This window comes from Gnatocerus cornutus, chromosome 9 (genome assembly GCF_029298725.1).
Source record: "Gnatocerus cornutus isolate USDA-ARS CGAHR chromosome 9, icGnaCorn1.1, whole genome shotgun sequence".
NCBI classification, from domain to species: Eukaryota; Metazoa; Arthropoda; class Insecta; order Coleoptera; family Tenebrionidae; genus Gnatocerus; species Gnatocerus cornutus.
In genome coordinates this window covers 1,204,417-1,276,505 of record NC_142241.1, presented here as the reverse complement: position 1 = coordinate 1,276,505, position 72,089 = coordinate 1,204,417, and the positions used below count along the sequence as shown (strand labels likewise).

General features: G+C 33.4%; 4 protein-coding genes and 2 long non-coding RNA genes across 8 annotated transcripts in view; 2 read left to right on the top strand and 4 right to left on the bottom strand.

The window, feature by feature from the left end:
* Positions 1 to 1,817, bottom strand: part of LOC148167684 (brachyurin-like) — a 2,727-nt gene extending 910 nt beyond the window's left edge. Inside the window, exons 1-4 of the mRNA XM_088045138.1 lie at positions 1,734 to 1,817; positions 1,491 to 1,645; positions 1,201 to 1,367; positions 1,064 to 1,153 (exon numbers count right to left, since the gene is read on the bottom strand). Coding sequence (XP_087901264.1) covers positions 1,064 to 1,153; positions 1,201 to 1,367; positions 1,491 to 1,645; positions 1,734 to 1,817 — 496 coding nt within the window. The remainder of the gene's footprint in view (positions 1 to 1,063; positions 1,154 to 1,200; positions 1,368 to 1,490; positions 1,646 to 1,733) is intronic.
* A 22,138-nt stretch (positions 1,818 to 23,955) lies between these two features.
* LOC148167683 (uncharacterized) lies at positions 23,956 to 25,578 on the top strand. The gene is made up of 2 exons (XR_015770713.1): positions 23,956 to 24,165; positions 25,395 to 25,578. It is a non-coding gene; the product is annotated as an uncharacterized LOC148167683 (long non-coding RNA).
* Positions 25,579 to 25,623: 45 nt separating this feature from the next.
* LOC148167682 (uncharacterized) lies at positions 25,624 to 36,733 on the bottom strand. The gene is made up of 4 exons (XM_088045068.1): positions 36,504 to 36,733; positions 32,017 to 32,146; positions 25,873 to 31,963; positions 25,624 to 25,822 (listed from the first exon to the last, which is right to left on the bottom strand). Exon 3 carries the CDS (start codon positions 31,958 to 31,960, stop codon positions 25,880 to 25,882), a length of 6,081 nt encoding a protein of 2,026 aa, XP_087901194.1. The 5' UTR covers positions 31,961 to 31,963; positions 32,017 to 32,146; positions 36,504 to 36,733; the 3' UTR covers positions 25,624 to 25,822; positions 25,873 to 25,879.
* A 3,055-nt stretch (positions 36,734 to 39,788) lies between these two features.
* Positions 39,789 to 40,800, bottom strand: LOC148167681 (chymotrypsin-like). Of its 2 annotated transcripts, none has more exons than XM_088045515.1 (3): positions 40,695 to 40,800; positions 40,439 to 40,650; positions 39,789 to 40,394 (listed from the first exon to the last, which is right to left on the bottom strand). In XM_088045515.1, exons 1-3 carry the CDS (start codon positions 40,749 to 40,751, stop codon positions 39,848 to 39,850), a joined length of 816 nt encoding a protein of 271 aa, XP_087901641.1. In that variant the 5' UTR covers positions 40,752 to 40,800; the 3' UTR covers positions 39,789 to 39,847. The 2 variants fall into 2 exon arrangements, with proteins under 2 accessions (XP_087901641.1, XP_087901642.1); XM_088045516.1 differs by having other exon boundaries at positions 40,439 to 40,588; positions 40,651 to 40,772.
* Positions 40,801 to 42,299: 1,499 nt separating this feature from the next.
* Positions 42,300 to 61,215, top strand: LOC148167679 (replication protein A 70 kDa DNA-binding subunit-like). 2 transcript variants are annotated; one of them, XM_088044946.1, is made up of 5 exons: positions 42,300 to 42,989; positions 57,686 to 58,567; positions 58,612 to 59,061; positions 59,878 to 60,078; positions 60,128 to 61,215. In XM_088044946.1, the coding sequence occupies exons 2-5, from the start codon at positions 57,692 to 57,694 to the stop codon at positions 60,221 to 60,223; spliced, it is 1,623 nt and encodes a 540-aa protein (XP_087901072.1). In that variant the 5' UTR covers positions 42,300 to 42,989; positions 57,686 to 57,691; the 3' UTR covers positions 60,224 to 61,215. The 2 variants fall into 2 exon arrangements, with proteins under 2 accessions (XP_087901072.1, XP_087901071.1); XM_088044945.1 differs by lacking the exon at positions 42,300 to 42,989 and adding an exon at positions 54,708 to 54,918.
* Positions 43,950 to 47,589, bottom strand: LOC148167680 (uncharacterized). The gene is made up of 2 exons (XR_015770701.1): positions 46,663 to 47,589; positions 43,950 to 46,607 (listed from the first exon to the last, which is right to left on the bottom strand). It is a non-coding gene; the product is annotated as an uncharacterized LOC148167680 (long non-coding RNA).
* Positions 61,216 to 72,089: the final 10,874 nt, after the last annotated feature.

Genomic DNA, 72,089 nt, shown 5'->3' with positions numbered 1-72,089 from the left:
TAAAAAATATATACAGGTGTCCCAGAACTTATGACCCAGAGAGCAAGGGAGGGTGCCGGCAGCAATACAGATGGTAAATTTCAAAACAAAAATTGCTTAAGTTTAATAGTATTCGAGAAAGCATAAAAAATTAACAACCAATCCCAGAAGCTTATTCTAGAGATGGAGTAAATTTCCTAGGCAACAAGAGTGACCTGACCAATGGACGATAGTATGTGGCTACCGTTTTTTCGTCTTAACTTGATTATTTTTTGAGCTGGAAAATTTTTGTTTCAAAATTTTGGTTCAGAATTGTTGCCTCCATAAGCCTTATTTCTCTGGGTCACGATTTTTGGGACAGCCTGTATATTAAAAAATATGTACAAGGTGATCAATGGAATGATTTGGTTGGTTAATACTCTGCGAACGTATGTCTTGATATCTATCAGTTCCTAAAATGTGTATATTATTTGACGTTTTTATGTCAAGTTAGGACACACGTTTGCTTGGGGTCTATAGTTTATTCCTGCACGATTTTTTTTATTTTTTAGTTGGCTTATCAGAAATTGAACACTTATGATTTTAGTAAATAAAGGGTGATTTTGAAACGGAAAAAAAAAACACGGCCTTACGGAAATACGTAGAGACGTTTTCGGTGATTTTTATTAATTTTAAGGTAAAGGTAAAAATTCCAAAATCCCGACCTTACTCGGCGCCACTGATATGCCCAAAATAATCTTAATAACAACGCAGAGCATTTTGTTCGTTAATAATGTACCTATGCATTGTAACCTTAGTAACCTTGGTAATCATTGGCGTAGCATGAAAATTGGAATTAATTTTCAACAACAATAAGCTGTAATGGATTTTTCCCCCTCTACTTCAAAATCACCCTGTATACATATCCTAAAAAAAAACTTCCAACGGAAACAAAAACAAAAAAAAAAGTTAAAAAAAATAACTAACAAAGTTGGTGATATTTCATTGAAAACGTAAGTCTGTGATAAATTCGGACAACCTAACATTGAGTTTTCTACCGTAAAAACATTTTTAATAGACAACCCGATATAAAAAACATCCTTACCATCGCTGGTTTGTCCCCATCCAATAATCCTCAGATTCGTTTTAGCCGGTAATTCATGCGTCGCAAGAGGAATGAGAGGCCTTATGTAATCTACAATGTCTTTGGATTCCAGTACTACCAACTTAAGTCCCACCTACCTGTATATTCTATTGGAATTCTCAATTTAATCAAACCAATGTCATTTTCCAACGTCAAAGGATTGAAGTCCGGGTGTAAAATATACTCAGAGGTCGCAAGTGTTACCCGATTTGGGTCCTCTTTTTCAAGGTGCACCGAGCCTAGTTTTATGGTAAAAAGAGTAGCCCTGAAAAGTACATACTTTTACTACCAAGTTTCAATGGCATTTTGATGACACTGAATGTGAAACGTTTGATTTTGATTATTTTTTCAGTGTTACCAAACTATGAAACCAAAATTTTTAGAATACCCAAAAACGCATTGTCCGGCAGTGATTATCCACTGATTTGTGAAGATCGCGCCGCCACAGAAGAACCGACTTGTATTGGTTTGGACTGTAATTGCAGCAGTGAAGAAGTATTTGTTGAAGTAAGCTTCTTCTCCTCCAATAATGCGAGTTTTGTACTAAAAAAAATTAATGCGTAAAAAGAGGTATCGTGCATATAATTTAAAAAATCATCAAATTGGCGTTGCTCGAAAGAACAATGCCTACTTGATGACTTTTTTCAACTCTCGATACTTTGTCGTCACTTATTGTCGGTTTGAACAGAATCAACAACACTAGAAGCTTCTTCATGTTGAAAACAATGTCAGAGATGTGTTTTACTTGAAATATTTTTAATTGATCTGGGGATATAACATAATGTATAAGTGGTGATTAATTTATTAATGCAATAAATAAAATTGGATGAGATAAGAAAAAGGCTATGTATCTAGATATAACTAGACATTAGTGGGTCTATATAGGTTCTAATAATAGTAATAATAATAAACTTCTGAACACATTCCAAGACAATTTTTTGAATTGGTTTAGTATCTTTTCTTTTTGAATTCCCTTTAGATTTTCCAAATTCTTAAATGTTCTAAATTTACTTTCTTATGTAGATTCTTATTGGATTTTTCCCAATAGTTATTTAAGCATCCAGGGCGGTATGGTCGTTTTCCAATAAAGATTGATCACCAAAGGGGTATTTACCTAAATTATTATATCAATTAAGACAATATTTCTATTTTTAAAGTCATATTAAAACATTTTTTAATACAGCGCCATTTTGTGTACTTTTTGTGGACCAACTACAGAATTGACAGAATTGACAGATGACGAAATTTATAAATGTCAGATGTGACAGTTCTCATGAATTTTGAAAAACCCAATTATTTCAATTAAAAGTTTTTCGGCTAAAAAGCTTAATACAACTTTCGTGCGTTAACCATTTTACAGCGCTCAATAATTAAAGCACTGATTTTGCGCTGTAAAATGTAAGTTACCACACGCGACTGTAAATAACTATTTCGTCATAAAAAGGAAGGTGAACAATATCTTAATAAATTTGTTCAAATCTACAATCTGGTTTTAATAGCTTGAAATGGTAAAAATGAATGTTTTGTTGTTTCACTTCTTTGACAGTTATTGCAAGATTTAACCCATTTTTTATATTGTTTTAATTCGTCTACAAATTAAAGGTTGAGAAGATTTTATGCCTGGACGAGCCAAACTATGAATTTTTTCAAAAATTAAAAATCTAAACTGTTAAGGAATTTATGGTCTTAACAAATTATTGCTTTTATCTAAAATTTGGGTATTCTAACAAAGTTTTAAGTTCATCATTTATTTGTTATTTTGAGCACATTCTATTTCTTTGAAATCAATGTTTATTGAATCATTAAAGAGGCAAATTTTTGTTAATTCATCAGTGGGAATATTAGTTTCTCCTTTAATATGTTGAATATCTGTTGTAATTGTAAAAAGAGAAATAAATTCTAAATGTCTGAAATAAATAATTTTCAAATGATTTTTAATGGCATTACATAAAGGTTTATGATCTGTAAAAATAGTAAACTTTTGACCTTCGATCCAACACCTAAATTTTTAATTTTTTCAATTCTAAAGTAAATTGTTAATAATTAAAAAACACTATTTTTGTTCCGTACTAGAAAGAAATTTTATAAAATTGTTGTAAAGCACCTGCAATGCAAGTTGAAGAGGAATCACATGCAATTGAAATTTCCGAATTATTTCTTAGGTGAGTTACTTTTGCAAGTGCATTTTTAGCTTTATTAAATACTTGAACTTCACTACCATTTAAATGAACACAAGTTTTGATGTGGATTTATCAGGAAGAACTAAATTGTTAAGTGGTTTTAAAAGGCATGGTTTTATCGATTTCGTGCTCTTCATTGCGAATTCAAGGCAGAAAACACCGAAACTTAGCAAGAAATCGTCGATTTGCATCGAAATATGCGGATTTCTCTAAGAATTTTGATGATTTCGTGCAGATTTCTGCTGTTCTCTTGCAATTCAGCCGTTGAATGTTGATAAAAAGTGATGGTTTTGTAGATTTAGTGCTCTTCTTTGCGAATTCAAGCCAGAAAACAACGAAAATCAGCGAGAAATCGTCGTTTTGCATCGAAATAAGCGGATTTCTCTAAGAATTTTGATGATTTCGTGCCGATTTCTGTTGTTTTATTGCAATTCAGCCGTTAACCTTCCAGTAGTCTGCTAGTTCAGCCGGACGGTATTAGTCTGGTGGGGTTTGCTAGAGCCCAGTCAATTTTTAGCCCTAAAATAAAATTCAATACTGCAATTTGCTTGAAAATGATGTAAAACATTGTAAACTGGATGATTGTATTCAGTAGATTTAAAAACATTTAATTACAACGTGGAAATATGATAAACTTGCAAATCAATAAATATCAATTTAAAAGTGAACAAAAACACAAAATGATGGATTCTATGGATTCTATGCAAATATATTTACTGTATAAGTCATCATCACTTAGATAATCAATTTTTCTTTCATCATTCAAAAAAAAATTGTTTTTTTGATACGGCACTTTTTTCCAACAACGAAAAAGTACATTTTTCATGTCCAAAGTCAATTTTTTTTATGGTTACAACTTATAAAAAATCCACAAGTTAAAAATACGCATGTGACTCAAAAAAATAATATATTTAGAGTTAGAAAACGATATAGGCAACTTTTGAAATCAGGAAGAAATAATTTTGCGTCTTCAGTCTGGTGGGGTCTGAGAGGCCCGGTCAATATATTTTATTACATATTTTATATTTTTGCACCGACAATGCCGGAATAAAAAAGACGGTAGTTAGAATGAGTCCAAATAAGCAGCTATTAGAGATTTGGGCATTTTGAGTTAATTAGTTTAGATAGTGCAACGCTTTTTTTCCACCTCTGGATCTGTCAGACCCCAGCAGACTGCTGGAAGGTTAACATATTTGCACATTGGGGAGTGAACTTGTGATAATATGAAATTAGACCTAAAAAATGTCTTAATTGTTTTTGGGTTTGTGGAACAGGATAAATCATAATAGTTTTAATTTTTAAATATTGAGGTAAAATCCATTTTTTGAGACATGGTGACCAAGAAAATCAATTTCTGTTTTCCCAAAAATACACTTATCTAAATTTAAGTCTCATTAATGTGTTGCTCTAGAAAAGAAAGCTGTTTAGGATTCATTTTTCTACATTTGGCAGAAATTGGAGGATCTGCAGTTTGAATTTTGTAAGATGTGGTATGTTTTGTGGGTCTGTTAATGTCAAATTTAATTAAATTAGAAAATTTGAGTAATAATTGTTTAAATGGGTTATCAATTTCTTTCAAATGGAAAATTTGATTTTGTGAGATTGTTGTAGGATTTTGATTAGTAAAATGTTTAAGAAAGTTAAGAGTTTTGATATTTGCTGTTTTAAAATCCCAGAAGGGAGTTGAAAAACAAAAATTAAATTTCATTTTTATTTGAATCTAGATCAGTTCAAACAGTTTGAACCAAGGCATGGCACAAATAAGCACTTCAAACCGTAAAGCTTGATGTTATTGTTGTTTTTCTGAAAAAAAAACATTTATAGTTTGTAAATGTTCATAATGAAAACTTACCATCGTAAAAATCCATGTTATTAAAAGAGTTGTTTCCAAGTAAATCTTATAATATTTTTGGACTGATTCTATTAACATCGACTATGTCAACATCCGCTCGTTTTGCCTTTAGTCTTTTAGCGACCTCACCGTTTTTAAAATACGTCGTAAAGTCTTCAAAGTTAGTTACTTCTTTGAAGTTCTTGGAAAACCAAAATGCAACAAAGTACTCACCACAACTATTGCGGAAAAAGGAGCTGTTTTCAGTATTTGTTATAATTTCGCCTTTGTCGATTTTTGTTTTTCAGGATGATGTTTGGATATTTTTTAGATCTTCTTCAAACAGATACGTTTTTAGAGCAAGAATTTCGTATTGCTGAACTTATATCTTCTGCTTTGTTGTAACGTTTCATTAAAAAAGTCACTTTGTTCCCCTGACACTATCTTAGAATGTCCAAACTTGATTTTTTCTTTAATGCAGTATCTCATCATGTCAGTCAAAGTGAAGTTCTCATCAACCAAGTTCCTCCACGTTCTTCTGGTTGGGAAGAAACAGAAAATGCTCGAAAAATTTCTGTAGCTTCTTGTCTTGTCCCGAGAAATCAACCAACCAACCAAGCTTTGATCAGAAGTGTCAAGAAGATGCTTATGTACGATGTGGGTACCCCGTACATTAAAACCACCTAATAGACATAATGTGAGGTCAATGAAATCGATGAACTGTCGTACGATGAGACGATGCAATTCAGCAATAGGAAATGCAACGTCTTGATTTGAGGGGGTTCATCGGCTCCTTGACCAATGGAGTTTTGTAAGAGAGGAGTTAGTTGTTAGTTGGTGTTGAAGGTGGTTGTTGGTGTCGGGGGTGCCCAGAAGGCTAAGGGCCAGATCGGCACAAGAATACCCGTCAATAATGTAAGTAGGCTAAGAAGTAGAATAAACTATTAAACGAAACTAAGCGTCTGAATATATGCTCCACATCCTGAGCTTACACTTAATGTGGTTCACTTTTGCTTCTATTTTAAGATCTTTGTGATCAGACAAGTAGAAACTTTGGGACTTTTCAAAGACACCAACTCAGTACGAGTCAGCGTTTCCAAACTCGCTTTGAATTTTTTCGTACGATTGCTAGTATTTCTGTAGACTAAAATCGTTTGTCGTTGCTGCCAAATGGTTTTTAGTTATTTTCTTTTTAACTTGTTTGTATTTTGTTTGAATCGCGTATTGTACTTGTCTCTTATCTTTGTAGATAACTCTGACAACAACGTCATCGAAATTTCCAAACTTTTTGTCATTTGATGATAAAAAAAAAATTGTGACGTCGTCATTTAGAGTCAAGTCTAGTGCCAAAAAAGTTTTCATAGTTTTTACCTTTGTCGGTTGTGCCTGGTCGTTTAAAAAACTAAAAGAAAATAATTATAAGGTTGCTGATAAAGTAATCAATGTTATCAATTTTAGTCGTGAAATGATGGGTAAAATTCAACTCACCCCAGAATTCGGTTGTAAATGCATGATTCATGTTCGGTTTTTTTCACTTTGAATAGAATTGGTTTGTGCGTACCAACCAATTACTAACGTTTTATCGTCTTTTTGTTTAGGCAACGATATCGAATTTAACTCGATTATTGTATTACGTAATTTGTAACAACAAATGGTGCGGCTAGGCTCAGGGAGACGGGCTGGGTTCAGTAGACGCAAGTGGCAACTACAATGGGCGCCACCAGTTTCTACGACAGCAGTAAAGAGAGAAACTGGAAGCTCTTTACTTTAAGCGTTTAATAACAAAATGAAAAAAGTTACAAAAGTTAAATTATACTACGTTAAGACTAAAATGAGATGATACTGAGTTAAAAGTTAAATTTAAGTGATACTAAGTTGAAACGATATAAACGATAAATTGCTAGGTTGAAATGTTAGTTAAGTTACAAAAGGGGACTTAGCCTTGCTGGTCTAGGTGCGATGATCGGTCGACGTGACTTGGTGAACCTCGCTGGTGGTGCTAGTCTTTTAGAACTCGATCTAGGTCAAAAGGGATCGACGAGCTTGGAGTCGAAAGTCGAAAGGCGTCGATGAGATTCAACGATGTGGCAAGGTTGGTCCCACACAACAGGAAAACCCTTTTAAAAAGGGTTTTTCCGGCTTAGGACGACGAGGGTGTCGCAGTCAACGTGGCGCACAAAAGGGTTTCTGTCCCCAACCTTCGAAAGGGGCTAACGATGGGGCAGAACGATGAAGACCACGTTGGATGGTGAACGATTTCGATTTAGGTGTTCAACACCACACTCGTCATGGGCACAACTACGAGACGACTAACATGGCTCCCGGAAGACGACGAAAAACTAAGAGAGAGAAAGAGTGCGTGAAGAAAATCTATAATGAAAAACCTAACCGTTTGAATCTCGCGCGCATAGTACCAACTGCAGTACCTCCGCTCTGTCAAAAGAGAGCTGTCATTCGAATGAGGTTAACTCGATGTAAACAATGGAAGGTACTAACGATTTCCACGAAACTGTAATTGTTACTAGCGAGTTGTTCAGCACGATGGTATGAGAAACTAGTAAAGAAAGACTAAGTTCGAATTACAGGTTAGAAGCGAAACGAAGACGAGCACAAAGTACAAATCAAAAAGGGCACTAAAAGCTATTGTTAGATCTGCCCAGGATCAATATCTGCACTACGGCGTGGCAACGAAATAAAGAACGATGACGATGACTAACGAAACGAAGGAATTAACGAGAAGACGAAGGAACGTGAGCTTAAGGGGATATCAAACAAACTGTAACGGTAAATTCTGCTTCAAAATTCTGCGTAAAGGAAAAATTATATGAAACATTTTAAACATCCAAACGTCAAATGTAGCATCTCCCTTCAACCCTCATTATTTGTAGACGGCACTCTTTTAGTAAGTTACCCATGGTCAGTCTGCTTACTACGGTAATAAAACCATAAATAAAAACTACTTCTTAAAGGGCCCCACAAACCTCGTTCTTGCACGACGTTTTTGAACGACGGTTTCGACGGTTGGAACGAAACGGTCGGAAAAACCGAGGTCTGTGGGTAAAACTGTCAGTTCAACACGACGGTTTTTGCCCACAGACCTCGGTTTTTCCGACCGTTTCGTTCCAACCGTCGAAACCGTCGTTCAAAAACGTCGTGCAAGAACGAGGTTTGTGGGGCCCTTAAAACCCCAGCCCAAGTATTTAGATTATTATTTCCATCATCTTGTGGCCAGGACAATAGCTAATAGTTTTGACTGCATTGATGGCCAAATTATTATTGCCCATGACCAGTAAATCTTAAATACTTTGATAGTAGAGTCCGACACTTTACAAATTACACCTATGAAACTTAATAATTACAATATCTCATTACTATTAAAGTAACCCAGAAGGTATAAAGGGCCCCACAAACCTCGTTCTTGGACGACGTTTCTGAACGACGGTTTCGACGGTTGGAACGAACGGTCGGAAAAACCGAGGTCTGTGGGCAAAAACCGTCGGGTTGAACCGTCGTTCCAAAATATCAGAAATCTTTGAAATCCGTCCGTCTTCGTTCCATCGGTTCGGGTAAACACGAGGTGTGTGAGCAAAAACCGTCGTGCTTTTTCAGTGTCGTTCGTGCTATTTTGCTTTCAACAGTCTTCTGCTGCTGCATATCTCAACTCTTCTATAATAATAGTTTAACTGGCCAACAGTCACTCGTTTTGTTAACTCTTTCGTTCATAATTTGGAATAATCCGAGTGCGTTTCAGAAAATGTCAAGCGTATTAATTGAATATGTACTCATTATTTAATTTGATTTTGGAAATCATCAGCTGTGATTCAAATTAACCACTTTAATTTTGAAAAACGTACATTTAACTCACCCGTCAAATTAATATCAGAAAACACTATTTGAAAGTCAGATTTGATCATTTGCACATATTTTCCTTCGGATTGCAACTGTGGTAAGTTTTAATTAATTTGATTAGAAATTTAATCAGACTCATCATCACTTTATTTAACGACAAATTAATGAACGAATAATGATAAATTAATTTGACATCAAATTAGAAAGCCCTAATTAATTTCTAATCGAATAAATTAAATTTTGCCATTAATTAATTAATTAATTTGATTAATCTTTGATTGACCTTGAATTGATCTTTGATTAATCACTAATGGATTCTCTTACTACTAGCTCATTTTATATTTTTCGAAATTTATTGATTCATTTTTTTATAATTTGGTTACATTTCACTTTATTTAATTTAATAAATAAATCTTGTTAATCTGAAGTAAAAGAAATCAACGCATTCTGAAATTATAACAATTGGTATTTTCTGGAATTTTTTAAAAACATGTAGGAGCCACGGCGCCGCTACTGACAACACTATGATTCTGTTTATCGCTTCAAAACCGACCAAAAATTACCGAAGGTGTGTGGCGCCGTCCGGCTTCGTTCTTCGTTCCAACAGTTTGAACCGTCGTTCAAAAACGTCGTGCACGAACGAGGTTTGTGGGGCCCTTAAGGCTATATTGCACTAATAAAAATTTTGACCGTCAATTATCATCTCTTTTGTACCCTTATCGGCAAGCGCGTGTCCCAACAATAAATCATGGTTTGCCTGAACTAACCAGAACCGGCTTAAAATATTTTAGTAATCATTAAAATTAGGATTTATCTGCGGTGATAATTACATTCTTTAAGAAAAACAATAGAAATGTGGGTAATCTACAATTAATAATAATCTCTTTGTCCAAGTTTGATGTAATTCATGCACATGTTTCCATGATTTTTAAATATTATTAAGCCGCAACTGGTCGAAGTGACCAAAGTAAAGGGCCCCACAAACCTCGTTCTTGCACGACGTGTTTGAACGACGGTTTCGACGGTTGGAACGAAACGGTCGGAAAAACCGAGGTCTGTGGGCAAAAACCGTCGTGTTGAACCGACAGTTTTACCCACAGACCTCGGTTTTTCCGACCGTTTCGTTCCAAGAGTCGAAACCGTCGTTCAGAAACGTCGTGCAAGAACGAGGTTTGTGGGGCCCTTTATAGCTTCTGGGTTACTTTATTTAATGTTTATCTTCATAAATAAATTAAATTTTTCCCGAAAAGGTGGGATTTGTGTAATTGCAAAAATTGAAGAATTAATAGATGTAGGTACTGAGATCTTCAAATTTTGTCCAAGATTTTTGCAAACGTAACAAAAAATAGTGAACATATAATAATAATAATAATTATATTCTGTTGTTTTAGTGATTGATCTATCTTTTGAAACCTTTAAATTACGAAAAATTTTTCAGTTTTTTCACCACCCCAAAGTCATAATTTTTACAACAAGACGTTATACTACCGTCTGGTTGTTCTCAAAATACATATGTGTGAAATTTGAAAAGTCTACGCATGTGAAATGCTAAAAATTATTTTGCTTTCAGCCAAGTTTTCGTATTTAATTAATCAAAAAGTCATTAAATTTATCACTTTACAAAAATTGTATACAGCATTTAACATAGTGCCTGTTGAACAGATTCATATGCAAAAAACAGAAACCAATTTACTCAAGTAGTTTTCGAGTAATCGTGTTCGGAAAAATACATTGAATTTGCCTTATATTGAAATTTGTTCGAGATCTCCTTAAAAAATAAAGATAAAGGCAAATATTTATCACCTAAACTATTCTAAAACAATTTAAAATCTTAATTCATCAGATATAAAGTTCAAAATTTTGAAATGATTATCCTCAAAGCTACGTTCAGTTTGAATGAAAGAGAAAAATCTTGTTTCAGGCAAATTTAAGATTTTGTGTGTTTATGGAAAAGCTTCAGTTGTAAACTATCCCTTCGGCTACAAAATTGATTTATGGTACCCGCATTTCTACCTACCAGACAGACCTCTCTGGTACAGAGAAAAGAGATGTCACTGCTAGACAAGGATAACATGCTTCGAATATGAAATTTTCCAAACACGATTTCTCAAAAACTATTAACTTTAAAAAAAATCTGTAGGGTCGAAATTACGTAAAATTTGACTACGCATGTGGAATGCTAAAAATTATTTTGCTTTCAGCCAAGTTTTCGTATTTAATTAATCAAAAAGTCATTAAAGAATCATTTTACAAAAATTATATATAGCATTCAACATAGTGCACGTTGAACAGATTCATATGCAAGAAACAGAAAGCAATTTACTCAAATAGTTTTCGAGTAATCGTGTTTGGAAAAATACATTGAATTTGCCCTATACTGAAATTTGTTTGATATCCCCTTAACGCTACGATGCCTAGCGCTCACCTAGACATCGGTAAGGGCGTTGAAACGACCTATCAGCCCGCCCTTCTAGGCTGATAGGAAACCGAACGAATGACAAAAATTAACGAAACAATTATTCGCGTCTTCATTATCTGAATCGGAATTAGACTGCGTATCTTCGGAATCACTTGTGAACAACATTTCGCCTTCAGCCAGATAATTTTCTATATTCTGAACTTCCATGAGGTGGTCGACGTAAACATCTTTCCAAGTTCTGATCGCATTTTCGTTTGGACTTAGATGGCCCTGCTTCTCCTTCTTAACTCATTTAGAATACGAATATGTAAAACTATAAACGATTAGTATAATCAATTAAACAGCATCACTTAGAATGGCATAATACCTATATTAAAATCTCCGTGGATCAGGTTTGAGGTTATGGCAAGTTAGACATTTTGGTTGGAAATTTTCGAAGATCAGAAAAGCTGCAGTTGAAAGCAAATTTTATACAAAACGACAAGAAATCCAATTGTTCGATCACAGATCGCAATCTCACGTCTCATGGACAATACTTCACTGTTGTGATCAAACAGGAGTGAGTAAAGAACTCGGGGTTAAGTTCAATACTAAATTTATTACCAAAACTATTCACGATATATACGCAATTAATAATTTATTTGACAACAGAGAGTCTAAATCATTTGTTCACATTATGCTAATTTCCCTACTAAACTAATTATGTGTTACAACAGTATGTTTGGTTACCGTTGACCAAGTGACCCGGTTATGTCATGCTTGCTGACTCTGCTCCTTATGCCAAAATCTTAAGCAACTGCTGTAACATTTTCCGAGTTACTTGGTTAAACATCTTGGTTTTATCAAGGCTCTTCAGGGTTGGAAGTAAACTTCATTTATTACCTATAAAAGGTCCCAATTTTAGTGGCGGAAGGTGTAGATGAGAGCTGAGTGTATCTGGCAAGTTAGGGGTTTTCATCAAAGTTGGTACTAATTTAGCGTGGAGGGTGTCAAAATAAGTTTGTTTACATTTTGATTGACACTTATGGTTAAATCAGGAATTTATTGAAAATACAAGAAGATTTAAGTTTAATTTGATGAAAAGTGGATAATAAAAGATTAGTACTACGTGATGTGGTTGTTTTTTTGACTACTAAACGTGTTTGTAAACAAATCGCCTATTTTTCCAAATTAAACCTTTGAGCGAACATTTTGCATTCTTTTAATCGAATTTGGGTTTAGATTTGAAGCAAGTGCAACTATTGACGTTCAGTGAGCAAGATAAGACGAAGTTATCAACGTTTAGATTCTCGAAAGTTATATTTTTCTCCATTTTTTTCTCAAAGGTCTCAAAGTTAAGGTTTTAATTTGAGGATCTAAACATGTTAAGCCATAAACTAAACATTACTTGCACCCGCTGCACCCTCTCATGTTAATTACAGTCAAAAACTAGCACGATAGGTTATGTTTAATTACAACCCTTGTTTTTCAGTCTCACTGTGAGTTATGGATATCAATCTTTTCATCAAAAGAAGTTCTACACATAACGAAAAAAAACATTGATGATTTTTGTCTAAATTTTGAGAAAATGAAATAATTTTTCAACATTGCTAATATTGTTTCTGTCATTTCAGTTAATTGTAAACAAAGTCAACTGTCAACAAGACAATCCATGCGACCTAATAAACCAAAAAGTATCACTAGGAGGTTACAACCCAATGCATAATTTCGCGTACAGTCCCAAAATTTGGACACATGTTGGACTTTGGACCTTACGTTCAAAATAAATAGCGTATAACTGTTGTTCTATCCATTGTGTAAATATTTTGGCATTCATGTTCTTGTGATAATCTCTGTGTTCCATACCAGAACCTAGCATGAGATCGCAATTTTCTAAAAAGCCACTTGCAATACCTGCGTGGAGAATCGTGAACCTTTTGCCCTCTGATTTTTATCCTTTTTGGAACTCCTAAAGAGTCAAATTATTGAAGTTTCTTGATTGTCACAACTCATCTGTTAAGAAATTTTATTATTTATGATTGTGAATAAAATCGTATACAACCCTCGGTGGAAGTTCCGTTTTTGTCTCTCGGCTGTCGCCTCGGAAAACTATCTTTCTCTCGAGAAGAATGGAGGACTTCCCACCTCGGGTTGTAATCTACTATTTCCACGACCTTTCTTTACAGGAGTTTTCACGCAACCAGACTTGTCGAATTCAAGTAGAATTTTGAAAACAAGTGTCGAGTGAACCTAAAAATGGTATTTTTAGAGGAATATTTGAGGTTTGTAAGGGACAAAACCCATCGAAAATATGTGCAGCTTTATTACAAATTTTCTTTATGAGCAGCATTTCTTCAGAAAATCTAACCATTGCTAATTTTTCTCGTTCACAGGGCTTCCACAGACTAACTTTTTTCACTATTTCTCACTTTTTTAAAAATACTCACTTTTATTTACTATTTTTTTGGTTTACTCACTTTATTCACTATTTGAAGAAATAATTCCATAAATTTCCATATTTTTAAAATTTATTAAAAAAAAAAATTGCCGAAAGGGCAATGAACTGAAAAAAAATTATTTATTTTCATGTGATTCTAGAAAAAAGTAAAAATTTAAATTACGCGCTTCACGCGCTGTCCAATTGAAAGTCCAGTCTTACTACAGCACAATATTATTGGCCGAGTGTTGTGTGTCTTTTGTTATCATGCTATAAGTATCATTTTCCGTTGTCACGACATACTGCATGCGAGGTCCACGTGAGGTCGAGTCGTCGATATGAATGCACTTGTTAAAGTTAAATGTAACAAAGCCGTGTTTGAATTTCAAAAAAATGGCCTCAAAAAAGTGTAGTGTCAATGCACTCTGGCTGGAAAAAACGGATGGCAACGGTTGTGTCATTAAAACCTGGAGCAAACAACAAAACGAAAACAGCGAGTGTGTGTTTTGCAACATTTGTTGTACCACAATAAACTGTAGTCAAAAAGGTGCGTTACTCGATGCCTATATTATGGTGGATATTTTTATTTATTTACATTTATTCTAGGATTTCAAGCTATTTCTCAACATGCGAGTACAAAAAAGCATTGCAAACAATACCAAAGTAAACTAAATCCTAGTCAGTTGACATTGTCAATGAATCAAAATACTGAGCAGAAAACTGGAGATGGAATAGATAAAAAAAATAAAACAATATCGCTAGCTTTTATCAACAACAACGTTGAAATGGCAAAAAGGGCCGAACTAATGTGGGCTATGTTAAGCATTGCGTGCAATATCTCAGTCGCTTCATCAGATATTGTCAGCCCTGTTCTTAGGATTATGTACCCTGGAGAAATTTCCAACAATTACACAATGAGTCGAACTAAATTGGGATACATTGTGACTGAAGCCTTGGGTCCATATTTTCGAAACATGTTTTTAAAAGATGCAGCATCGTCATATTACACTATATTGTATGATGAAACAGTTAATAACAAAGGCTTAAAAGAATTACAGTTAAAAATAAGTTATTACTCTGAAGTATCTAAAAAGGTGAAGAGAAACATAGTTAAACATATACATATTAAATATGTTATTTTCTTACAGGTTTTAGAGAGGCATTTAGAAACTTTTTTTATAACAAAGGCAACTGCTGAAATAGTAAAAAATCACATTAAAGATGCTGTGAATAATGCTTGCCTAACCCTTAACCATTTACTAATGCTGGGATCTGATGGACCTAATGTGAATATTAAAATATTTAAGTTATTGAACGAGGAACTTAAGGAAGTTAGAATTAGAAAGAGCTTAATTGATTTAGGTAAAGCAAAAACAAACGAAATAGTTGTATATGTATAAAATACATATTTATGTAACAGGTTTTTGTCCAATTCACTGCATACATAATGCATTTTTAAAGGGAATGGAGAAGTTTGGGGACGATGTCAATGATGTTATCATTTTAATCTACTATTACTTCAAAAAATATCCAGCGCGATGGCAAGAGTATTCAGAAGTTCAGATTTTACAAAAGGTACCACAACATCATTTTATAAAGCATTGTGCTACGAGATGGCTAACAATTCTTGAAGCAGCTGAGAGAATTCTACAACAGTGGCCTGCAATTCATTATTATTTTAATACATATTTACCAAAGAAAAAACACGGATTTGAAAATGATAAGTACAAGAAAATTGTGAAACTGATAAATAAACCAAATTTTAAGGCTGAAGTTTTACAAATAGTACAGAGCGCTAAGATTTTTGTAAAATTTACTGGACGTTTCCAGACTGAAGCACCATTAATTCATATTCTTTATAAGGAATTGAAATCTTTAATCGTTGCAATAGCGAGTTTTATTTGCAAAAGTGATAAGTGTTCTGTTCTGTCAATGTTTGATAGTAATAATTTGTTGGATATCGTTGATATTATGCTAGATCCACAAATTCAGCACAATATTACTGGCAATCAGAGGAGTATTATTGAATTTAAGAAGCTAATTAAAGAACATTTTGCCGCTGCAGGTCAGTATTTACTCAAGAAAAGTCCCCTAACTAATAGGTCTGTGAAGTATTTTCAATGCCTCAACCCTGAAACAGTGAGAAAAGATTATACATTGGAATATTTTTCTAAAATATGTGAGATGTTAAATATTGACGTACCAGGTAGCGCTGTAGACGAGTACAGATTATTGAAATTTGAAACGTTACCAGCACTCGACAAGACCAATGCAATTGACCAGTACTGGATAAGCTTTTTTGAAACAGAACGAAATTTAGAAAAAGCTAATTTTGACTGAAGATAAAACTAATATGTCTGTTAGAACATTGAATGCCAGACTGACTGTAGCAGATGCGTTGAAGGATTACTGATGATTTATTACGTTTAGCGGGCCAAGCCAGAAAGCATTACCAAGATTACTTATAGAGAGAAAAACTCAAAGAAAAGGAACAATTAGAAAAAAGAGAAACAGCAGATTTTAACAAAAAGAAAGCTGACCAAAGCCTGTTGCTAGCAAAGTAGTCTCAATTAACCTTAAAAGACATAAACGAAACCCTTACAAAAGAAAAAGAAATAAAGTCTCAGAAAGAACAATCTGCTGACAAATTGTTAGATGAAGGGAACGTCAGATTAAAAGCTGCATTAGCAGTGAACGATACTACTGAAGCAAGATGGAGCATTATCTTTGCGGGAAGAAGAAAGGCAGAGTAGCAAAAAACTCACCGTTTTAGAAAAACGCAAAGACAGAGTTGTTTCCAACTATTTCAATAAAAAAATGAAATTTGATTAGCCCAATTTTTTATTTATTGTTACTTGTTATTTATCGGAGAATTTATGTTTTGTTTCACGTTTTTAATGCAATAATAAAATTCACTTTTTCTCACTATTTTTTCATTGAAGTTCACTTTTTTCATTTTTTTGGAATTAAAATTGTGTGGAAGCCCTGTTAGATGAACCCTCATTTTTGTTTATGCAACTGTTACAATTTTTGACAAATTTAATTATAATTGGCACCCAAATTTGTCAGAAAGCAGCCGGATTTAATCTGCAACACTGTAGTCGTTCCTTTAATTTTGCAATTAAGGCTTCTTCTCAGTGCAAAAATTGATTGATAACCAGTAAAAAACAACGTTTTATCTACAAGCATAATTTTTATTTTAGTCCGCGACTATTCACTGAAATAATTATGACTAATTTGACTTTTATAGCGCCGAACATACGCAAACATTTTTAAGTTTACTTATATTTACAACTTGTTTACTTACAGTTGATATTTCTATTTATGGCTCATTTAACCTCTTTTGAAAAACCATTGTACAACGGTCATTAAAACGCAATATATGGATCTTAGCCAATCAGGGCCGACGAATTGTTTATTGCATAGAACTAATAAATTATAGCCATAATGTAAAGAGAACATAATGGAAAGAAAACTTGTTCTTTTTGTTATTTGCTGCATTTTGACATTACAATAACGGCATTCTTTTATTTGACACCATGCATCTAGATTTTATTAACTTTTCTTGCCTATTTTTTTTTCAATTTTGATAATTTTTTTAAAAATATTTTTTTGTAAAAGTAGAACATATTGCATATTTCTGAATGAAGAATATTAATATCTTCCAAATTATGAAAAAAAAAATATGGGTGGCAATTTTAAATAAGAAAGTTGAATATCGCCCAAAAGATACTAAAACATTTTGAAAAATTCTAAAATCATCAGTTTATAGTAAATTAAAAACCATTAAATTTGTTTTTAAAATTTTTGAAATCGGTTTATAAATAAAAATTCTACAACGCCAGCCGTTTTTTAAAAATCACCCTGTATAAATTTATGTTATAATTTATTATAAAAGAACAAAAACGCGGAAGTAATTACTATTTATTGGTTAGGCCTTTTCTAACAATAAAATATTTTATTGTTATTACTCATAGATAAAAACCACACGGGTTAAAAAACTTATTTTATTATAAAAAGTTTACATTAAATACTTATTGCTCATAAAGTGTCAAATAAATGACTTCATTTCAAACTCTCTTTCTTGATTTGTCGAAGGAAACATGAAAATCCGAAGTTTAGTTAAAATCATGCCAATCACCTAAAAACAGTAAAATTATCAGTTAATTCCCTAAACGCCAGTCAGTTTTATTTTTAGTCCGATTGTCTGGTTTTACTTTAAGTAATATACAGGTGTTCTAAAAATTCCGAAAAAAATTCATAAACTATACTGTGCTAATGTTAACCGAACTTTAAAATTTGAATTTGAGTTTGTTGTCTTATTAGTTCAAAAAACTAGAACATTTATCAGATTTTAATTTGGCAACATCGTAATAATGAAATGATGAAATCATGAACTCAAAAGATCAAAACTAGGCAGAACTTTAGTCAATTTTAAAATTTTGCCAAATGGAAACCAAACAAAAATTTCTAAAAATATTTAAGTCTAAACACCAGAAATAGAAAGAAAATGCAGATTTTTATAAATGAGATTAATTCATGGATTTATTAATGCGTACTTGGAAACTTTAACTTCTAAAGTCTTTGATAAGTAAACTAAAAATTCTGATACAGGGTGGTTAAAAAAAGAATGAATGGATGTATTTCTTTTCTTAAAACATCTCAGAAATCAAAGCAAAATTATTTTAAACCCATTCCTTGTCTCAATATGATTTTTTTTAAAGGAAAATCTTGGCTTTTCTGCTAACCTCTCTAATAAAATTTTACATTCGGCAATCTCTGTAACTAAGCAACTAATTCTAAGAACTTTACAATGTTGCAACATTGAAAATTTTTCAACAAAGCCAAGAAAAGGTACTTTTAAAAGTTTAAGAAACTTGGTTTAAAGCACTTTTTGTCTTTTTTTATACAAAATATGATTAACTGAAGACAATGTGAAAAGCACCAATTTCGTTTTGGTTTTTAATTTTGGGAAAGAACATGTCTTTTTTTCATCACCCTGTATAAATCAGTTGATTGTTACCCACTTTGAAACGCTTCAACATTTTAAAATAAGAAAAATTTAACTTTTTTAAGGAGAAATTATTGCTCATATTAACGAGTTCTATATTTTTTTTGCGGTAATTTTGGAACACCTGTTTAATCCAAATTTTTCTATTGCAGTGACGTCGTCTAGTAACAACGTCACTCCTAAGAGAATAAAAATTACGCTTTTCAAAATGTAGTTAACTATGATCATAATTTACCCCTAGAACCAGTGGAACTATGTGAAAGAATAGGATTTTCTCGTAAGTCTTAGCAGTGGCAAAATTGGAAATGGAAAAACCAGATTTAGAACTGCCCAACTTCATGTTTATATACAAGTAAATTTCGATCCCAACTTGCATACATGTCATCACTGCCAACAGGATTCGATACTAAAAAGTAATATTACAATACGAAAATTAAAAAAAAAAAAAGATATGATTGGTAACTGTCAATGTCAATCTATGAGACGTTTAAGGTTATGTGCATGATGTAAGTCTTTCAATTGTTTTTGCAGTGTTACCAACTTATGAAACCCAATCATGCCCTTTTTATAACTTACAAGTTTAAAAAGAAGTTTTGTATCGATGCAACTTGTAATGAAGCCGGATATTCCTGTGGCCAAAATCAAAAAACCGTTCACTGTTACAAGAATTTCGGTTATAATGTGGGTTCCTTTTTGAAAACTTAGGAACGGTAGTGCGTTGATTAGGAAACGAACGAATAAAAGAGGTGAGCTCACACACTGAAATAAAATCAATAAAGATAAAATGAGTGATCTATAATTTAAAAATTACTTACTATTTTAAATAGGGCCAAATACATAACAACGGTAGTTAATACGAAACACATCTTTTTTGACAATTGGCGGTTTTTACAAATGCTGAGAGTGTGGAGATTTTATTTATTTTATACATTTTATTCATTGTGTTTTTTTTTACTTCCTCGTTATCAGTTAATTCAGAATGATAACATTTTGAAAGCAAAAATTCGGAACTTTAATAGCTTTATTGTATGTAAATATGTTGTAAAGTTTTTTTTTATTTATTATTAGACTACTGCTACTAATTCCCATATAGCTGCACTAAAAGTTGCGCAGCTAACTGAAGTTTGGGAATTTAATTGGTCAAAGTTTTTATTAGTAGTAGTATGACTGCCCAACAGCAAAGCCAATTACTGGGCAGGGCGAAAAGAAATAAAATAGCAAAATTTCTAAAGGAGAGAAAGATATAGAAAAAAAATGAATATGATACAATAGAATTCAAGAAACAATTAAACAACTATTTAATAAACGTAATAAATAGAATTAATTAGTCTTTCAAAAAAAAAAACGAATAAAGTTCGTCATCGGTGCCTTCCATAAACTTGAAGATATCTTCTCATAAACTTGTTTTTTTTAAGTTTTAGGCTAGGACTTTAGGTTAACAGTTTTCTTCCATTGACAGTTTTGTACCAGAACCTCATTGTCTTTAGTATGAGCCAAGAGTTGATTAGCTCACAGTGAAATCAAGTTCTCTCTTTGCATATAAGATCCTCAACAACAAAATATTTATTTTGTTGATGGAGCTAGAAGATTTTGAAACAAAGTTTTCACGTAATTTTAGGTCTTAGTAGAACGGCGATTTGGGCTTTTGACCGAGTTTGTAAAGGGGCGCTCGGATTTAGTGTGGGACATTTTATGTCAAAATTGTCACTAGATTCTGGATTCTGGACCTTGTGTTAGAAAGTCACTAAAGTTAATTCATCAAAGTGGACGTTGCAACCTAAAAAAGTAGTATATCAATTTTTTGCTAGATCGAGTTTGCCTTGCTCTTGACATTCGTTCAAAAATTAATCAAATTGGCTTTATTATACAGTATGTCCCCGGATTGAGTTCACAAGAGGGAAAAAAAACGTTATTTTTCATTTTACAGAAAAATGACAAAGGAATAATATTTTTTGCTTAATTTAAAATAGATAAATCTTTAATTTAAACTTTAATATTATCAAGCTGTGTTCTGGAAATCGAAAAAAACAAAAAATAACGAAGAACTTTTTTATTTTAATTTAGCAAAAAATGTCAATGGAATGAAATTTGTTCCTTAACTCAAACCAATTTCTACTATTTGATTGACCCATTACCTGTTTTTGCACATAGTTCAATTCTAACTCGTATTTTTTTCGACTGTTTCGAATTTTCTCAGTTATTGTTAAGGATGCAATTGCATTTTTTTCCAATTTTTTAATACTTACACATTATTAGGAAAATTTTTCTTTAATTTTTAACGCACTATTAGATAGAGCCTGCTATTATTTGAATACGATTACAACATTTAATAAATAAAAATAATGAAAAAATTAATTTTAAGAGTACAAACTAATAATTTTGAAATTTTAATTGCAGATTTATCTGTTTTGAAATAAGCAAAAAATGTTATTCCTTTGTCATTTTTTTGTAAAATGAAAAATAAACTTTTTTTCCCTCTTGTGAACTCAATCCGGGGACATACTGTATATAAATATGTTGGCTAAAAACTAACATGGCTAAAACATGGCTAAAAAATAATTCAAATGCTGCTACTTGATATTTAAAAATAATTCCAATAAATATTAATTAAGTGAATTAAGTTTTTAAAAAAACATGCAAGCAATTGGAGTCGTAGAGGAACTACTTGCAGCATAGCATGAGTTTCTCTTCTCCTCTTCTTTCAGATTAGCGATTATTTAATTAAATTGATTATTCGTTTATTCCAGCAGTTCTAGTAGTGCTTGCATTTGAACAAGTAAGGAAACAGGATGGAAACAAGGAGCACGAATTGAAGCATAAATTGCATCAACGTAGTGCGATTACTAATTAATTAATTAGTAATTAATTTGCGCCAAATGCTTCGAAAGCTCCATTGCTGCTTGATGTAACTTTTCTTACAAGTTTGCGGTATTTGTTTCGTTTGGTACGCGTGTACCACAATTAATGTAACTTAAATTTAATGTAATTAATGTAATTAGGTAAGCAGGGAGAACTGAGCGAAATGTTAATTGAAAACCACAGATTGTGGTACTCAGGGAAGACCTAATTAAGTTTAACCTTTTTTTGGTCGATCATTGTCAATCAATCAAGTTAATCTAAGTTAATTCAGGAGAACTTGAACAACCAATAGGGAACAGCGTCCTGTTTGGAAAGGTAGTGCTGATTGGTCGAAAGATAGCATCGGGTACGACCGAGCTTTATAAAGGACTGAAACTACAAATTTTAGGGGATTCGTGATTCTAATTCGGGAGTAGAAAAGTCGGGGTTCGTTATTGAGATTCAAACTAGGCATTCAAATTGAGAGTCGAGATTCGTGATTCAAATTTTCGAGGAGTTGAATTCAGATTCGTTTCAGAATTTTATAACGCAGGACTCTTGTTCTGATACCTTCTTGTGTGTCTTAAGAGACGTTTTGATTTTGTTGTGAAGTGATTGTGCATTTTGCAATATGAGTTTGTTTACACTTGTCTTTTTTTTTGTATTAATTTTATCGTGAGGATGAGATTTTACCTTGTTTGGGGTCTCCCATTGAAAGCGATAAAGAATTGAAAGAAATTGATAAATTAATTAACACAATAATTTTAATTTTACAACCTTTTTCGTGCAGTCGTCAAAACTATGAGTTCTGTTTTTTTTTTAATCAATAATCGAAAATTTTATTCTGAGACTAATTTTTTCTTTGTCTCATTTTCATTTATTCCTTCCATGCTTTGCTCCTTCTGAGTGTGAACCGATCAATAATAAATGATCAAATTCTATTCTAGCGTTCACAAGAATTTTGATTGTAGGTTTTCTAACAGTGCATTGGACGCTATGAATATTTTGATTTGTCAAACAATCGTACGCTAAGGGGTTTGACTTGAGTTTGCTCGTCAATTTACTCGTTTTCAATGACTTCTGATCAACTACAATAGAGAGAATTAATCGATTACAATGTAATTCCAACCATAGACAATTTTTCCTAGAATGTGTTTTAGGTGCAATTCTAGATGCATTAATTGGGACCGGATTAATCAGCGTTACTTAGCAACTCCGATACTAACTTTCTAAAAATTGGGACAAAGTGGTGATTTGAAACAGTTCAAATTATTGACGGCTAAAACTGAAATCATGCTGATTTGATTTTGTTAATAGACAATGATTAAAGATTTTTTTTGCGTTTTATTTGTCTTGTAAATTGCGGCCTCACTGAATTTGGGGTCACACAACATAAATGATTTAGAATTTGATTCTTAATACTTATTTTCTTTCTTTCTGAGCAAAAACACAACGTACAATTGGGTCCACCATTTCAACCTCTTTCAAGATCATTTTACCATCATACCAAATACCATCAGATGACCACATGATAAAAATCTCAAGGAGAGAATCGTCGATTTTTTACATTGGTGCCGTGACCAGTATTTCAAAGCGTCACAATTTAAGGCATCACAACCATCAAAAACCTGAATCAGCAAATTATTTGAGTATTATCCGTTCACTAATCATAAGTGACATAAAAATGACACATGATTGGTAAACCGTAAATTCCCCTGCAATTTTTTTAAAGAGCATTGGCTGCATTGACAAATTTTTCGAAACAAATGACTAGCGCGCTTACACGTCATTGTAAAAATTGTCATTGCAAGTTCACCACGACGAAATGTAAAAGAATTATGCTTGATGCAAGAGAGAAAAAGGCACTTTCTAAGTTTTGAATGGGTAAAAATGCGTTTTGAACAAAAAATTGTACGATGAATTGACTTAACCTGTAAGTTTGTGACAGCTTGTGCTATGGATACATTCTATTCCAGAAACATTTTTTCCTAACTCCCCAAGTACATTCCGAATTTTTCCAACTAGCGGCGGTTAAATCGTAAGTGGCGTGGAAACAAAGCATTTTCCGTCATATCTTCTATGTCATTGCGTTACTCTAAGGGGCAAAAATTACATTTCTTTACTGAAATTTCGTTACTGAAACGTAAAATGCGCTGCCCTTGTACACAAGGCAAAAAAAAGTTTCAGATTACTTGATGCATATTTTTTCTATTTTTTTTGTACAATCCGTGAATACTAAGTGTACTTTTTTCTTATCACAAGCGATTACAGCCTAGCTTGACGTCATACTCGTTTTAAATACCAGAACTTCTGAAATAACACGTTAGACGTCAACATGAGGTTCTTAATTGTTCTGTCCATATTTTACATGCTTTGTGCGACTGTATTTAGTATCGTTTGTCCACCAGATCCCTGTAAATCCGTCAAGTGTGATCCGGCTCCAAAATGTGAAGGACCACATGAAGTACTGGGTCCTGGAGGATTCTGTGGTTGTTGTGAACAATGCGTTCACTTACTTCGTAAGTTATTGTAAATATACAGGATGTCTTAAAATACTTATCCACCACTATACAGGGTCCGACAACACTTGTGCCCACCCCCAAAATCGTCTTTAATTTTCAAGATAAAATTTTGAAAATTTGCATACGCTCGCAGTTGACAAAGCTCTTGAAACTGACGCAAAAATTTGTTTTTTTTCACTGATAGTTTTGCCGTCGCGACGCCTTAAAAATGTAATTTTTAGTTAATTGTGCGGGTTTGTGACATCAACTCCTAATTTATTTTGTTTTCAATATAAATGTGTTTAAAATATCTTAGTTGTGATGTTTGATTCAATGCAAATTGTCTTCAAAATTTGAGAAAAAAATGCTGCTTTATCAAGTTAGTTTCCAATTTTATTACGTCAAAATTGGGAACTACGTTTCCACCCATCTGTCAACATCTTGTGTCACAAATGACATCTATCTTTTGACTCGCTTTAGATTGTAACAAAAGTCTTACTTGGTGAAATTGTCGCTTTGTCGATGTTAATTGACGATTTCTCTTGTTCATAAAGTGCAACATGTTGATCAAAATTAACCTTTATAAGAGTGAATGAAGTGACTTGTGAAATTTTGGTGTAAACGTAGTTTGCCGCTGCGCTGTCATAGTTTTGAAAACTGACTTGATAAAACAGCGTTTTTTTCGCAAATTTTAAACACAATTTGCATTAGATTTAAAGTAAAAACTCAGATATTTGTATCACAGTTATGTTGAAAAAAAATTGAATCCGCGAAAATTTCCGCAAAAACTCAAAAATCGCTAAAAATTATACTTCTTAAGCGTCGCGACGCCAACCAAACCGTAATAAAAAACAAATTTTTGCGTCAGCTTCTAGAGCTTTGTCAACTATGAGCGTATGCAAATTTTTAAAATTTTATCTTAATTCCTTAATTTGCCACTTACTTCAAATAGTCAACAATTTTACAGTTTTTTAATTAGAGATCACATACGAATTGTTGGAATAGTTGGAACATTTCTTACTTTGATATAGAATTCATGTTACCAAAAATCGGCACATTTTCTCTTGTTATATTTTTTTTATAGAAGCCGGGTACACTATACACATGTCATAATATAAGTAATTTGGGTTGCGAACATAACTGACCCATTTGGTAGATGAACATACTGTATACACACATAGACATTATATTTACTTACCTGTTAAATTAGATGTAAATATTTATTATTTATAATTTGTTATTTATAGAGTTGAATGAGTCCTGTTTTCTTACTGTCGGAAGACCAAGTCCACCAAGTGCTCGCTGTGACAAAGGATTGGAATGCAAAGATAATAAATGTCAGAAGATTTCTAACTAAAATGCATGACAACTGAAAATTATGTGCAAAACACTTTTTAATAAAAATAAAGTTCTTGGGCTGCGTTACCCTTATCCACTTTGTAAAATGCGAAACATTCAAAGCAGAAAATCCTGAAGTTTATTATTATTATTTTTATTATTATATTATCTTATCATCCAAAAAATACCCATTACAATTTAATATCTAACATCGACAACGAATAAAATTATTATTACTTTTAAACTTTCTTTCTCTGTATATTAATACGTTGCTAAGTTTCATTTGGATCATCAGCAGAAGTTCCAAATAAAGTAATTTTTCGTTATAATGCAGAACCTAAAACAAAGAAGAATTTAGAGGTATTTTTCATTACTTAAAATACTCACTTTAAGTTCAAGAAGCTATCCTTTCTTGCAGTATATAAACGTTTTTGTTCTTCAGCTCATGTGCCAACTCTAGAGCTGTTTTTCCATTTGCATCTCTAGCATTGAAATAAATACCGTTCTCAAATAAAAAATTGATTACTTTTGTATTTTTATACAATGATTTTGCAGCAAAATGCAAGGGGGTTTGACTGTATTTATCCAAGCAGTTAATATCCGCTCCCTTTTGAACTAAAGTTTGGACAGTCCAAATTTTTCCATTAAAACATGCAAGATGTACTGGAGTCACCCCATCGCAATCTTTAACATTTGGATCAAAACCATGTTTTAATAACAATTCTACTATTGCTTTGTGTCCGCTTGAAGAAGCCAAATGTAATGCAGTTTCACCTTGATTATTCCGAATGTTTCCATCAGCACCTTTTTCAAGTAAATACGTGCAAATTTTCAGGTTGTTATTGACGCATGCATGAAGTAAAGGCGTCGAATTGCTATGATCGCACCAATCGATGTCTAGTTTTTCTAGTAACAGGTCAATTAGGTCTGTACTTGAATTGTCTTCGAAAGTTGCGTAATGTAATGCTGTTTGATTCTTGTCATTTGTACCAGTTATTTGAGCACCGTTTGTTATTAGCAGCCTTACCATTTGAAGGTCGCCACATTTACAAGCCAAGTGAAGAGCCGTTTCACCTTCATTGTTTGGGACATTAATATCGATATGTCCATCCACCAGAAACTTTACGAGTTCTTGATTCTCATTTGCGCATGCGTAATGCAAAGCAGTGCACCCATTTTTACCTTTAAAAGTTACATCACTGCCTCGTTCCAGCAAAAGTTGGGTTAATTTTGTACCCTCATCTAGGCCCCATGAAACATAATGTAACGAATTGCAACCGTCTCCATCCAAAGCATTTATATCAGCTCCTCTGTTAAGCAACTCTTGAACAAGTTCGATCACCCCTTCTTCACAAGCAAAATGTAAAGGAGTGTTTTTATCTTTATTTGGAAGATTAGCATCTGCGCCTTTGCGTAGCAATAAATTGACGATTTTTGCATTTGAGTTCTCGTCGGATAAAGCTGTAAGCAAAGGAGTGTTGTCAAAATCGTCCAAAGCATTGACTTTTGCTCCATTACAAATCAAAACTTCCACATTTGCATAATTCCCAACTTCGCAGGCACGATGTAACGCGGTTTCTCCACTGCGATTTCTTACATTTACGTCAAAGCCTTTGTTTATCAACAATCTGATGATTTTCTCATTATCTTGCTCCGACAACGAAGCGTAATGTAAACCGTTGTCTTCGTCTTTATCAACGATGTTAAAACAATCACGAGTTTCAAGAAAGTTCTTCACTTTCTCGAAGTCCCCCGTATTGCAACCTTGAAGAAACGTCGACGTCTCTTCTGAGTTTTTAGCTCCATATTTTAACAAAAGTTGTTCAAGTTCTTCGTGGTTATTAGCAATGGCTTCAGCTAACGGTGTTACATCAAATATATTCTTGTGGTTAATATCTACTTCATGCTCTATTAATAATCTGATTATATTTTCGTCCACTTCTTCGTTATCCACAAGATAGAAATACGCATTTTGCGAATCATTATCTAACGCAAAGAGATCAGCGCCATTATCAACTAGGATCTCTAGTAGTTCGTAGTCACAATTTGCACACGCCAAGTGTAAAACTGTCGCACCTGAAGAATTTTTCGCATTGATGTTGGCATCGTTGGAGAGCAACAACCTAGTTAAATCCGTATTTGGGTCTTCCTCATCCACGGCGTGGTGTAACACCGTTCTACCCATTTTGTCTGGAATATTCACGTCCGCATCATTGTAAAGTAACAATTTTGTGCCTTCCAAGTTATTTTCTGTACACGCTATATGTAAAGCTGTCCTTCCGTTTTTATCTTGCGCGTTAATATCAATATGACACAACAAACGTTGAATTAACTGATTGTCGAATTCATTAATGAACTTTACCACGTAGTGTAAGAGAGTTTGATTATCCTGATCAACGATTGTTAAATCAATATCGTAATTTAAAACAGTTTGGAGGTTATATAGAGATTTTAATTGGCACGCCAGATGAAAAGGTGTTAATTCATCCGAATTTTTGTCATTCACATCTAGGTGGTGTTCTTCTATTAACCATCGTATTACAAAAGAATTGGGATGCCTTGCTGCAGAATGCAACGCAGTTTCGCTCTTGAGGTTTCGAATTTTTGGATTCGCTCCTCTTTGAAGTAATAACATCGAATTTGGTAGAGAGCCATGTAGACAAGCCAAGTGTAAAGCTGTATGTCCATTGTTATCTTGAGCATCTAAATTCAGTTCTTTGTCTAAAAGTAAATTTATTACGTCTAGATTCCATCCGACATTCCTCGCAGAATAGTGTAGAGCACTTTGGCTAGTATTGTCCAAATGCTGATGGTCTGCTCCATTTTCAAGCAGTGTCTCTACCGCCTCGAAATTACCATTTTTGCAAGCGAGTTGAAAAGCACTTGTTCCTTGTTTATTTGTTAAATTTATGTCTAAAGTGGACGCACTAATTACGGATTTTACTTGCTTGATATCTAACGGTTGTGCTACCAAGCGGTGTAACACTGTGTCTCCATTAGAACATCTAGCTCCACTATCTGATAAAATCATTAGCATGTCTTGTATTCCAAGGCGACAAGAATGATCTAAAAGTGATAAAGAGTTCCAGAGTTCTTGGTTAGCATTAGCTCCTTTCTCAAGAAGTAACTTTGCAACAGCGACGTTTCCTTTTCTAGGAGTTGTATAGTCATCACCTTGACAGCCAAACACTGCTAGTGTCAGCAAAAATTGTCCATCAACCAACTGTTGGTTTATAAGTGTGGAATTTTCTTGAACCAAGTGAGTTAATAGATTTTCGTATCCAAATTTGGCAGCATAGTATGCTATTGTGTCCACCTGGTAGACAGAATAGAGAGCATTCTTCATTTCTTCAAACTTATGGTTTTTCTCCAAGAATTTTTCGAAAGGATACAAGCAGTTGGATTTGAGAGCATAAGTTATCACATCAAACTTAAATAAACCATCGTCAATCTCAGTTAAAGTTGTATCTTCCTGTGCAACAATGTCTATGATTTCCAACCATTGTGCATTTTCTCTTCTTTCAAAGGTTTGCTCCATCACGTTCTCGGGATACTTCATTCCATAGGAAGATGCCAAGTGTAAAGCTGTCCGACCACATTTGTCTTTAATGTGAAGCTCGTCTTTGTGCCGTCTGACATGTTCAACACTTTTGTAAATCACAGCCAAATGTAGAGGATTATCTTCAGCCATCATCAAATCGAACATGAGTCGTATATTTTCATATCGAGTAGAAAATATCTTCTCCTTCAGCAATGTAATTCTCTTTGTATTTCTTTTAAACCACACACAGACAAAAAATTCAGCGTACGTTTGATGGTTAAAAGTAACTTCGTCTTGTTCATTAACAGTGACAATTCCATACCTGTCTCCATTTCTTTTTAAATCGTCCAAAAATTCCTCGGTATCGTCGTCCAAGTAAAGCTTTTCGCGGTCTGATCTGTCTAAGCAACTGTCCAAAGCAAGTCTCTCATACTCCTTCAAGATCCTGGTTCTGCTTGAACGAAGATGATATAGTAGATCCTCAGAGACGACCTTTTTAAAGTAATTTTCAAGTTGGCCTTGAAAATAATGTTCGTACATCCGAGTTAACACGAACATGTTCTTCTGGTGGAGACTTTTGTAAATTTCTGGTTTAGATAAGAACATTTCGGTTATAATATGCAGCTGTAGCGGAACTCCCAGTAAATCTTGACTGTTGTTAAGATCGGTGCTACTAAAAATCGCAGCGATAATGTTTTCTGTCTGTTCAGCATTGAAAGTCGTGAGTTTCTCGGTAATAAATCTTCTTTGTTGTTTTTGATCCAAAGGTTTTATTTTGGCTGGAATGACGTGCAGTGTGTCAGTTATTTGTTGTCGCAAATTTTCTCTTGACGAAACCCAAACGTACACTCCGTCATCCAAAATCTTTTTGACAAATCTCAAAACAAGTGGTACAAAGCTGCTGTCCATTTCATCCAAACCATCAAGAAACAAGTGTATTTTCTTGGTTTTCCAAAGGATGGTTTTTATTTTTGCAGTTAGAGCATCTTCGGATTTATCTAACGAAATGAAATACTTCCAAGTTGCTGCAAAATTTGGATTGGTTGCAAAAAACGCATTGCAATTTATCAGATTGACGTGGATGATCCAATTTTCTTTTGGTGTGTAGTTGTGGCTTAAGAGTTTCATGATTCTTGATTTTCCCATTCCAGGTGATGCACAGAATACTTTGAGAAAACCATGACAATACTCAAAAACGTTGTTTTCAGAAATAAACATTTCTTCGAATTTAGGGCTCTGACTTCCTTTTTGGAGTAGGAGAACGCATTTGTCGTTATCGAGTTCTTCCAGTAAGTAGACATTAGAGTGACCTAGTCTAACCATCTTTTCAAACTCAGCATATGTGCACTTCCGGTTGGATGAAAGAAGAATACAACTTCCGGTCTCATTCTTTAATGTTTGGTAATTGGACAGTTCCTTGATTTTCGTATTTGAAATTTCTCCTAATTTTGCTTGAAATTGATGACTGCAGTTGATGATGACAACGGCATCTACGGCGTGGTGCAAAAGACTCGTGATGTTTTTGATATTTATTAGAGTGACGGAAATATTTCTTGGGATGTGTAAGTCGCAAAACTTTTCCATTGCTTTCCCAATCAGTAAATGGTCAAGCTGAGTCATTTTGAGTAAGTCTGATACTTTTAGATGTTCGGCTATATCTTGGTCGATAAAATCTTGCAAACAAATCTTAGATTTTCCTTGAAGTGAAACATAGAATTCCTTGATGACGCGGTATTCTTGATCGCTACATTTGTTAGTCAAATCCAATAAGTTTTCAAAAACCTTCCACTCTTTGAAATCACATCTTTTACATTTCCCCAACAAAATTATCATCTTCCTATCAATTTTTCTTTTGAGCAGTTTTAACACAGTCTTGATGAGGTCTTCGTTTTCTTCTTCGACTTTTAAAATCAACGGACCTTTATTCAAGTGCCACACAATTAATGTCTGTTGTTGTTCAGTCAATGGTGGACTCGTTTGTAGCAACGTTGTTATCAATTCCAAGTCGCAGTCTTCTTGAATTTCAGTCCACATGTTTCGAACAACCGTCTCTTCAGTTGGGTCTACTATCGTCAGTTCAAATTCCATTATCGCTTTCTTCAGTATATCGGTTTTGGTGTTGACACTCTGATCAGAAAGAGTTTTAATGTATGACGATAAACTAAATTCTGTCAATTTGGCAAGAACTAAATGTTTTGTCAACGCGAAATTTTCGCTCCACCAGTGTTCCATAAACTGAACAAACAAAGAATAGATATCACATCTGTTGATAAAGATCGCGTCCAATTTTTCTCGAATTTGTTTTTTAAGAGATTCGATGTCCAATTGATTTGAAAAAAAATAAAACTGTTGGCAAGTCTTTTCTATTTCTATTTGTTCATCGGTTTTGTCTTGATTGTTTACGTCTTCTTTTACTCGGAATTGAAACATTCTTCGAGGATGTTCTGTATTGGCTAGTAGCACTTGGTCTTTTCCACCCTTACACTCCTCTGCCAGAAGTGAAGGATATTTTTTGAAAGACAAAACTGTGCCATCTTCAATGCTAGTTGGTCTGTTGGTGTATAAAATAAATATAGTGTTGTGATCTTTTCCAAATGCCTGAATCGACTTGAAATAATATGGTAGGAAAAATCGACTTTTGATTTCTTTATTGCCACATTTATAACTTCCTTTTGTCAACATGTCATTTGTGACTTGTTCTTTGTCAAGTTTGTGTTTTAGTTGACACAGAAATGTTTTTCTTTCACCATTTTTAAAATCCACCTTAATTTCGATGTCATCTAATTTATCGCATGTTTGGTCGTTGTTTGTTATCATTTGAAAGTCATCAACATCGTCATCAGTGATAAACTTCAGAACATGAAGAGCTGCAGTTAAGTATTCATAGCCTTTACCAAGGTCAATCACTCCTTTTCTTTTCACATAGGTTTCCATAATCTACAAAATAATTTTGCAATATATTTAAAGTGGCAATATAAAAATGTACTCACGTCGATGTCGTTCCTAATACTCTTTTTTGAATTTTTCACAAAAACAGTTTTTCAATGCGACAGATCAAAAAGTATAATCTTCTTGATAGAAGCGTTGTGTCAAAACATCTCCCCCTTTCATCCATTATTTCTAAAAAAAAAAAAAATCAATTTCGAATGTTAAAAAATGAATTTGATAAATGAAAATGGCTATTTTTACGTATTCCACACCAAATCGACTACTTTTGACCCCGACCTTTTTTAAGTTTTTCATCTTTTTCTACCCGATGAAAAACAGTTCTCAGATTTTTTTCAAATTTTTCTACTCAATCCAACAAAAGTTATGAATTTTTATGGATACTTCAGTAAAGTTTATAGTATTTTCTTTATTTACATGTGTAATATCGGCAAGTGTAGCTTTAGAATTTGTATGAACTAAGTTTCTTGTTAAGTTTGTATGTATCAACAATATCTTTATATTTCTATTTTAAAAATGATTCATAAATCAATAGTTATTTCTGGTGTAAGTGGGTTATTTTAGAGACTACAAGAAGTATAGTTAACTTACAAGACTTGATTGTATTAATATGACATATTGGATAAAATGTATTAAAAAAATATCTAAAGCAACATAAAATTTTGTAACATAATTGATAGAACATAAATATTAAATATAATCTTGCAGACAAAAGAGTTTCATCTATTTCCGTTTCTTTTGACGGATTTTTAAAGTAACTTAATTTTGTATATTTGTAACGAATACGAGTTTTAATTTTTATTAAATATTTATTTCTATGATGTAATCCATTAGTCAATTATGAAAGTTTATTTTAAAAAAGCGTTAAGATTTTCATAACAATAAATTTAGAATTTATAAAAAAATACATGCACATTTGATTCAGATTTTAAAACTTGCAAAGTCCTAATATTAGTTAATTAATAATTTTTTATCTCGAATACTATTAAACCTAATCAGTTTTTTATTTAATTTTTTTTTACCATCTGTATTGCTTTCGGCACCCTCCCTTGCCCTATGAGCACACCTGTAATGGACATACCCAAGTCGTCTTTAATTTGAAAGGTAAAAATTTGCTCCAGAATTCTACGCTAAAATTTGTTTTTATCATATTCGCAAAGGAGAGTCCCAAATCTACAAAATCATCAATTTTTATCAAGATTCAATGGCTGAATTGCAAGAAAACAGCAGAAATCTGCACGAAATCATCAAATTGTCTAGAGAAATCCGCTTATTTCGATGCTAAACGACGATTTCTTGCTGATTTTCGCCGTTTTCTGGCTTGAATTCGCAAAGAAGAGCTCGAAATCTACAAAATAATCAATTTTTATCAACATTCAACGGCTGAATTGCAAGAAAACAGCAGAAATCTGCACGAAATCATCAAATTTCTTGAAGAAATTCGCTTATTTCGATGCAAAACGACGATTTCTTGCTGATTTTCGTCGTTTTCTGGCTTGAATTCGCAAAGAAGAGCTCGAAATCTACAAAATCATCAATTTTTATCAAGCTTCAATGGCCGAATTGCAAGAAAACAGCAGAAATCTGCACGAAATCATCAAATTTCTTGAAGAAATTTGCTTATTTCGATGCAAAACGACGATTTCTTGCTCGAAGAGCTCGAAATGTACAAAATTTTTAAAATTTTAATTTAATTCGTATTTTTTAAAATTTAACGGAACAGTTGACACCAAATTTTTACAACTCAGTTTATTAATTCATGTAAAGGTCAATTTTGATTATTTGGGGCGTGTGCAAACGAGAAATGAGATATTTTAACAAGTATTTGTTTAAAAAAATTAATTATGCACTGCGCGACAAATTCAAATTAATTTTGAGTACTTTTTTTGTGTTGTGTTTTGTGATCTAAACAAGGTGCCTTCACCTCAAACATTTCAAATCATCAACCATTTTTTGTTATGTCACTTTGAAGAATAGGTAAACAAACATACCAAAGAGCTTGCTTTTTCAGGTTTATTTAAAATATTAAAGTAGTTATGGTTATAAAGATTCAAAATATATCAGAGAAAATAAAAGTTTAAAAAGAAAATGATGAAAATGTATGCAAATCATAATTGGTTTGCCAACTTTGATACGAATTTTTACACTCACAAAGTGTAATAGTTTTCGAGAAAGGATAAACAATTATCAGCCAATCCTGAAAGCTTATTTTAGAGGTGGAGTAAAGGCCATCCCAATTTCCTAGGCAACGAGTCTGACCAATGAACGACAATGTGTCCATAGTTACCGATTTTTAAATTCTGTTCAGCTTCCGGATTGGCTACCGTTTTTTTGTTTAAACTCGATTATTTTTTGAGCTAGAAGTGTATACAGGCTGTTCCAGAACTCGCGCTCCAGAAAGCAAGGGAGGGTACTGTAGTAAATCTTGTTACCATTGGAATTACTATAGTAATAAGAGTCTTGTTAATAACATTTAAAATTAAAACATCTCATCCCTTCATGGCCCATTAATTTATAATATTTTGGTGACCCCGACGTGATTACAAGAATACAAATCTTTGTTAATATAAGCTCGAGGATTCCAATGTGCATTTGTGTAAAAAAATTTTGTCCCCCCCATAATTTTTTTTAATTGTGAAACAAAATTAGGAATATCATAACTATTAAAATTCTGAGTTTCCAAAAATTTTATGGTAGTCTCAAGCCAGATCCATATAAAATTTCTGAAGGAGAAACTTGTATTTGGTGATTATTTGAAGATCTTAAACTTATCAAAATCCATGGAAGCTTTTTAATCCAAAAAGAAATGCCACAAGACCTGATTGCTTGTTTAAGAGTTCTATGAAACATTTCACTAATTCCCTGACTTTGAGGATGTTGAATACTACTTTTAATATGTTTAACACCTAATTAATTAAGAAAGTCTTCCCAAATACGCGATAAAAATATTGTATCATGATCTGTAGTAATTATTTTTGGAACTCCATATCGTGAAATCCAAGAATTTGTAATTGCTGATATAACAGATTCAGCATTTGCAATTTTAAGTGGAATTGCTTCTGGCCACCTTGAAAATCTATCTATAATAGGTAAAACATATTGATAACCGTCACAAAGAGGAAGGTGAACAATATCTAAATGAATTTGTTCAAATCTACAATCTGGTTCTCTAATAGCTTGAAATGGTAAAAATGAATGTTTTGTTATTTTACTTCTTTGACAGTTATCACAAGATTTGACCCATTTTTTATATCGTTTTGCACGTTTGACCAAAGATAACGTCTACAAATTAAAAGTTGAGAAGATCTTATGCTTGGATGAGCTAAACTATAAATTTTATCAAAAATTAAAAATCTAAACTGTCGAGGAATATATGATCTTAACAAATTATTACTTTTATCAACCCATAACATTATATCATTTTCAATATTTATTTGGACAAAATCAAAATTTGGGGATTCTAACAAAGTTTTAAGTTCATCATCGTTATTTTGAGCAAGCGCTATTTCTTTAAAATCAATGTTTATTGAGTCATTAAAAAGACAAGTTCTTGTTAATACATCTGCAGGAATATTAGTTTCTCCTTTAATATGTTGAATATCAGTTGTAAAAACAGAAATGTATTCTAAATGTCTGAAATCACGAGGTAAATAAATTTCCGATGATTTTTTAATAGCACTACATAAAGGTTTATGATCTGTAAAAATAGTAAACTTTTGACCTTCAATCCAATATCTAAATGTTTTAATACTAAAGTAAATTGCTAATAATTCTCTCGAAAAAACACTATATTTTTGTTCCGTACTAGAAAGTGATTTACCGTAAAAAGCTAAAGGTTCCCAATGTCCTTCATAAAATTGTTGTAAAACACCTGCAATACAAGTTGAGGAGGAATCACATGCAATTGAAATTTTCGAATTATTTCTTGGGTGAGCTAAATATGTTACTTTTGCAAGGGCATTTTTAGCTTTTTGTAATAATAGAAATAGAATAATTAAATTGTAATGTAATAGAGTTAGTTAACTTTGAAATATTACCATAGTTACTTTTCACTTTTGTCAATAGATTTTCTAAATAAAAGCAAACGTTTTGCGCCCTTTTAAATCTTTGATTATTACAGTACCGACAGCAATACAGATGGCAAATGTGACCTTGAACTGGCGCCTACTTCGACCACATGTCTTGAGGTCAAATAAATTTAATGTCTAGTGATTCATGAAAAACTAACATATGCGGGTGCATCGAATTTATTTTCTACTAACTACACAAAAAATAGTAAAATAGATAAGATAATCAAATGGGAACAATACACGAATAAACCAGGAAAACATCAACAACAGAAAACCAAAACTCGATTTTGACAACTAACATTACGCTGTCTCCTGATGAAACTAGAATATTTAAAACATCCAATACAATGATCAATACAATTTCTCTCAGACGTTATGATAAGGAGAAGATTTCGCGTACTTATTTGTTAAAGATGCACAATATTTTACTAAAATCATCGATAGAATTAAAATTCACTTACCGTGATTTTGTAGGTAAATGTCCAGATATCCCCTTTTTGATTCATTATTACAGCCAAATAAAATCAACGCTACTAAATATACGGTAATGTGGTAGAAGAAATTATTGCGACAGCTGATAGAAGTGAGCGGTTAACTTAACATATCTAATCTCTGGGTGGTGACCATGGAAGCGTATGACGATCTCTCCCAAAATAAACGTTGTTTATCTGAGGACTCCTATCTACTGGTTATGTTAGAAGGTATAAGATTGGTTGCATAACAACGATACTGCTTGTAAACTTACACACTTGTATTTTTAGTCTCTCTAACATCTACTGCCGCCGAACGATTAAAAATCGACGGAGTCGTAATAATAGTAGATTACATACCGAGGTGGGAAGTTCATGATTCCTCTCGAGAGAAAAAGTTTGTCACCGAGGCGTCAGCCGAGGTGGACAATTTCTCGAGAGATAGGAATCGAACTTCTACCGAGGTTTGTATACTATTTTATTCACAATCATATTAAAAAAAATAATAAAGAAAGTTAAAAGTCCAATATTGTTAAACGTTTATTAGCTTCCAAAAACTGTTACCAAATTACTTTCGCCCATGCTCTACATTGGAAATGACTCAATTTGTGACAGTTGTGGAGCTTTACGACAAATTTAAGAGGATTTATGTATTGAAAACAATCACGAACAGGTCTTTGGGTGTTCCTGTACTCGTTTATGTTCAATTCAATGGATAAATCTTCTCAAATTTGCCGTGGAGCTCCACAATTTTCACAAATTATGACCTTGAAATGCGGTATTCAAAATAAATGAGGAGTATAATGCATTCACGATCTTTTTAGACCAGAGTAGGCCATGTTTTTTTTCTTTTTGTTGGCTACAATGACTGACAGAGGTAGTTTTTTTACTGTCACATCTGACATGTGTCTTTCATGCATGCAAGTTTGCCACTTTTCTGATACCGGAAAAATTGTGTGTTTCCTTTTAATCGTGAAAGTAACAGTTTAAAGGCATTATCTTCAAAATATTCCAATAAAATGCCTAAAGTGATTTCGTTTTCGAACAAAAAATGTGCTACTTGCAGTTTCGAAAAGATCGCCCTGATTTAAGACTGGAACAAATGATCTGAAGTGTTACAAATATCGTAGACGTTTGTTTTCAAAATATTTTTAGGTGCGGCGTGCAACCGTTTCCAAAGTTCTGGGCACCAAAGATAAAAACTTTTGGCTGCTAAGCGGCAACAATTAGAATTTTATGCCGAGAAAACAACACTTTTCAAAATTATTAAGTCTATGAGTTACAAACACAGAGAAGTGAACGATCACAAGACTTTATGTAAACAAAAACACTTCAAATTCTAAATTGCTGCACTTTTAGTTAACGAAATTTGCCAAAGTTTGCTTTTAGTGTGAGATTCCATTACATAAAACCCTGGGTCAAATGCTAATTCGATCAAATAAACTTTTTTAAGGTTTTATGACTAGAATCAAGACCTGGCAGAAGTGCTTCCTGAGAATGGTAAACTTTTTGCCATTGGAATATACCAGCAGTAATGTCTTCCATTATGATTAATATTGCATTTGTTGAAAAATAATTTCAAAATTTTAGATAAAAATTCAGTAAAATTATCAAGTTCTGAATGTTCGGTCCAAACTGGCAACAGAGGAAAGGTTTCAGACACAATTCATAACCAAAAAAAGGTGACAACTCCAATCGACAGAACGAATGTCAATCATTTTTAGGAAACTTTAGCTCACAAAGGTTGACTACCAACCAAGTTACTAGATTTCCATGGCTTGTCGCGGTCTAAAAAGATCGTGAATGCATTATAAGTAGTTTAACTTGGTTCAACCTCCTACCAAAGTCGCTACTGTCAATTCATAAAGTTTTAGGTTAAGAATTTTTGATTTCAATACAACTTTATTATTATAAATATCTTGAATAGTAAGATGAACAATATATTTAACCAACGAAACTTAAAACTCACAAGTTAAATTATATTAGAGGAAACACCGTTAATGTTGAATGTGAACGAAGAGTGATCATAACCTGCAACATACAGTGTCAGACCTTGTTTCAGTTGTTCACTTGAAAAGTTAAACTCCTGCAGTCAAACGAGACGCGGTTGTTTCTCCTCTTAAAATGTGGACATTCTTCTCATTTTTTGTAAAATTCTCCGGAAAATGTACTATTTTTAAACGGTATAGAAGCTTCAGCATCCATTTCACACACTTTTTGAAATCAACTTCGACGCCAAATGACAAGATAGAAATGTCAAATTTAGTAACGCGGCCTACTTCATTTATCAAAATCTAGTTATCTGGCATTTGAAGGTCGGGAAATGGTCACTTCCCAGCGAGTTGGGAAGTGAATTACCGTAGTAACAGCTCACTTTCCACCTTACGAAAAGTTAGAAAATGAACAATTGTTGACTGATTGTGAATAAAATTCTATACTCGTCGCGTCTATTTTATTTATATGTTGTACTTTTGCATAAGAATCCTTGCCTGTTAGATACTTGGTATTTATGCAATTTTTTTATACAGAGTATCAACAAATATTTGTCCATCAAATGATGATCTGTGATTAAACAATGAATTCGCGCTTCCTGATTTTTAAGTGTAAGTTACGCATACATACCGAAAACATACCTTGATGGTCAAAGAGATCCTGTATTAAAAATAAATCGAACTCAATTAAATAAATCAATCTCCGCTAATGATTTAAATAAGTGCCGAGGCAAAAAAAAACCGCTACCGTACATATTGTGTGTGTCTCTCGACTTAATGGTCATAGTTTTGTCCCCACGAAACCGACGTACAGCGAGGTTCCAGAAAACACAGGAATCGAACCCCGAGTTTTAAAAATTTATTTCGCGAAAACTAAACGACCGAAGAGGACGAAAACCGGCCACTTTGTTAGTTTGGAAACTCGTCGATTTTTCTAGTGGGGCAAAAGGAGCGAGAATGGTACAGTTCGGGAGGAGATAATTTTGAAAGTATATACGTACACGCTCGAACTCGAACATCTCAACTTTAGAGTGAGGGTTACCCTACACGTTTTAGTATAGAGTTAATTTTCATGTTTATTTATATTATAAATAAAAATTGGTCCTGACATTTCACTATTTCTTGTTACCTAGACAACTTTAAAGCTTTAGTGTCTTAAAGACCCCTTTTTGCACGCTTTTGCGTGTTTTCATTTAAGGTTATGATGCAGGTATAATAAAAAAGAAATTGTAAAGACGGTTCGCCTGATCTAAATTGATAAAGGTATCGGAAGTAACTTCTCATGTTGCAATGATAAAATATCAAACTTGCGAAATTTATTTATCACAAAACAAACACACATGACTAATCTGGTGAGACGTCTGTATTGGCTTCCAACCACGTAACAAAGCTACTAACTCTGCTGAAACCCATCGGATACCCTGAAGGACAATTTTGCAACCCAAACGACGAAATGCCAATAAGAGTATTACTAAATATTAACGGACCACCTGCATCTCCTCCACAAATGGTACCACCACCTGCATTAGCACACAAAACCGAGTCAGTAAGAGAACCGAAAGTTTCTTCACATTCATTGTTATCAATAATTAGCGCATCTATGTACATAAGAACTTCAGAAACGCTGTTGTCTTCCGCGTTGGTCAACCCCCAACCACTAGCTCGTCCAAATTCTCCCGTGAAATTATTTTCAGTTGATGGTAACTTCACTGGCTTGATAGATGAAGACGTGACCACGTTTTCTGGGAGACTAATAACGCCAATGTCGTTTTCTATTGTAGTCCTATTGTACTTTTCATGGATGATAAACGCTTGACTAACTTTTTCCAATTGGGATGATTCGGATTCGAGGATTTTATGGGCTCCCAAAGTCACATACGCCTGATGGGCTCTACAAAAACAATATTTTTAGTGTTCTGACTGTTCTGAACCTACCCCTCAATGCAATGTGCAGCCGTTACAACATATTTTTCCGAAATGAGCGAGCCTCCACAGTACCATCCTTCAGTTTTGCTATAAATTTCAAGAAATGTCTGCCACGGAATTGAATGAGGTGCAACCTCTTGTCCTCCGATGATTCTCGGTCTGTGGAAAATGACAGGTTTGATAGGTTCTTTGAACAAATTGCGGTTCTTCAAAGGTCGCACCTGTTGGAAATGTGATAATTTGGGGGATTTTTCGTTGATTTTACCTTTGGAGCAGCTGATGTCAGGGAGATAAGTACAAAGATAACCGCGACGAGTTTCATGTTTGAACTGTTGTCAGTTGAGAGTGTGCAGTACTTCTTATATGAGACTTTGAAATTTTTATCTAATTTCGAAAGTCGGTCAAGTGTTTGTCTAAAAGATGAAAGTATTTTAAAATTACGTGATCATATTGAAACTGAATAAACAATTTTTGAGAATGTGGATTTAATGCCCTTTGACGGTATTCACATTTTCGAAAAATTCCTTGAAGTGTTCAAAACATGAATAGGTTTTGACTTCTTGACAAATTTAAAATATACAGAAAACGTTGAATTTTTTAGTTTAGTGCCTTATTGAATATACAGGTGTCCCAGATGTCGTGACCCAGATAAAAAAGGCTTATGGAGACAACAACTCTGAACCAAAATTTCAACAACAATTGTAAACTTTGCAGCAACATTCAGCAATGCCTTCAGAACTAATAGTTTCATTAACTAAATAATAAGTCATGAAATTAATTGACTGTATGCCACAAAGAACACTGACTATTATCAGTATTCAAGAAGATAAAACACTGTCAAAACCAACTATGAAACCCAAGATAAAAATGACAGGAATTCTCACTATTAGAGATCAATATGTAAAAAAAATTATTTAAAAAAAAATAAAATTTTAAATTTTACATAAATTTGGCGACGCAGTGTATATCTAATTTTTTTTTTAAAACATTAATTAAAATAAAACTAAAATACGTAAATTTCATTAAAAAAAAATAACAAACTTTTGGTGTACCCTATCAAAGGGGTGAAAATCACCCCAAAAAATGAAAAACAGAAGATTACTAACAAAAAGACAAAACAGAGTGAATATTTTGGGACAAATAAAGTTTTTCTTCATACGAAAACCATTTTTTTGTGGTTGCAGTGAATAGTATAAATTTGCATTTCGAAGGACAGGTAGTTGCTTTTACTTATTTAGTTGATTTTTTCTTTTCATTTTTGCAAGACACGTAAAGCGCATTGCATTTTTGAACGCCTCTGTTTCGTTTTCGTTGGCCCACCTGTATATACTTGGCGCTAAAACGCGTTCTTTTCTTCCATGGGGTTTTGCAACATTTTTTTAATACTCTTTAAACAACAGCAACTGATATTTTAGATGCTGGGTGTAATAAACTGACGCAATAATTTGTTTTTTACCACTGATAGTTTTGGCGTCGCGACGGCTTAAGAATGCAATTTTTAGCTAACACCCAGCTGTTCTTTTTAGATTGTAACAAATGTCTTACTTGGTAAAATTGTCGCTTTGTCCATGTTCATTAACGATTCCTGGTGTCAAAAAAGTGCAATATGCCCCAGTTAATCAAAATTGACAAAATTGAAGAGAATGAAGTGACTTGTGAAAATTGGGTGTAAACGTAGTTTGCCACTGCGCCGTCATAATATTGAAAACTTGATAAAACAGCGTTTTTTTCGAAAGTTTTAAATACAAGTGTAAGACGATAAAAATGTGGTATTTGTAATAATGGTGATGACGTAACTGGGAGTCATTAATGTTGTAATTAAGAGCCCTTGGATTGGCTCAGTAACTTGTGCGCACCCCGGGTTGGGGTGAATGACGTCAGAATGTGTGGCTTAAGGCAGTGAAGAATTGGCCGTTGGAGAAGAAGGTGGAAATTGAGTGTTGTGCGCGGTGCGGGGCCTAGATGGCTGATTTCCAGGATGCCTGGATGGCTGATTTCCAGGAAGTGTTCTGGATGGTAGATTTCTAGAATGCGCTGAGTGAGGGACATGTGGTGTCTGGATGGTTGACTTCCAGGCGGCCTGGATGGCTGACTTCCAGGAAGTGTTCTGGATGGTAGATTTCCAGAAGGCGAGGGGCTACATGTCGGGCTGGATGGCTTACTTCCAGAGAGCTGGATGGCTGACTTCCAGAGGGCCTGGATGGTTTACTTCCAGAAGGCCTGGATGGCTGACTTCCAAGTAGCGTGCTGGATGGTTAATTTTCAGTACGCGGGTGGGTACGGTAATGGTTGACTTTGCCGTACTCGAAGAAAGAAAAAGATGTCAAGATGTCACCAGGGTCGGAGTGAGAACATGGGTGTCCTTCAGTTGCAGAAAAAGGGGTCAGTGCCAGTAATCCGAGCCGCTATCCAGCGATGGGGCAGGGGGCGGAGCTCCCCCGGTAAGTTATTTCATTAATAAATGATTAAGGCCGATGGCAATATGTTTTGTTGCGAGAATTCCGTGACTTCCCAGTCGAGCTAAGCCCGGACCTGACTAAATAAGGGTGTTCCGGAAGGGGTGAGTCAAGTAGCATTGTGTTGGTAGTTAGAAGTACCCTTTCAAGGAAAGAAAATGAGTACAACCCTGTAATGAGGGTTGGTTTCGTAAATTCAGCATTTAAGCGTAAAAAATCGAATTACACAAGTTGCAGTAGATTTAAAATAAAAACTCAAATATTTGAATTACAAATATGTTGAAAAAAATTTGAATTCGCGAGTATTTCCACAAAAACTCAAAAATTGTTGAAAATTGTACTTCTTAGGCATCGCGACGCCAAGCGAAAGGTAATAAAAACAAATTTTTGCGTCAGCTTTTAGAGCTTTGCCAACTATGAGCGTATGCAAATTTTTAAAATTAAAGACAATTTTAGGGTTGCAGTAAATCTTAGAACATCGACTAAAAAAAATCCATATTGAACTAAATTTTAACAAGAGCACAATTACATCGATTCCAATGCATCGATTTTCAAAAATTGTAAATAAAAAACTCAATATAGCACAGTTTATTGTGAAAAACAAAAATAAATAAAATTCTTAATAAAGCAACAAAATAATAAACAAATGCGGAGAAAACAAAAATACATAAAAACCTTAAGTAATAAACAAAATAATAAATACCTAAATTATAAAAAATAACAAATTCGAGATTAATAAGAATAGACAAAATTCCAAAATATACGTTGACAACCAACCAAACGAAATATTACCAAAATCAGGAGTGTAAAATAAAATCGAAACCGCAATCATCGATTACATCGAAAATAAAAATATTTGTATTAAAATCGATGGTTTTTTGGCAAACTCGATATTAATAAAAAATCGATGTAGAAGTCCCAGATTTAGGTTGCAGGCTGCAATGAAAAGTGTGCAATAAATTTGGACCATGCTGTATACGCGTGGAATTCGCGCAACCCACCGGTTCGACCACCTGTGTTGGTCCGGTCAACGTCTCGTGTTCAAGGTCAATAAAAAAGCAACATTTCTTTAACAGTATTTATTATAAACCAACACCATCATACATGCAAGTCTTATAATCAAGTAGGATGTTCAAAATATATTCAATCCTATGACATATTTTTTTTTATTACTAATACAGAGTTTTGCATAACAATCCTTTGAATACTGATACGTTCTTCGGAAATTACGTTCGTTGAGCGAAATGCGCCCAGCTCAACGTTGCAGTGAAAACAGCGCACAATATCGAACTTCTTGAGGTAGTAAATAAAATCCGTTGTGGGCTAAAGTTAATGGATCAACATCTTGCAGCGGCCAATCGCGAAATGTCAACAACCGATCTTCAAAACACTTCAGGTACTCGATAATGGGGTGCGATTTTGGTTCTCCTAACGATAATTATCGGTACCGAGCATTTCGTTTGGTTACTTTTCGGTTTTCACCAACCGTAAAAATTGATGCGCTGTTGCCACATATTATTCGAGATGACGATAATTTCACACATGTTTTCTACCGATCCAAAATTTTTAAAAAACATGCAAAATGGTTCGAATTGATGTTGTCTAAGGGCACTACGAAGTAAATGAGTAAGTCTGCCCCATGGTTTGAACGGAACAAAACCATAAGAAAGCGTTTAGAACATTATAACCAAATATTTTCTTGACAGTTCGTACCACAGAACATGTATTTCTTATCTGACTTTTGTCCAAGTCAATGTCCAAGTCAATGACGTCATCCTAGTTGACAGTTCTGACGCTAGAGTTTTCGTTACTTACGCAGCTATTATCGGTACTGCAACAAAAAACTTCTCGTCAGCCTGAACCCAGCCGAAAAGATGTTTTCGGTAGTACATAACCTCAACAGTTTGTTTACTCACTACGAAAGACAAGCAAAATTACAAATTAACGTTTATTAACATAATTCAATTGAGAAATGCGACGATGGCTAAATGCAGGAATGTATTATATTTATTTCTAAGGTTAGTTTTTCATTATTTAGATGAAACATGAAGAACATTGTGTGTAAAAAATTAACTGGACAGCAAAGACTGATTTTTCTTTCCTTTTTGATGGATTGTTCCAAAATCTTACATTAATGTCCATACAAAGGAGTTTGCTACTTGTTTTATCTTTGGAATAATTATAAAATGGAAACATTTTTATTCAAGGCGTTGGTGTCCATTTGAAACCAAAATGTTTAGAAGCCAGAGTTGCTAAGTCTGGTAAAAACCAACAACTCTGTTTCATATGCCAATTTTGTGCAAGAAAAAAATTCTACGTTCAGTTTATGAACAGTAGAACTAGCGAGGTTTGGAATTGAATTGAGAATGTGAGTGGGCATGAGAATAATTAATCAAATAGTTATCAACAAAATAAAAGAAAATATATAATTCAAAACTTTGCAATAGAATGATAATATCAGCCTCAACGTCGTGGTTAACACTTCGATCATCTTGTATTGCATCTTTTTCAAAATTATTTATTAGAACCGCACAACAACGGTTCAATACAAGAATATATCTTAAACCTTTGGAGAATCTGCTGTGGATTAAAACAGTGTCAAAAGGTAGGACATTAACAAATAGCCAAATGAGGCATCAAGCACTTCTACTTGCGAGCGGTTAGCTTTCTGATCAAAAACATTGGTAACTTCCATTTTACAGTTTGTGATCACTTGGGAAGGTGAGGCTCATTATATGTAGATTACACCTAAATTGGTAATATGGTAATTAATTTCGTTTTTGAATTGATTTGTGAAAATATCTATAAATATTAATCTAGCCAAAAAATTCTTTAAAATTAGCACAACTATCTGAAGTGCAATTCAATTGTTCTCCTATTAGAACGATTTTTAAGTTTATCATTAGAAACAATTTTAAATTTGGGCGTTTGGGATTTCCAAATTTCTTTTTTGTGTTGTTCACTATGTATTTTTGACATGCTTCCTGGAATCTTTTTAAAGGCTAGGAGTAACCATAAGTTACCTCTTATGTAGAATACCGCATTGGGTATAATTAAACCCATAGAACAGATTAAACCAGATAAAAGTCATCACACGTCCTCCAGGAGTAGGTAAATTTAATACAATTACAAAATATTGTACGACGAAGATTACCGAGTACATCGGGTCATCTGGAGATGTTCCAGTTCGCGTGAATATCGCATGTAAAATGAGTGGAACTGAAACTGAAAATGATGAGCCTCATGCGATATATTCTAAACAACAAACTGAAGTCTATTTTTTTTCAAGGGTTATGATTATAATAAGTGATCATTAATGTTAAAATTTATATACAAAAGTATAATAATAAATTTAGAATGGTTTTAAATTTGCCAGATACAAAAGTGGTGAGGCGCAGCCTAATTTGCCTCATATGGCGAGTCGCCACTGGTATGTGCGGAGTCAAGTTATTCATTGTGTCTTTAAAAAATTCACTAAACTGAAATAGAAATGTTATCTATTATCTATTTTCTATGTTTTTTACTATTCGTAGGGAAGATTGAATGTATCAACTATTACAGAGTTGCCTTTTAAACGATTCCTGACTTAACCCTTCTATTCCCCGTTCTTGCGAAAGGAATAAAATTAAGCCAAATTGCACATGTTTTAAAAAGAGTAACACACTTGACCAAACTTGAACCGGAATCGGAAGATTGGCGATAAATCCTTGTTAAAATCAAACCTGAGGAGCGAAGTTTTCGTAAATGTTAAGTAACACCCAAGAGAAGTAACATTACCGGCATATAACAGTTAAAAAACTATCAGGCCAACTTTTGTAACGGCGGACGTCAGAAATCGAAAAAAATACACTGCTTCGTGCTTGGTTCACAAAAACAAATATTGTTATCATTATAAAAAGGCTTCTTGAAGGTTTAAATTGCAGGTTTACATGCTCTGCGACACTTGTTCGGTTAGATATTAACTTTTCAAATAGACTTGAAGTTAGCGTTTAACAAAAAGATGTGGCAACAGCGCTTGTCGTGTTAGGGAGAATCAAATTACCAACCTCAATGAGATCTCTGAAAAATTACTAACAAAAATATTTATTTGTCGTTTGAGAGCCAAAACGGCATGCATTGTGTTAAGGCAGACTTAAGTCATAGAATAGTGTCGCTCTTTTGGCAAAATTTCGTCCACGGGACCGGTAAAACAGAGAAATAAAATGGTCACGTGATGTAAACAAACGAAATGCTCGGTACCGATAATTATCGTTAGAGAACCAAAATCGCACCCATGGTTCCACTACCGACTGTCGGAAATGTTTTCGCGAAGCAACACTATGGAGGAATAACTATTTCTTCTTCCGAATGCTCATTAAATGGATTGTAATAACTTTCACTGAACAAACTACCACCCCACATGAAACAGTCCATGGTTGCGCACCATCGGCTTATAGGGAGCTGAAGGAAGACTGTCCCCGGTCGGCGGTCGAGTGGACACTGCCGCCATTGGCCTTGGGAAAAAACAGGGTGGGAGGTGACCTTAGAAGGCCTTGGAGTGGCCTCGCTTTTTCTCCCCATTCTTATACTACTCTTAGGGCCCGATTTCATGTTGACTTGCGGCATTGCAAATCAGAGTTGCGCCTTAGCAACTCCAATCAAACTGATGCTACCGTAGCAACTCCGTCAACGCAATTTTGCAATGGCGGATATGTTTCACAGTACATTCTTGAAATACCTACAAAAAAATGACAAAGGAATAATATTTTTTGCTTAATTTAAAATAAGTAAATCTTTAATTAAAACTTTAATATTATCAAGCTGTGTTCTTAAAATCGAAAGAAACCAAAAATAACGAAGAACTTTTTTATTTTTAATTTTGCAAAAAATGTCAAATAAATGAAATTTGTTCCTTAACTCAAACCAATTTCCACTATTTGATTGACCCATTACCTGTGTTTTAGCATATAGTTCAATTCTAACTCGTAATTCTTTAAGACTGTTTCGAATTTTCTCAATTATTGTTAAGGAAGCAACTGCATTTCTTATCCAAATTTTTTAATACTTTAACGTACTTTTTGATATTGTGAATCCACAGCCTGCCATTATTTAAATACGATTACAAAATTTAATAAATAAAAATAATGAAAAAATTAAATTTTAAGAGTGTACAAACTAATAATTTTGAAATTTTAATTACAGATTTATAAAATAAAATAAGCAAAAAATGTTATTTCTTTGTAATTTTTTTGTAAAATGGAAAATAAACTTTTTTTCCCCATTGTGAACTCAATCCGGGGACATACTGTATATTTTTATTTTCTTTGTATCATTAAAAATCGATGATTGCGGTTTCGATGTATGTATTTTATTTTACACTCTTGATTTTGGTGATATTTCAGCAAATAGGATTAAACAAATTAAGTTAAGGAGATTATCCAAAAATATACCTAAATTCCTTTATTACCCATGCTTTTTCTTAAAATTCTGGCAATTTCATGACAGAATATAACTTAGATATCGGCGCACACAAAAATTAATAATCACTGACTCTGTACCGGGTGTTCCAGCGATTGCTGAACATAGGGAAATAACATGGGAAAATGAATTTTATTTTTTTCCTGCTCTCTCGAACCCCCAAATGAAATTCGATCAATTGTGGATTATTCTTTGAATGATTCTCAATCAGACCGTATTTTTTTTAATTCGATGCTTTTACAACATTATTAAAAAAAACAATTTAAAAACGATTAATTTCAAACTTCCCGCCGGAATGTCGGTACAATTGAAATTTGATATTTGTCATTGTGACAGCAGATCACCGTGAGTCCAAACTAACCTCACTTTTTAAAGATTTGGAGATTTCTTTTGGAGGACTAACAACGATGCCTAACGTTTCAAAACTCTTGTTCTAAGCCCAAATTGTTGGTTTCCGACATAGGTAATTTCAGTCTGTGCTCAAAATTAGATCGATAATTTGATATCAAGACATACCAAGACAAGCAGCTAAGAGTAAAAGAAACATTGGTGGTACAGCTTATGTTGGCTTTTAATTGAATAGTGTTATGCAACAAAGATCCAACCCACAAACATGTTTTAATGGACTTCATCGCTTTATTAAATCGATACAAATTGTCACCATCTGTTAAGCCTTATATGGACCTAAAATTTTGAAAGCTAATAGTCCAATTGAGGTGCTACATCAGTTTTACTTCAGTTTTGCACTACAAAATCGGTAGCATTTATGCTACAACTGAAATAAATTTCATTTATCAAGACGCTCTGTTAATGGATTATTTGCATCACCAAGAGTTCACATGCATTTTTGAAACGACAAAAAATATATGGCAGAGACTGTCGAACAGAAGAACACAGCCAAACATCGGTGTTTTTGTTTTTAATAAGAGTTCAAAGTCTTCGCAACATTTTGTTAAATTTTAACCACTTTTTTGCACAGATTGAAGTTACCTATGTCGGAAACCAACAATTTGGGCTTAGAACAAGAGTTTTGAAACGTTAGGCATCGTTGTTAGTCCAAAGGAAATCTCCAAATCTTTAAAAAGTGAGGTTAGTTTGGACTCACGGTGATCTGCTGTCACAATTGGGGGCTATTCGGGTGTCAACAGATGGCGCAACTAAACTAGAAAATGGCGGTTTTAACGGTGAAAAACAGTATCTAACAAGCAACAAAAATTTGCATTTTTCTTTATTTAAAATGCCATACGATGCAGAAAATTGTCATAAATATACAAGCATTCTTCGGACATTTAATAGAAGGCTGCTGTGGACTTATTGGCGGTTCAAATCAATATTTCTTGGCGATTTCATTCTGTAATTCGGCTCTGGTTTTAAAAGAAAGTTACATATTTATATAATAGTCAGGGAAATGATGCACCTGTGGCTATTGAATGTTTTCCAACAATTTTTTTGCAAGTAAAACTTATAAACTAACATCAACGTAGCTGTATTTGGCATTTTTCAATTTTATATTTTTAGTGCGTGCGTTTCTGCCAATTTTTAGTATCTCATGATACAAATTGTTACTACAAGGCCTCTTTTAACATTTAACAGCGTCAGTGAGCCTGATTCGTTGAATTATGTTAACATTTCTTGCCAATTTACTCTTGAACAATATGAGATATTTGACCATTGAAATATTAAACAAAACGACAAATCACTTTAGTCCTAAGCAGGGAAAAAGTCTAGACACAGAGTAGAAGTATTTTAAACTGTTAATTTGCAAAATTCAACAACGAAAACGGTTCAAAAACACTTTTCAAAGACAGGCCGTTTTTGTTGTTCACCGTTTCGGCGTTTTAGACAAACGACAATAGATGTCGCACCCTTCGCCAATTTTCCCAATGACAAATATCAAATTTCAATTGTACCGACATTTTAGCGGGAAGTTTGAAATTACCCGTTTTTAATTTGTTTTTTTTTTAATCAGGCCGTATAAGCATCGAATTAAAAAATTACGGTCTGATTCAGAATCATTCAAAGAAAAATCCACCATTGACCGAATTTTATTTGGGGATTCCAAAGAGCAGGAAAAAAATAAAATTAATTTTCCCATGTTATTTCCCTATGTTCAGCAATCGCTGGAACACCCGGTACATCGGCAAACTCCACAGATCAAATTATTTAAAAAAAATTTTTTTTTCATCTTTCTCTCTATTTTCATGTCTGTTATTTATTACATCGGCAATAAATAGAATATCAGCATCAAATTAATTTTTGCGCTGTTCCACGGAATCGAACCAACTTGTCCTGTCTGGCGAGTTTCCGGACAACTCCGGTTGGTTCGGGTCGGCGGCCGTTCTGTTGAAATTCAGAACTAGCACGAAATTAAATACGTCCTCCGTTTATCATTGCAAAATTTACATAATTTCTGTGTTAATTAATTCTATTAATTAATAATATCTATATCATATTTATCTCTGCGCTGTTTCACGGAACCGAATCAACTTGGCCTGTTTGGCGTAGCCCGGACAGACCACCAGTAACTTGGGGTGCAATTGCATCTTAATGTTTTATTACGGTCCAACCGCAGAAAGGGGCTGAAGAATTATAAAAACGTCACTCAAATCTTGGATATCTGGTCTGGTCTGGGCTAGAGCAAACAAGTGGAATCGCGGCTTTAGTGTCGCCGATAGCAACCAAACAAAGATTAATTCGCAAAGAACCACCAAATTTTGAATCAAACTTATCCCAGGTAGTTTTTTGATTAATGCAAAACTGACAGTTTATTATTTTATGCCAGTAGCGTAGTTGCTTCGTGATTATGAAAATAAACTCATTTGACCTATCGTTATTACGGCAGTCACAGTATGGCCACTTTGAACATTTATTAAAAATTGACATTCTCTTCTTTTTGCAAACATTGCACTACTATTTCTTCCTCTTATTGGCGCCACTGATTTCAGCGACAAATTATTCATTTGGTCAAAAGACTACATATACAGGGTCCGGCAACACTTGTGTCCACCCCCAAAATCATCTTTAAATTTAAAGATAAAACTTTCAAAATTTGCATACGCTCACAGTTAACAAAGTTCTAGAAGCTGACGCAAAAATTTGTTTTCTATCACTGATAGTTTTGGCGTCGCGACGCTTTGAAAATGTAATTTTTAGGTAATTGTGAGGGTTTGTGATATCAACCCCTAATTTAATTTTTTTTCAATATAAATATGTTTAAAATATGTCAGTTGTTATTTTAGATTCAATGCAAATTGTCTTCAAAATTTGAGAAAAAAATGCTGTTTTATCAAGTTAGTTTCCAATTTCATTACGTCAAAATTGGGAACTACGTTTACACCCATCTGTCAACATCTTGTGTCACAAATGACATCTATCCTTTGGTTCGCTTTAGATTGTAACAAAAGTCTTACTTGATGAAATTGTCGCTTTGTCGATGTTAATTAACGATTTGTGGTGTCCATAAAGTGCAACATGCCCGTGTTAATCAAAATTAGCCTTTATAAAAGTGAATGAAGTGACTTGTGAAATTTTGGTGTAAACGTAGTTTGCCACTGCGCCGTCATAATTTTGAAAACTAACTTGATAAAGCAGCGTTTTTTTCGCAAATTTTAAACACAATTTGTATTTGATTTAAAACAAAAATTTAAATATTTTTGTTACAGTTATGTCGAAAAAAATTTGAATTCGCGAATTATTCCGCAAAAACTCAAAAATCGGTAAAAATTAGACTTCTTAGGCGTCGCGACGCTAAACAAACCGTGATAAAAAACAATTTTTTTGTCAGCTTTTAGAGCTTCGTCAACTGTGAGCGTATGCAAATTTTCAAAATTTTGTCTTTAAAATTAAGGACGATTTTGGGGGTGGACACAAGTGTTGCCGGACCCTGTATACTTGGATTTTCGCCAATTTCGAAATTGGATGAATTTGGACTACTTTGGGTTCTTGAAGCTTTTAAAATAAAGCAAAAAATATAATTACAGATTCGAAAATCATTTACCTTCCATGATTAGCCATTAGGTTATGGCAGTAACATTACCGAACATCTGTATAATCCATAAAAATTCCTAAAGACAAAAATGCACAAAAATGAGAGGTCAGTCATGTTATAATGTTTTAACTTAAAATCAGTAATTTTTAATGAAGTCATTAATAACGTTTTTAATAATTTCGGGTAATCTAGAATAATCTGTTGCGATATTTCCTATCACTAAGTTCATTCACATTATGCAATTGCAATTTATCAAAAATCGAAGCATCAAGAGAACCCAATTAGCTGATTTTTCATAGCCGCCAGCAACTACTGTATTTCAGTTTCACATTATGCTTTATTAGATTTTTTAAGTCATTGATATATCTGTTAGTTGTTTGTTTTTTTTTTGTTTAAATTATAAATTTTTAAATTTTTTTCTACAAAGAATATGGGCTAATCTTGCCGAATACAATGACTAGGCACATAATTTTTTATTTACTTCATATTTAATTATGTTGTAGAATAATAATACAGAGTGATTTTTTAAAAACGGCAGGCGTAGAATTTTAATTTACTATTAACTGATGGTTTTAGAATTTTTCTAAATCTTTTGAGCGATATTCAACTTTCTTAAAATCTTAAAATGGCACCCATATTTTTTTCATAATTTGGAAGATATTAATTTTCTTGATTCAGAAATGTGCAATATGTTCTACTTTACAAAAAAATATTTTTAAAAAAATTATCAAAATTGAAAAAAAATAGGCAATACAAGTTAATAAAATCTAGGTGCATGGTGTCAAAAAAAAGAATGCCGTTATTGTAATGTCAAAAAGCAGCAAATAACAGAAAGGATTGACAATCTTTTTTGAAATTATTAATCAGCAATTCCATATGTCACGGGTGTGACAAAATCAGGTAGGTTAAAGTGCTGCAAATTATCTAAATAAAATTTGTTAAGTTACGATTGCAGATCATAGAGCAGCAAGTTAATTTGTGGTGTCACGGGTGTGACGCGTACAAATTAAATTTATTGTTTTTAATTACATTTTTCTATATTTCTGCGAATAACAAAAATCTTATTCTTTCTCCTTTAGTTCACAAATATATGAACTATTGGCACACATTTTAAGCCTCTTTGCAATTAGAATAACCAATTCAATTGTGCACTGTATTTTTTAGAAAACTGTAACGGGCGTGACAAAGCAAAACTTGTTAAATAAACGTTGCTAAAAAATAAAAAAAAGTAGCAGAAAGACTAATTTTATTAATACTTGTAACATTTTGAACAAAGTAAGTTATATTTTACACAGGCGAAGGCGCCCACAGCCCCCAGTTTCGGTTTCACAAATTGGTCGAGTGTACTTAAATCCGCTAGACATACCTACATCCACCCTAAACTAATTTCTTTATTTGGACAAAATATGAGATATTGTTGGATATTTGGTTGCTTGAATATTTTTCCTTAGTTAATTCAGATATTTTGACTTTGAATTCACCAGTATACAAAATATTTATATTATTAATTGACTTTTTGCTTTCAAGGAGAAATCCTTAGCAGAATTGTTGATTACCTTTCTGTGAACGATACGTTTATTTGTCCCTCCCATACCATCGAGAGTTGCTTTAACATGTGAGCATTTTAATAGGAGTTGTTAAAACCAACTGTCAGTACAAGTTTAAGCCTTAAATCATCAAATTTGGAAAGTCCGATCTAACAATTGTCACACTCGTGACATTTATTTTCAGTATTTCACTGATATATCTTTTAACTTTAATTAGTGCAAAAACTGCATTATTAATCTGTTACTTTGTATACAAATTATCAATTTTTAACTCCACAGATTTCAACCAGTTTTGTCAACTTTTGTTAAAATATTCTCACGGGTGTGACAAATTTTCTTAACAAAGTTTTAATTCAAAAACAAATTATGAAATTACTTTTTTATGTATTCAGTATCTGATGTGTTAAGTAAAGAGTTCGAACTGATTTGTCCACTAATTTTAAATTCTTGGAATTTTTATTTTGAGTGAAGTGAAGTGAAAAATTTAATTAAAGTAGATGAACGAAAGAGTAGTTAAAAGAAGGTGGTTATTTAAAGTATCAAGTAGCAAACAATTCAACCATTCATGATTTTGGTTAATTTAAGATTTATATATTCGACTTTTAACAAAATTATGTTTCTGCAAGATGTTTTATTGTTTAATCTACCTAATTTAATTAAAATACTGTCGAAACTCCATTTTGATTTTTAAAAATCACCCTGTATAATAATAATTATTAGTCTTGTTGAAACTTTCGCCTCGAGAGCTGAAAGACGACTGGCGGTCTGACAAGTGCATTTCTATGTGGCCTTCAGAGCGAGAAAGCTGGAATAAGTGGTAATTATGACGAAGGTCAACCTTGTAGATAAGAAGAGAGGCGCGCGCTGCACCGACTTAGTTGCGTTAGTGTTATTATGAACCTTCGATAAAATTTAGTGAGTGAAAAGCGAAACATAATTACAATTTGTGACGTTCTGAAGAAGAAATTACTATTTGCAAAGTTGTGTTTAGCCATGAGTTCGTTCAAAATGAAGTTGGATCTCTCAGAAGGAGTTATTTTGGTATGTACATAAATTGAATTCAAAGCAGTCTTGAATCACTGTAATTATTATTACGTTGTTGAGTTTAGAAAATAGAAGTCCGTGGGTTGAATTATTGGTTTTATTTATTTTAAACTTTGAAGGATTTTGAACAATATAGATTTAAATTTTATCTGAGCCAGCATAATTTTAACCTGCGTTGCAACAGTGACATAGGTTAATAACACAGTCGCAGCATTTGCCGTCATTAGTGGGAGAGTGAGGTCACATTTGTCTACTCTAAACCAGGCTAGTCGTGTTTTTACAAGTTCCAATCGTTAAAACTCTTAGCAGAGGGCAAAATATGCACTCAAACTTGAATACAATAGTAAAATAATTTGTTTCATACATATAGAGGAAAGGAAGCGGTATCAGTTTTACGCCTGTGTTAATCAGAATGTGTCATAAGTCATGGGTAAACTTGATAAGTTTATAAAGGCAGGTCATAAAAACATAAAAACTTGGTTTTATTTATTTCACTTCATCAGATAAAATTAGCTGAAACAAACAGATAAATACTATTAGGAAATTGAATACAACCAATTTTAGTAAACAAAACATCAGTACTACTAGGTATTAAAAATGTTAAATTTGAAAAAAGGTTGTGTGCCTAGAATTGTCAAAAGCCTAGAATTGGCTTGCATACATTCTGCAAACGATTACTGCGACATCGACATGTATTAAATCTGGGACTTTTACATTGATTTTTTATTAATATCGATTTTGCCAAAAAAACATCGATTTTTAATACAAATATTTTTATTTTCGATGTATCATTATCATTAAAACTCGATGATTGCGGTTTCGGTGTATGTATTTTAAAATTGAGAAAATAGTGGCAAACTTTACCTATCCTGCTTCTTTTATAACCAAATGCATAATAATGATGCATAATTGGAATATTGTACACTCCGCCGCAAAATTTAAAATTTATTTTTTTTAAATAAGCTTTTTTTTCCTAAACTGCTCCCTTATACAAGGTGTTTATAAATGTTTCTAGCATCAAGCGTGGCTTTGAAATTCCTGACGTACACTATTTTGCCGCTTTGTTTTCATAGTGAATATAACTATCTTGAAAATTATTTATAATGTTACTTACTTCAATGACGTTTTAGTTAAGGTTTTGTGTGCCCAAGTCTTCGATTTTCAGGCTTTAAACCACAATTGGAACAGTTTCTTTCTCAAAACTTACTTTACTTCATGTTTGAGGTTAACTGCAAATGTCAGCTGACAAATTGAAACCCATATTTGTAATGAGCGGCAAATTTCTTTGACATTTCATAGCCACCCTTGATGCTAGAAACATTTATTATTTAAACACCTTGTACATGTTTATTAAAGCATTTTGACAATTTAAAATCAATTTTTGTTTGGAAAAATTAACACAAAAGTCTCATTTGCATTTTCGGATTATCCTATAAGTACTCTTATCAAATTTAAGTCCCATTAGGTTGATTTTAATTATTTGAAAGTTTTTTCAACGTTTTTTGTTTTGTATCTTTTAAACGATAAGACATGGCAGTTTTTAGAAATGACGTCACTTCTCCACCACAATTTTTTTCCGAAATCATGTTTAGATTTCCCCTGGCTAGTCCACAGTCTATAATTTCTTTCTTAATTTATTTCTTATGCTGAATTTTAGAATTTCCAGTTTGTTTACATGTAGATCTTTAGATTTGGTCTAGTGTTCCTTAGACGATCTAGATTTTTGTTCCAATTCCGTAAAATTGTTATCGATTCTTCTTTGGTTTATATCTAAATTTTCTCTAGATTGTGCATATAAATTTTCTTTGAATGTTTCTTAAACCTGTTTGAGCCCGTTTAGGTTTTTTCTTTAAAGTTCTCTACAGTTTTTGTAGATTTTTTGACATTGAGTTTTTGACATTTTTCTTTATTTGTAGATTACGTTTGCTTTTTTTACAGGGTCCGGCAACATTTGTGTTCACCCCCAAAATCGTCTTAAATTTCAAACTTACGCAAAAAAGAGTTTTTTTTATCACCGATAGTTTTGGCGTCACGACGATTTAAAAATTTAATTTTTAGTTAATTGTGAAGGTTTATAAAATCAACTGCTAATTTAATATTTCTTCAATATAAATGTGTTAAAAATATCTCAGTTGTCATTTTAGATCTAATGCAAATTGTATTCAAAATTTGAAGAAAAAATGCTGTTTTATCAAGTTAGTTTCCAATTTCAAGTGTAGAAATTCTCTTTGAATATTTTCTTAGATCATCTTGAGCCTGTTTAGGTTTTTCTTTAAAGTTTTTTAGAGTTTTTGTAGATTCTGCTTAGAGTCTCTAAATTTTGACTTTTTTTTAGAACCTCTAGATATTCTTTGAATTTTTCCTCAAATTGTATTTAGTTTTTATAAATCCTGAGAAGTATTTGAATTTTCTGTAACTTTACAGATTCCCAGAGTTTTATTTCAAGTTTTTCTTACTTACATTTTCTAGATTCCATCCGATTTTTCTTTAGATCCTCCGTTTATTTTCTCTACATTGATTGTCTTTGAACACACCTTGTTTTTACATTCCCTTTAAATTTTCTTTGTATTTTTTTATTCCACTTTCTTTTCGATATCTTAAATCCTTTAGCATCTTTGTTTTTGGATTCCTATTCACTCATTACTCTGAATATGAAAGAGAAAGCAATATTACAGAATTAAACAAATCATTCTTGGACTGTTCTTTAATAAAAATTTTAAATTTTAGCCGTATCTACCTTGTAAATTGAAATAAATTGTTTCAGCCCATCATGAAGAACGAAGAAATCCTCGAACCAATTCTACAAATTATCGGCTTCAAACTTATACAAGAGAATTCCGACAAACATCGCTACAGACTTGTGCTTTCTGATGGAAAGTACTCCTCAGGTACAGTGGTTTTTGTTGCTGACCCCACTGTACAAATTGAAGAATTTTCGGTGGTCAAACTAAAAGAGTACAGAATGACCAGTATACCATCAGGCACAAAAATTCTTGTGGTTTTAAACCTCGAGACTTTGCTATCTGGTTCTTTAGTTGGAGGTAGAATTGGGAATCCTAAAGTACTTAACGAAGAAATGTTAAAAGAGAACGCACAGGTGACCCCTTCAGCGGAATCAAAAAGTAAAAACATAACCCCGATAGAAGGACTTAACCCTTATAGAAAAAAATGGATGATTAAAGCTAGAGTAACCAATAAATCCGAGATGAAGAATTCTCGTCGGCCAGGAAGAAACATAAAAGTTTTTAACTTTGATCTCATTGATAGCAGTGGAGAAATAAGATGTGTGGCATTCAATAACGTGGCGGAAAAGTTCTTCAATGCCGTGGAGGTGGACAAAGTTTACTATTTGAGTAACTGTGACGTGATTCCCGCGAAAAAAAACTTCAATTCTCTAAAACATGACTACGAAATTAAGATATGTGAAAGAAGTGTTCTTCAACAAACCAACGACAATGAAGACATTCCTCAAGTGGAGTACAACTTCACAAACCTTTCCGATGTCATCAAAATGGATGTAAACACCATCATCGACGTCATAGCCGTTTGTCTAAACTCATCAGAGCTACAAAACGTGACGTCAAGACGAACCAATGAGGATCTTCACAAACGTGACGTCGTGTTAGTGGACCAATCAGAAACAACCGTACGTAAGACTCGCTATTTTTATAAACTGACTTGATTTTTCAGATCAATTTGACATTGTGGGGAGCCCAAGCTGAAAACTTCAACGGTTTCGAACATCCGGTTCTTCTTCTCAGAGGAGTAAGAGTTGGAGAGTTTGGTGGCGCGAAACAATTGTCCATTGGAATGAACAGTCATCTGAAAGTTGACCCCGACAATGAAGACAGTAGAGAACTTAAAGAGTGGTTCACCACTAGAGGACAGTACTGCAGTTTCACACAACAGAAAAGAGTGCCATCGCGATGGATCAACTTGCAAGAAATCCGAAATTTGGATGGCTTGCAGTATTTTCGAACTTTGGCGACAATCCTCATTGTTATTTCCGAGAATGCGGTTTATAAAGCCTGTCCTTCTGATGACTGCAACAAGAAGGTCATAGAAATAGATAATAAAATGTACAGATGTGACAGATGTGAGAAGGAATATCCAAACTTCAAGTACAGTCTACTTCTTCGAGTGAGACAATTTCTTTTATAATTATTAATCATATGCAGGACTAACTCAAAATTAAAATCTGTCTTTTAAATTTCGTAACTTTGACAGTTTTAAAGTTCGAACAACTAAATTTGGTACATTTACTACTTTCAGAATGCTTATTTAGTGTATTAATTTATGGAGTTTTAGAACAAGAAGTAAGAATTTTAGAATTTTTTTATACTATGTTGGAAAAACAAACACAAATTTCCTTAAATTCCGAAACTTTGACAATTTTAAAGTTAGAACACTTGAATTTGGTATATTTACTAGTTTGGAGATGCTTATAAAGTGTATTAAATCATAGAATTTTAGAACTAGAAGTAAGAATTTTAGAATTTTTCATATGGAGGACTAACTCAAAATCAAAATGTGTCTATAAAATTTCGTAACTTCGACAGTTTTAAATATAGAACAACCACATTTGGTACATTTACTACCTTCAGAATGCTTATTTAGTGTATTAATTTATAGAGTTTTTGAACAAGAAGTAAGAATTTTAGAATTTTTTCATACTATGTTGGAAAAACAAACACAAATTTTCTTAAATTCCGAAACTTTGACAATTTTAAAGTTAGAACACTTGAATTTGGTATATTTACTAGTTTGGAGATGCTTATAAAGTGTATTAAATCATAGAATTTTAGAACTAGAAGTAAGAATTTTAGAATTTTTCATATGGAGGACTAACTCAAAATCAAAATGTGTCTATAAAATTTCGTAACTTCGACAGTTCTAAAGTTCGAACAACCAAATTTGGTACATTCACTACTTATAATTATTAACTATTGATTTCAGATGCTCATTGCCGATTTTAGTGGTTCTCATTGGGTGACGGTGTTTTCTGCAACTGCTGAGAAGATTCTCAACAAAACTGCGCAAGAAGTTGGTCTAGCAATGGAAAATGAACCCCACGCGGACGCTACAATTTCCCATTTCCAAGAAGCCGCTTTCAAGACGTTTATTTTTACTTGCAGAGCTAAAATGGATACGTATAATGTAATGATTTGAGGTGTGTTTGACTGTTGATTGAATATAATTGTTGCAGGATGAGCAACGTTTGAAGGTTATAGTGTGGGACGTGGAAAACATTCGCAATGGAGCTTCTGCTTTGTGCAACAACATAGCAGAAATAATCAGCTAAGCTGGTTTTATAAGTACTGTTGTAATTCTCAATAGCTTTGGTACGTCAAGGCAGAATTATGTTGGTCCAACGAATGGAAGAATTATTATTTTTGTTCGTCAAGGATTTCATTCTATTCTGTCTTTTCGTTAGGTTAAATATGGATATTTTTTAGTTTTAATATTAAAGGAAGATATTTTGGTTATTTTAAGCATATATAAAATCTATAAAAGAGATAATTTTTGTAATCTTAAACTTATCGTTTTTTTATGTTTTTTTTTTAATTTGACTACGAAATAGCTTTAAAAGTTTGATGATTGTTAAAGATCGCAAAGTCTTTGAGTCAACAAGTTAGTTTTTAAGAAATCAAGAATTAATTCACTTCAGTTAACAAATTGTACTAGCTTAAACTTAACCTTGTGTTTTTCTTTTATTCTAATCCGAGTAAGAAGACAAAAATAACGGGCTAAGCGCCAAATCATATTCTAAGATAATCAAACATTTTCATATTAAGCTAACGGCATAAATTATATTAGGTTTTGCTAATGGATCCCAAATATGCGATTTGGCGCTCAGCCCGTTATTTATGTCAAGTCTTCATTTAGTTAATAAAGGCTGTTTTTGAAATACACTAGCAAACAAAACACGGTAATTGGTGACAAGTAAAATCAATTGAGAAAAAATGCACTATGTAAAAATCTTCTCGTTTTCTAAATTTGGTCAAAATTTCCAGTTCGCCACTGGATTAAAAATTATAATCTTGATTGTTTAGCAACAATCCAAGGTTTGTTGTTTTAGGTGGATATTTTCATATGTGAATTCAGTATACCGAGTAAGTGGTAAAAGACCGTGATCAATTTTTCGTAGTGTATATCGAAAACACCCTGTATCTATTACGTTTTTCGCTAAAAAATAAAAGATTTGTTTCAATATATGAAAATTCGTTAATTAAAATAGAATTAAATGGTCAATATATTTTATAATAAAATTTATAATAATAATAATAATAACAATTGATTAACTTATCACGAAAAAAAAATGTAAAAATTCACAAGTTAAAGGAAACAAAACAAAAATATCAAACTTTATTGTAAGCAAAAATTAAATAAAACAATTAAAAAAAAACTTAAATATGAATAAAAGAACTCAAGGAAACAAACAAAATAATAATAAAGCAGAAATTACATAAAACGTTAAAAATAAAATTAAAAAATACAATAAAAATTACACCAAGAAAGTCAAAAATATACAAAATGGAAAATATGTAAAAACGATTTTACTTTTACTGCTACCGACTACACAGGATCCTGTATAAACATTTTTATGATAGTTGCAGTCAAAATAAAATCGTAATTATTAAAAAGTTTCTTTTTTGTCCGAGCCTTTTTTTTAATGGCCGTGGCCAGAAAGAAGGCGAGGGCAAAATGGCACTTTTTGGCCGTGATAAACACATAATTTTTTAGGCGACATTATTAAATTTACAAATTAATTAATTTTTATTTGATTTAATCATTTATAACAACTGAATAATTGAAATATTTATTATGAATCCTTCAGAAAAGTTTATTTTCCTTATTTACATTTGCATGAATTAGGTTTGATGTGCTTTTTGATGTTGTTGCGGCAGCACTGCTAGACATGTTCATTTTCAATCATTCAACGCGTCTTTGTTGCACTTTACAGCAGTTTGTCGATTTGATTTTACCCAAAAAATTGGGGGTAATTTTGGTATCGTAATATGCAAAACTATGGATAGATGGCGCCACCATAGATCGGCCAAAAATGTTTGCGGCCAGAAAAGACTTAGGTTTAGGCCGCTTTTGAGGTTTAACATTCAAATTTTAGTTTAAGTCGCCTAAAAAATATATTTTTAGCGCTTAGAAAGCTGTGCCTGCGTTGTTCTCATGGAAATGAAGAATGATTTTCTTTATGGTCTCTTGAGAGTAATAGAGTACTTTTTCTGTTTCAAATAAGTGAATAAAGACCTCTTTACTAGTGCATTTTGGATAAATAATTGCAAATAATTGCAAATTAAAATCGTTATCATTAATAAATTAAAAAGTAAACATTGAATGTGTATATTAGAAATTTTTTATCAAGCGTCCTTCCAAAAACTCCGAAGAGCTCGAAATAATTCTGAAATTCTTGGGAAGGATTATAGTTGTGTTTACCTATGGTTTCTAAAACGATATTCCGATTTTATGGTCTTAATGGACTCAATGGTTCTAATGGTTGCTTGTAAACCCAAAATCGCAAGATCTATAAATGTAGGTAAAAATTCAGTAAACTAAGATTGATCACCAAAGTGAAATCTACCTAAATTATTATCTCAATTAAGACAATATTTCTATTTTTAAAGTAATTTTAAAACGTTTAAGGTCACTAGATCAAAGTTTCTGTTTTATAAGGTACGGCTATTAGTTTTCAGTGCGCAATTCAAGAGAGACAGACATAGTCCATAAAGCAATGGGTTAGAACGAGACGCAAGATTCTAGGGAATTGTCATAAAATTGTTGACGAAAATTTGTCATTGATAAAATTTAAGGTTATCTTAAATTTATTTGTTTAAAATACACTTAAATAAACCGTGGGTACAAAAAGAAAATTGGTTCCAACATTATAACAGACTATGTGAATACGTAAGAGGTGAGCTAAACGACATTAGGACCGATTCCATTTTGCCACGTTAAGGAAGAGCAACACTCAGTAAAGTCCTTGGACGTCAAGCACTGTCTTTGGCAATCTTCAACGATTCGACCTTTATGCAGTAACGCCCTAATTATAATATGCTATGAGCACTTTTTATATTGTAGCTTATGCAGACAATGTGGTAATAATGATGTGATGTAAAAAGAACTGAGAGAAAGCATTGCATAAATAGATGAAAGAAATACATGAGCAGAATATGAAGTACATGAGAGCTCTATTTAGAAAAGAGTTACAAATTTGAAGATGTATACATGTTTAAGATCTTGATTGAGTTTATACAGAACAACTGCAATTATCAACATCAACAAAACGAATATCAGGAGCAAATATTAAGGTTATGGCAAAATTATTTATTTAACACCCTAAAATACAAAATTCTATTTTTAACACTACAGGAGAACATTTGAATACGTAAGAAGTGAGTGAGGAAACCAACATTACGATCAATTCCATTGAAGTGCGAGTCATGTGTTTGAGCCTCTAGCGTTGTCTTTGGCAGTGTTTCAACGATTCCACCTGTACCGGGTGTTCCAGCGATTGCTGAACATAGGGAAATAACATGGGAAAATGAATTTTATTTTTTTCCTGCTCTCTCGAACCCCCAAATGAAATTCGGTCAATGGTGAATTATTCTTTGAATGATTCTCAATCAAACCGTAATTTTTTATTTCGATGCTTTTACGGCATTATTAAAAAAAAAACAAATTAAACACTGTTAATTTCAAACTTCCCGCTGAAATGTCGGTATAATTGAAATTTGATATTTGTCGTTGTGACAGCAGATCACCGTGAGTCCAAACTAACCTCACTTTTTAAAGATTTGGAGATTTCTTTTGGAGGACTAACCTTAGATGAAGAAGCTAATAGTCCAACTGAGGTGCTACATCAGTTTTACTGCAGTTTTGCACAACAAAATCGGTAGCATTCATGCTACAACTGAAATGCATCTCATTTGTCAAGATGCTCTGTTAACGGATTATTTGCTTCACCAAGAGTCCAGATGCATTTTAGAAACGACAAAAATATATGGCAGGGAATGTCGAATAGAAGAACACAGCTAAGCATTGGTGTTTTTGTTTTTATTAAGAGTTCAAAGGTTCAAAGTTCTCGCGACATTTTGTTAAATTTTAACCACATTTTTGCACAGACTGAAGTTACCTATATTGGAAAGCAACAATTTGGGCTTAGAACAAGAGTTTTGAAACGTTAGACATCGTTGTTAGTCCTCCAAAAGAAATCTCCAAATCTTTAAAAAGTGAGGTTAGTTTGGACTCACGGTGATCTGCTGTCACAATGACAAATATCAAATTTCAATTGTACCGACATTTCGGCGGAAAGTTTGAAATTAACCATTTTCAATTTGTTTTTTTTTAATAATGTTGTAAAAGCATCGAATTAAAAAAATTACGGTTTGATTGAGAATCATTCAAAGAATAATCCACTATTGACCGAATTTTATTTAGGGGTTCCAGAGAGCAGGAAAAAAATAAAATTCATTTTCCCATGTTATTTCCCTATGTTCAGCAATCGCTGGAACACCCGGTATACAGTAAGGGCATAAGTGTTATAAATTCTTTATATGTTGTGAACCGAGAAATATAAAAGTTATAAGACCTAAAGAAGAACTGAAAAAAAGCATTAGGACGGACATACATGGAAAATGCAAGTGACGCGTATAGTGAGGAAATGACTAAGAGTATATGAAATAGTTGAATAGTTGAGAAGTTTGAATGTGGAAAAATATTCAAGAACTTGAGGGTGCACAACACTGAAATACAGATTGTTGCAATGAAACCTTGTGATTTTCTTATGAAGTAACAAGAAACCAAGTGCAAGTCTGCAAATGGATGAGACTGATATTAGTCATATTTGTGAGTAAAACAATAAGATGATATAGTGTAACTGATAAGTAGGTGGGAAATATATGTATTTACTAACGGGTCAATTCTAATTCAGTGCCGCAAATCGGTTACGCAGCGGCAAAGTTGCTGAACTCATTTGCAGCATCCTTGCGTAATCGCTTGCCGCTCAATTCTAATTCAAAAATTTGCGTTAATGCAAAGCCACTGCAAACGCAACCGTAACGCGTAAGAATAACAGATCACGTGATAATCAGACTGTCAAAGCGCAGGCGTGTTGGTTATAAAAGAATTTTTAAAATTGTTCAAAATGAGCCAGAAAACGTAAGTACAGTGTTTTTTTGGATTACATACAATTTTTATATAAAGTTTCAATATAATAACATAAAAACGAAACCCAAAATCGTTCATTTTAGGACGAAACCACGGTCCAAGAACTTCACGGCAAGTGAAACCACAGTTCTTGTTGAGGAGGTAGAGAAAAGGCGAAATATATTGTTTGGACCACTAAAAGGCCCTGCCCTGACTCAATTTCATAGAGACAGGGCATGGGTCGAAGTGCTTGAAAGTGTGAGTGCTGTTTCGCCAGTGATGCGGAATGTGGAGGACCTAAAAAAGAAATTCCGCGACCTGAAGCAAAGAACCAAGCACAAGGCAAGTGCTTTTCGGCGTGAAGCAAGAAAAACAGGTGGAGGGGAAAACGACGCTGCCCCCCTGAATGATGTTGAGCTGAAGCTCATTTCGTTTTTAGGTGCAGACAGCATTGAGGGTATCTCTGGGGGGATAGATACTTATCGAAGGGAAGGTAAGTCAAATTATAATGATCATTTTCTTTTCAGATAGTTTTTCATATAATCATTTTTTATTTTTATTGCTTTGCTTCCAAATTTTCGATTAAATGTTTCGAGAAATTATACTTTGTAGAGTACAAAAGCCAAGAAATCTTGAATTTAGTGTATGTACACGCAAAACCAAAATAAAACTGTCTAAATTTCGTTGATGTTATTATTTTTACCATTTTTCAGTTTTTAACATCGTTGATCCTCCTCTCCATCATCATGACACTATCCCTCCAGATATTCCCTCAATTTTGCCAGGACCTGAAAATGGTATGTAACATGTTTTAATGTACTCCTATATCTTTTCACTATCCTATTAAATGCTCATAAAATATAGAATCGAAGGAATTTTTAAACATTTAATTAGGTATTATTCAACTTCTTTCTCAATTTTGTTTAGAAACTTATGAAAACGTCGATGAAAACCGTCCAGTTTCGGTGCTTGGTTCCCCCATTCCAGGTATGACAAATAGTAAAGTATTAATAATTGATTTATTAGTATGAAATACATTTTAATATGAATGCATGATAACATATTTGAAACATATCAGTGGAACACTACTGAAATTCGAGTCTAAAGAAGCATAAAGTATTTTCTTGATTTTGTAGCAAGTCCTGTCCCTACATCAAAACCAAGCCCTGTTCCAGCATCGAAACCAAGCCCTGTTCCAGCATCAAAACAAAGTCCTGTCACTAAACGAAAACCAAAGTCCTCCACCGCACCATCACCTTCAGTTTCGGCCAAACCAACCAATGTTCCCAAGCGACCAAAAAGTAAGAAGACCTTGGCGGTAGAAACTATTGTTCAATCTGCAAAGCTAGGAGAGGAACGAAACCAATTATTAAAAGAGTTTATAAGCGAGTTCCGATCTTTTAAAGAAGAATATATTAAAATAAAGAGGGAAGAGTTAGATCTCATGAGAGAAAATGTGAATTTAAAAAAAAGAAAAATGAATTAGTAATTAAATTGTTTGTTCTTACTTTTAATTATTTGGTATTAAAGGGTTGGTTTATTTTATTTTCTACTCATATTTTCCCAATTTGGTTACTTTCCACAACTGAAAACTCATGCAGAACTTAAAACATAAAATATGAGACGTAAAACTTAACATTGCTTATTATTATTGAATTAATAAAGTATACTTCAGGCAAGTTGGTCTGAGCTACCATAAAAACATAAAAATTTGCGGGCTAGCTAGTGCACATAATGAGGGTTTATTTGCTCAAGTTTGCACCCTGGGATAAGAACAGCATCCCTAAACAAGCCAGATGTCTCGTCACAAATGACAAAATACCACAAACTAATTTTTATGATTTTATGGTAGCTCAGACCAACTTGGCTGAACTATATCTAGTGAGAGCACGGAGAAGCTGGCAGAAAAAGAAGGAATGATGAGAACTGGAAGGATAATTTGAAAATTTGCAAAGTCAAAAAAAATGAAGAGTCTGAAATAAACGATTAGAAAAAAAGATAATCATTATTGAGTAGACGTCATAATCAAGTGAAATATTGATCAATGATGTGGTTTCTGAAGTGTTCATAATTGGGATTCAGTGGGTCAATATTGGGATGGTCATCATTAAGGGAAAATTCCTGTAGATCTTCTACTTCCAGGTTGTATTGCGTACAAATGTTGTGAAGAACACAGCATGCGGTTGTTATAGCACAGACTTTTCTGGGAGAATATTTAATAGGTGAATCTAAAACATGCCATCTACTTTTAAGAACACCATTTGCCCTCTCAACTGGATTTCTTGTCGAGATGTGTACAGAATTGTACAACATCTTTGGTGGTGAATTCGGATGTGGCACTGGTGTCATCAGCCAAGGTTCTTGTGGATATCCAGAATCTCCAACAAGCCAACCTTCCGGAAAATCTCCTTCAGACAGTCCATTCCGAACAGCCGAATTTCTCCAGATGAAGGAATCGTGATTGGAACCTGGATATTCCGCAAAGGTGTTGTGGATTTTCAAGTCAGGTCTTACAATTAACTATACATTAATGGAATAATATATATGACGGTTTAAATATTGTTCTGGAGCTGTTGTTGGGGCCGCAATTCGGATGTGGGTGCAGTCAATTGCACCAAGAACATTAGGAAAACCTCGTCCGTGTCTAGTCAGTCCTAGTTGGTAGAAGGCCTGTTTGATTGCCGCGTATTCTTCTGGTGGTGGAAACTTGATGAAATGCGCAGCTCGTGCGGTCAAAGCATTTGTTACTTCTTGAATTGCGCGGGAAGCTGCGGCTTGCGAAATCCGGCCACTGTTACCAATTAACCACTGAAATGATCCAATGGCATAAAATTGGAGTTTGCATATAACTTTTGCATCGGTGTTAAATGCCCGTAACGTCCTGAGTTCGTAGTATTTGTCAAATCCGGTGAAATAACCTCTAAAACATAAAGAAATACTTCCCTGTTTAATCGTGTGCGTTGAAATAGCGTCTTGTTGGTAATTTCTTGAATATTGAACGGTTCTCTTGGTGGCCTTTCTTCATTTTCGTCACTATCACTCTCACTTTCAAAGAAATCCAAAGCAAAAGCTCCCAAAGCATTGTCGAGCTCTGCCATTTTTGGAAAGAATGAGCGCGAATAGGCGGTCACGTGGTTTACGCAAATGCTTGCGTCACCTATTTGCAGTACTGCAAACCAATTCAGCAAACTAGCGCCCCAAAGTGGTATTAGAATTGAGCGGCAACTCAGTTGCCGCAGTATCCATGGGAACCAGACTTGCGTTAACGCAAAAATTGGATTAGAATTGACCTGTTTAAGAACTGAGGTAACTAATTTGAGGTAAAATGAAGATTCAACGTTGTATCCAAAAACCAAAGAAATAGTGCAGCATCTAACTTAACGACAATAAAATAATTTTAATCAAATCTTTTATTCTACTACATTTTCTCTATGAATGTATAGCTATGAGTTAGCACCCATGTGTTTAAGGACCTTCGTACGCCACTTGGAACTATAGAACCTGTTTTGCCTATCTTATGTGTATTTCTTGTTCTATTGCATTTTCAGTGTTCCCTTTCAGGCAGGAAGTGGCTTAAAGCCAATCATCTTCTCCTGCTGATGTTGAAAGCGATGTTGTATCTCCCTCCTGAGGCTGTGTATCTGCAGTGTTCAGTGCAATGACTGTATCTTGTCCCTCTGCTGTTTTATGAGGTGCCTCTTTTAGATTAAGGGTAGCAAGTCAGTTGGTCCTACAACACATTTTGATGACTTTTCCCGGTGAGGCCGACAAACTTACACTTTACAAGATTACAAGGAGTCAATTCTTGAAGTTATGGGAAAAAGTTCCCATTGGAAAAATTTCCCCACCTTAAATTCCCATGGCATTTGTATATTGGACACTTTGGTATTCTTGACGGCATGGGAATCACTTTCCCATTGGAAATGCAAAATTTGTTTGTTACTATAGCAACGCTCGCATTTTTCAAACTTTGTACGCCGTAAACTGCGTAAAATAGCGAGAGTGAAACTAGCAAAAGGTGAAATCATCATGTCTGAAATGCACAACGGCCACATTTCAGCCAAGCAAAAGCAATTTTTAATTGAGCAAATGCACAATGAACCCGAGCTCTATAAAGGTATAATCAATGTGCAATTTACTGCTAAACAAGCTCAATTAAAATGGAGTGAAATTGCAAGAAAGCTAAACGAAATTCCGGGAGCACAGAAAGATTGGAAACATTGGAGACGTGTAAGTAGTCCTGGCAAGACATTAAAAAAATGTCAAAAAAAACAGGGAGACTGTAAAAGACATTCCACTGGAACTGGAGGCGGTCCGTTATGTCCAATTGTCTTCAACAAAGAGGAAGAACTTGTTCTGGGGTTACTTTCAGAACATTCTATAACAGGAGACCTCCAAATCAAAGACCAGAGAATAAGCTTTGTAAGCAATTGTTTTGAAGACAAAAATTTCTAAATTAATCTAGATTTTTTTAGAATTTCGATGAAATACTGCTTGATCAAAATCAAGAAAGTAATCAAGAAGAGAACAATTCAGAAAAGAGTAATCAAAAAGTGGATTTAATAACCAGGGGCAGTGTAAACACAGAAGTTCCAAAGGATGGAAAAAAATCAGACGAAGCAGGAAAAAACATAAACTAATGGAAACTGAGCAGTCATTTACGGATATTGCAAAACAAAAATTCGAATTAAAAAAAGATTGCTATTCGAAAAAATTGGTCCTTTTTGAAAAATTTATATCAACCCAAGAGGAGATCTTAAATAGTTTAAAAGAAATAAAATGTTTTTTAGTAGATAAGAAGTAAGTTAATTTAGATCTTCTTGGGTTGATATGAACTTTTCAGAGGCATTTCAATGTTGTGTTGTGTACAAATGTTGTAAATATTGTGAAATTGTGTTAAAATGTGTTTTAAAAATAAAATTATTAACGAGCAAAATAATTTCTAATGATTTTTCGTTGCAGTCTTCTTCCATCATTTAATTCCACGTTTTGTATTCTGCCATTTTCCTCTTCTTCAACTTCATGTTCATTTATCAGCATTTCAAAATCCAATTCATCGTCCCTATCTTCTGGATCAGGAACTGGTAGATTATTAACCACACACATGTTGTGGAGAACACAACACGCATTAATAATTTTTGAGCATTTGAAGGTGCATAAACTCGTCCATTTTTGCACATTTATGTCAAAATGTCATATGAATCTAATTTCACATTTCACAAAATTCGTGGGAAAACATTCCCATACAAATTTCAAGAATACGATTTGTAATTTTCTGTGGGAATTTTTTGGAAACTCCCATTGGAAATGATTCCCATGGTTTCAAGAATTGCACCCTAGATATCGTTGTCTTTCTTTTTGTTACTAATAGCGGTACCTTATAAAACAGAAACTTTGATCTAGTGACCTTAACACTGTGGTCATAACAGAAATACCAATTGATTTCAACTTTCAAAGCCCACTTATATGTTGTGTCAATTCAAACTTTTATTTTCAGGGAGATACCGGTAGTCCTTTAATCGACAGTTATAGCAAATATTCTGCGATCCACGTTGGAATTGCAAGTTTTGTGAGCGGAAACGGATGCGAAAGTACTGATCCTCCTGGATATACAAGGATGTATGCTTATGTGAATTGGATATACAATGTGCTTGAAATTGCATAAAAATAATATGTTACTCATTTATTTGATTATCTGTTTCAACCCGCGAATGTTGAGGATTTAGTGTATATTTAAAATTTGTGGTTCATATATTTTTATTTCTTGGTCTTTACGGACTTTTCTTTTCTATTATTGTGTTTTTAAGTTATTTTGAATTGAAAACACAGATAGAACATGTTAGACAAACAAAAATAATAACACGATAAAAACTAAAGTTTTTACGAAATTTAAAAAACTAGGATTAACATTTTTGTTAAATTATATCTAAGAAATGGCTAAAAAATGCATTTCCCCAAAGTGAAAGAAATAGCTGTATAATTTTCTGATATGTTAATAAAAGTTTAAACATAATTTTTGCGAATTTTGTTTCAAGTGATGTCTGAGAGTTACTTCACCAAATTGGACATAACCTCAAATTGAGAAATCATGGTAAAAACTTTCTGCTGAAACGTTAAGCCTGTACTAAACTGGTGCTCAAAGTGTTTTAATGTCTGACAGGATGTAATAATGGTTATTTCATGACGATTTATTAGAGTACCACCACTTTCAAAGTTAAAAATCTAAAACTGTCAAAATTGTTAGCAGGAGACCTACGTTAATTTGGGTCAAGGTCGCCTGGATCACAAATTAAAATGATCACTCCGTATTATGGAGTCAAAAACTTGTCAAAAAGCGCTCGATTTTAAAACTGGAGTACGGATTCATTATTCAAAGTAATTTTTATGAATTAAGCCGGGGCAAAAGATCTTAGACGTCAATGTCATCTAATTGTCACATGGTGTAAAACCCCACTTTAGTAACATTACTTTTTTAAATTCACAGTTCTAATTTTTAATTCCAAAATTGATAGAATTTTCGGTTTTTCCAAGGACCTGACTATAGATTATACCACTATGTACTAAAAAGATTGTTCTAATTTTATCGGCTTTAAATACTTCAGCCATGACAATTCTGAATTGACAACTTGTCAATACTTTGATATTTTAAACGTCAGGTCAGGTCAGGTCAGGTCCAGGTCAATATGTCAGGAAACTGGCAAAGATACCTATAGATCTAAAGATTAAGAAAAGAGAGAAGCATTTAAAGCAACATTAAGAGGAGAAATGAAGGAAGTGGCCGAAGTAAAAGTCAAAATGAGGAAAGAAACAGTGTTGCTGCTAGACCTAGACCCGACAGTTGAAGGTAAAGAAATAAAGGAAGTTTTGAAACAAGAACTAAGGAGTGAATATGAAGAGACTGGTATGGAGATAAGGATTATGGACAAATTGAAAAGTTAGGATTGGCTTGTCTATGTGTAAAATGCAAGAAAAGGTCAACATTCTGAAAGGCAATAAATGCTGGGAAT

Bases quoted from the DNA above. Each gene is read 5' to 3' on its own strand.
- LOC148167682 (XM_088045068.1), bottom strand. From the start codon at position 31,960: ATGGAAACCTATGTGAAAAGAAAAGGAGTGATTGACCTTGGTAAAGGC.
- LOC148167681 (XM_088045515.1), bottom strand. From the start codon at position 40,751: ATGAAACTCGTCGCGGTTATCTTTGTACTTATCTCCCTGACATCAGCT. The intron at 40,651-40,694 runs GTAAAATCAACG...CATTTCCAACAG, and splicing joins TGACATCAGCTGCTCCAAAG to GTGCGACCTTTGAAGAACCG. The intron at 40,395-40,438 runs GTAGGTTCAGAA...TTGTTTTTGTAG, and splicing joins GCTGCACATTGCATTGAGGG to AGCCCATCAGGCGTATGTGA.
- LOC148167679 (XM_088044945.1), top strand. From the start codon at position 54,871: ATGAGTTCGTTCAAAATGAAGTTGGATCTCTCAGAAGGAGTTATTTTG. The intron at 54,919-57,685 runs GTATGTACATAA...AAATTGTTTCAG, and splicing joins TCTCAGAAGGAGTTATTTTG to CCCATCATGAAGAACGAAGA. The intron at 60,079-60,127 runs GTAATGATTTGA...TAATTGTTGCAG, and splicing joins CTAAAATGGATACGTATAAT to GATGAGCAACGTTTGAAGGT.